The sequence below is a fragment of the Bubalus bubalis genome, chromosome 11 (genome assembly GCF_019923935.1).
Source record: "Bubalus bubalis isolate 160015118507 breed Murrah chromosome 11, NDDB_SH_1, whole genome shotgun sequence".
In the NCBI taxonomy this organism is placed as follows: domain Eukaryota; kingdom Metazoa; phylum Chordata; class Mammalia; order Artiodactyla; family Bovidae; genus Bubalus; species Bubalus bubalis.
In genome coordinates, this window is record NC_059167.1 from 67279979 (window position 1) to 67335444 (window position 55466).

At 51.1% G+C, this 55466-nt stretch overlaps 4 protein-coding genes and 1 non-coding gene across 21 annotated transcripts in view; 1 reads left to right on the top strand and 4 right to left on the bottom strand.

Moving 5' to 3' along the window:
- KNSTRN (kinetochore localized astrin (SPAG5) binding protein) overlaps window positions 1–7896 on the bottom strand; it is a 9296-nt gene extending 1400 nt beyond the window's left edge. The window contains exons 1-8 of one of the 2 annotated variants that reach the window (XM_025295910.3): window positions 7538–7896; window positions 7280–7374; window positions 4664–4793; window positions 3810–3854; window positions 2217–2322; window positions 1953–2046; window positions 902–957; window positions 72–146 (exon numbers count right to left, since the gene is read on the bottom strand). In XM_025295910.3, the coding sequence (XP_025151695.1) occupies window positions 72–146; window positions 902–957; window positions 1953–2046; window positions 2217–2322; window positions 3810–3854; window positions 4664–4793; window positions 7280–7374; window positions 7538–7881 (945 nt within the window). In that variant the 5' untranslated portion in view covers window positions 7882–7896. The remainder of the gene's footprint in view (window positions 1–71; window positions 147–901; window positions 958–1952; window positions 2047–2216; window positions 2323–3809; window positions 3855–4663; window positions 4794–7279; window positions 7375–7537) is intronic. The other variant, XM_045162100.1, reaches the window with a different exon arrangement.
- Window positions 7897–15367: 7471 nt separating this feature from the next.
- Window positions 15368–15440, bottom strand: TRNAS-GGA. The gene has a single exon. It is a non-coding gene; the product is annotated as a tRNA-Ser (tRNA).
- Window positions 15441–16329: 889 nt separating this feature from the next.
- DISP2 (dispatched RND transporter family member 2) lies at window positions 16330–40721 on the bottom strand. The gene is made up of 12 exons (XM_006073041.3): window positions 40635–40721; window positions 38216–38263; window positions 36785–36792; window positions 34984–35083; window positions 32685–33256; window positions 27723–28052; window positions 27409–27438; window positions 27143–27266; window positions 26770–26885; window positions 26316–26446; window positions 25849–25946; window positions 16330–25399 (listed from the first exon to the last, which is right to left on the bottom strand). The coding sequence occupies exons 5-12, from the start codon at window positions 32798–32800 to the stop codon at window positions 22133–22135; spliced, it is 4212 nt and encodes a 1403-aa protein (XP_006073103.2). The 5' UTR covers window positions 32801–33256; window positions 34984–35083; window positions 36785–36792; window positions 38216–38263; window positions 40635–40721; the 3' UTR covers window positions 16330–22132.
- Window positions 34517–42002, bottom strand: LOC102391841. 2 transcript variants are annotated; one of them, XM_044925210.1, is made up of 6 exons: window positions 41869–42002; window positions 40635–40782; window positions 38216–38263; window positions 36785–36792; window positions 34875–34930; window positions 34517–34784 (listed from the first exon to the last, which is right to left on the bottom strand). In XM_044925210.1, exons 2-6 carry the CDS (start codon window positions 40719–40721, stop codon window positions 34519–34521), a joined length of 465 nt encoding a protein of 154 aa, XP_044781145.1. In that variant the 5' UTR covers window positions 40722–40782; window positions 41869–42002; the 3' UTR covers window positions 34517–34518. The 2 variants fall into 2 exon arrangements, with proteins under 2 accessions (XP_044781145.1, XP_025151696.2); XM_025295911.2 differs by having other exon boundaries at window positions 34517–34930.
- An 8998-nt stretch (window positions 42003–51000) lies between these two features.
- Window positions 51001–55466, top strand: part of CCDC9B (coiled-coil domain containing 9B) — a 9047-nt gene continuing 4581 nt past the window's right edge. The window contains exons 1-10 of one of the 15 annotated variants that reach the window (XM_025295914.2): window positions 51001–51158; window positions 51953–52066; window positions 52350–52448; window positions 53020–53175; window positions 53266–53391; window positions 53542–53643; window positions 54047–54246; window positions 54558–54616; window positions 55230–55283; window positions 55381–55466. The exon at window positions 55381–55466 is cut by the window's right edge and continues 14 nt beyond it. In XM_025295914.2, the coding sequence (XP_025151699.1) occupies window positions 51147–51158; window positions 51953–52066; window positions 52350–52448; window positions 53020–53175; window positions 53266–53391; window positions 53542–53643; window positions 54047–54246; window positions 54558–54616; window positions 55230–55283; window positions 55381–55466 (1008 nt within the window). In that variant the 5' untranslated portion in view covers window positions 51001–51146. Of the gene's footprint in view, window positions 51159–51245; window positions 51860–51952; window positions 52067–52278; window positions 52866–53019; window positions 53176–53265; window positions 53392–53541; window positions 53644–54046; window positions 54247–54557; window positions 54617–55229; window positions 55284–55380 lie in introns of those variants that run through there. The other 14 variants (XM_025295918.2, XR_006542881.1, XM_044925218.1 and 11 more) reach the window with 14 other exon arrangements.

Sequence of the window (55466 nt, forward strand, 5' to 3'; positions counted from 1 at the left end):
GAGTCCTCCAAAGACCCTCCTATTGTGGTAAGAAATGGTAATTTTGCCTTGGGGTGATGTCTGCCTCTCACCTGTAACTCCTCCATCTGCTTTTTGGCTGTTTCGTTAAAAAGCTTCAGTTCATCTTGCAAAGTTTGTAACAGCAGCTAAGAGAAAAGCAGTAGTAAATATAGTAACAGATCTTTATTGAAAGGTAAGAACTTTTCTTCATATAAACTCTTCTCCTCACAGGAGTTGAATTAGATGATCACTAACATCCCTTGCATTCGGTCATTTACTGAGTGTCCACACACGTGCCAGGCTCCTCTGAGAAACGGAGTCCACAGGAGGGACAGAGGACTACACCTCCACATGCTCCGTGCTACACAGGCAATATGAACGAAAGGCAGGAGCCACTGAAGGGCTGGCTAAGTTGCCTTGAGGAACTGAGGAAGGTGTCCATGCTTAGTATTCTAAGATGACAACTGATCTTCCTGGGAAAGAGATCACAGAAGCTCAAAAGGCTTTAATCCCAAACAAATTACCTTCCTACTTCAGGGAAGGAACCAAAGAGAGGACTAATTTAATTCAGGCTGGACCTTTGTAAGACACAGTTCTTAGCAAAGGAATAAGGGGAAAAATTTGGTAAAGTGTACAACAGAGAAACCAGAAAGCTGTCTCCACTAGTCCACCCTACTATGGGTTTTAAAGTAGTACATTTTCAACTTAGACTCACTCTTATTTGTAAGCACAAAGTCACCCTTAAGGAAAATATGCTATTTTGAGTACACATCCAACAACCCTCTTCCTGGATAACCAAAGGCTGCTTCGCGGGCTTTGCCGACAATATGGCAGAGAACTGCTTAGATCGGCAAGGCCCCATGCTCACTGGGCCCTCGCCCCCTCACACCTGCCCCCTCACCATGGAGTCCTCGTGATCTGCGGTGGAGTCTTGCTGTGACGCCAGGGTCTCACTGCCTAAAACCAGTAGATACAACAGAGTCAGCCCTGCCTAGGGAACCGCGACTTAAAAGAAAATAAAAAGCCCTCCACAGGAGTATTCATGAGGGAAACTTCTCTGAGGGTCTGGGCCTGGACTCTCTCTCCTGAGCTTTCACCTCGGCAGTGTCCCCCATGCCTGCTCTCCAGAGCTGGATTTTACTTTCCCTTCCTCTCCAGGTATGGATATGGCCCAAACTTTCTTCTCAGCTCAGCAGAAAATTTGTCCAAAAGAAATGTATAGGTTTTGGGTCTGTTTACAGTACATAAAAGTATTTCTAAAATCTCTATAGGCCTTCAACATTTTTATTGTAAAAACAATGCACATACATAGGCAATTAATATTATGCAAAAATGTATATGGTGACTATAACAAATATATCCTAAAATGTACTATTTTAACGGCAGTATTCAAAATTAGTACTCTAATTCAAAGAAGCATGGGCTCCTTCCCTGGTTATTCTCAAGTTCTTCAACTCAGGCTCTCTGACAGTCTCTGGGTAATGCCTTCCGCTGTCTCCTCTTTGTTACAGACTGCCCTCTAGGGACAGGGTAATAACAAGAATCACATTTTGACCATCATGACTCAGAGATTACTAGCCAGCTTCAGAACCTTTTCAACAGTATCATCTCTCTCTCTCCACCCATGAAGATTCCTTGTGTGCCATATCCCTTGAAACAAAGAAGATATTTCTGATCTATTTGCAAGATCATACCTGTCAGCATCAAAAGAATGGCATAAAGTGTTCAGGTAAGAAAGAGATAACCCTTTCTCCATAACATCTGAAACGCTTTTGGGCAGGCAGAGTCAACACCACCAGAGACCAGAGAGGAGCTCCCTGAAATCTTCGGGGCTTTACTAGGCAACCCCTGCCCTGACCAGGTCAGCTGACACCATGCTGAACTCCTGCCACACAGCCCAGAATCACTCAGGAAAGGGCACATGCACGGACTCCTCTGAAGGCAGTTCTTACCTGGGTTGAGGCCTTTGCTTTCTAAAATTGCCAAACAGTTGTCCTGAAACTTCTCCAGCAGCTCTACTTTTTGAGTCAGGTCCTTCAGCTCTCCCTGTTGGGGTGAACATGCAGACAGGTCAGGCCCATCCCATTCCTTGGGAACAGCCACAGCACAAGCCCAGTGTCTTTTCTGCCTGCCCTCAGGACCACCTGGTGTGGTCCCTCAGGAGTCCACATGCATCACCAGGGCAGCTGATGGCAGAGGTCTGGTGGGTCTCTTACCTGAGTTTCAATCAATTTCTGGTGCAACTGCTTGTTGACAGCCTCTAAGAGCTGGTTCTTATCCTTGAGCTCTTCTTCCGATTTCTGTTTACTCAATGGTTTGTAGCTGTAATGATAATTGTACTTAGATGAAGAGGTGGAGGGGTTAAGAGTATGGGCTATGGAGTTACACAAACAGGCTGGTTCAAATCCTGGCCTCAACACATAGTGGAATATGACCTTCAGGGAGCTCTATAACTTCTCAGGTTGTTTCCTCATTTGTAGAATTAATACCCTCACCTCATATTATTATTATTGTGAAGGATAAAGGAGAATATACATGCAATTTGTGACAGAGCTACTGACCCATAGTAAACTTTAATCAGTAATAACCATTATCATCATCAATACTGAATCTTTTTATGGCATCCGGTCCCATCACTTCATGGGAAATAGATGGGGAAACAGTGGAAACAGTGTCAGACTTTATTTTTTTGGGCTCCAAAATCACTGCAGATGGTGACTGCAGCCATGAAATTAAAAGACGCTTACTCCTTGGAAGGAAAGTTATGACCAACCTAGATAGCATATTCAAAAGCAGGGACATCACTTTGCCAACAAGGTCCGTCTAGTCAAGGCGATGGTTTTTCCTGTGGTCATGTATGGATGTGAGAGTTGGACTGTGAAGAAGGCTGAGCGCCGAAGAATTGATGCTTTTGAACTGTGGTGTTGGAAAAGACTCTTGAGAGTCCCTTGGACTGCAAGGAGATCCAACCAGTCCATTCTGAAGGAGATCAGCCCTGGGATTTCTTTGGAAGGAATGATGCTAAAGCTGAAACTCCAGTACTTTGGCCACCTCATGTGAGGAGTTGACTCACTGGAAAAGACTCTGATGCTGGGAGGGATTGGGGGCAGGAGAAGGGGACGACAGAGGATGAGATGTCTGGATGGCATCACTGACTCGATGGACGTGAGTCTGAGTGAACTCCAGGAGTTGGTGATGGACAAGGAGGCCTGGCGTGCTGTGATTCATGGGGTTGCAAAGAGTTGGACACGACTGAGCGACTGACCTGAACTGAACTGAGTCTGTTTTAATAGTATTTTGTCTTTAAAACTTTTAAGACATGCTCAAATAATAGATGTGGAGTTACAACCTATTTCTACAAACTTTCCAGCTTATATTATTTCTGCCTTCGGGACTACAATGGCCAAGCAAGCCTCAAGCATAGAAAGATGTAGTTTCCTCCAAGATTTTACCACTAGCAGAACACTCATTTTGAAATCACTAACACATGTAGCTTCTCCCATCCTGAGGGCTTCCTGCCCTTGTTAATGGGCCATCACTGGGTTTAAGCAGTGGTCCTGGCATGGAGCCTCCAAACTCCTGTCTGTTACTCAAGATTGTTGCATTGCCGACTCTTGCCCTGACATTGGGTCTTAGGCCTGGCTGTGTCTCACCCCTGAAAATTCCATTCCAATTTCTGAGGTGGCACCAGACTCCAACATGGTAAAACAAGTCCCATGAGTGATTCTGAGGTACAACCAGAGCCACACTCTGTATTAAGCCCCACTACCCTAAAGTGGTGGCCAAGTTTTGTTTACCCTGCTGCTCACCTCTTCCTGAGGTTCCTCCTGGAGGTGTCTGTAGCCTTCACCTGCCTAGAGAAGCAAAAACAAATCAGGATGTTAACTAGCCTTACTGTGGTGACCATTTAACAGTATACACAAATATCAAATCACTATGTTGTATACTTGAAACTAACACAATGTTATATGTCAGCTATACCTCAATTAAATAATAATAACAAAGGAATCAATCACAGAGAATCATGGTGCTGTTGTTACATATGTTGTGAACAAGGCAGAACAAAAAGAGCTTGATTTTCTAAGGCAAGAACCCGAGGTTACATACAGTGCAGACAGTACAAGCTTGAGAAGCTCTGAGGACCACACACTTTTGTTTCCGCCCAGACTATTGAAAAAGGCTTATGAATAGGGAATGGGCTCCCTTCCTGATCGCTTTGACAGCCTGAGAGACCTGCTCCTGCTCAGAATGGTGTGGCTACCTCATGTCAACCTGACTCAGTGGGAGCTGAGCACTGGGGGAAGGACACACACACACACTACACCAGGCTGGCCTGTGCTCACACTAGCAACTTAGGCTCACAACTAGCACCCACCTGCCATGACTACTACTTAGGCCTGGTGTTTGGCTGCAGTGCTGCTATTTGCACATGCAGAGCAAATGCTGAGAGAGGAAAAAATTATCTATTATAACCCTGGCTGCACCTCTTCTGAGCTACCAATACCGAGGGTTCTGAAAAACAGCTCAGCAATGCTGTGATGCTCTGGGCCACTGACTACAGGCCAATCCATCAGACACCTTTTGCTCTTCAAAACCCTAATTCTTGGTACTGAGCAATTTCTAACAAGAAGTTCTATTTGGATACTGATGTTCTGACTCTCACCCATTCTCTCGTCTTGGTTTGATGATTTTTGTAACATCATTCTCTGAAGCTCCTGAATGAGGTCTGGAAATATCAACTTCTTTGGACTTAACAGGTAACTGGCTCTTAAAAGTGGCTCGAGTTTGTGCATCTGCAAAGGAAACCAAGAGGGTGAAACCTCACATATCATGACCGACAGCTGCCAATTCTATAAATCCTGAAGAATAAGACTTGTAGACCAATTGGGAATAGAAACCAAAATTCTTTAAATGTGACAGTGCAGTGTGTTTGAGAGTGGCCAGAAGCTTGATGATATAGCAAACCGAATGGCCAGAGGGTGTAGATGTGAAGGTGGAGATTCATATAAGCAAAGACCACAAGAGGCAGTGTGGCTGCCAGCAAGGCAAAACACAGCTGAACCCTGCCTCACACAGCAATTCAATGGAACTATCTCATTCTGCTCTTAAGCACTTTGCCTGCTCCCCTAAGCTACATGCAAGCTGTTTCAAGCTTCAGCTGTTGCTTAGTTGTTTTGACCAGACTGGCTCACTAACTAGCTCTCTAAGACAGTGGTCCCCAAACTTTCTGGCACCAGGGACCAGTTTCCTGGAAGACAATTTTTCCTCAGACCAGGGGTGGGGTGGGGATGGTTTCAGAATGCTTCAAGTGCATTACATTTATCCTGCACTCTATTTCTATGATTATTACATCAGCTCCACCTCAGATCATCAGGCATTAGATTCCGGAGGCTGGGGCCCCCTGCTTTACAGGTGTCTTTGTACCTCAGCATCTAGGAGAGTATCTGGCATATTAGCAAAAATTCAAAACCTGCTTACTGAGTAAACGGAACATGTCAGTTTCATAGACCATCTCTGAAGTAGCTCCTTTCGTTGTCTTCCCTCTTCCATGCTGGCCTTTACCATCATCCATTTTTGTTTATCCATCTTTAAGTTTAGAGTTTCATATTAGGTTCCTTATTTGGCATTCTATTCTGATCCTGGTAGGCTATTGCCAGATAACCAGAGAAATGGCCCTGACATGACACTCTTCTTCCCTAGAAGACAGCATCTGCCTCCTAGCCCTTATACTGCCCTCTGCCACACACCTCTTTCTACCACTTTCATTCCATAGCAAATCCAAGTAACCTGTTCTGGAGTTAAGTACTCACCCTACCCCATCTAATACATGCAAAGGATTCTTCTACTTTATACCAACTTTCATTTTGTTCATTGTAAAATGGCTCCTTTAAAAACCTGGGCCCATACTCTGGTTTCTGAGATTTCATATGCCCCGAGGCAACTAAGCCCAAGTGCCACAATCACTGAGCCTGCCTAGAGCCTGTGCTCTGCAACAGGAAAAGCCACCACAATAAGAATCTCCCGCTCTCCAAAACTATAGAAAGACTGAGCAACCAAAAATAGTATTAAAAACCTTGACCTATCTTAAGTTGAAGAAATCAACGATTAAATCAAGATGAAGAAATGAGGTACAAAGCACTGAATTGCAGGCATTAGGAAACTTTGTGTTTGATAAAGATTTATTTTGATGACTTTAGCTGCACAACAGTTTGGAATAAATACGATTTCTCAGGCTAACAAATTATTTCACTTATAGGTACACTCAATGGGCACTTACATCCTATTTTCCACACTCTTTCACACAAAGCAAGTATTAAAAGGGTTCTTTCTGAGATCTGTCAAAAAAGGTAACCTTGGGTGAATGAATTTACCTTTTCCTCTCTCAGGTATTAATAAGTCATATATGATAAGAAATATCTCATGTAAGAAGGTATCAACAGCAAACTGATCAAAATTAACACTCTTCATTGACTGGAATTGGTTCCAATAACCCATATTTGGTAGAACTTAAGGATGGTATTGTAGGAAAAATTTAGCAGTGTTTAACAAAGACTATCTTCTTAAAATGAGAGATGCTAAGGAGGGAAATGAATGGCTAGTGCCAAGGATGGAAAGACTAATTTTTCACTGTATATCATTTCCAAACTTTGGAATTTTTTTTAAACAGGTGTATATGTTATCTGGACAGGGAGGCCTGGCGTGCTGCGATTCATGGGGTCACAAAGAGTCAGACACGACTGAGCGACTGATCTGATCTGATCTGATATGTTATCTGTTAAAAAAAAAAAAACTAGAAAACAACCAACCCTTGCCTAACATCAAAAAACCTGGGAGGCAGCCTAAAATTTTTTAAATATTGAGGTTACATATGACTGTAAAGCTGTGACAGGGAAAGAAGCAAAGAGATGAAAACTTTCAGTTTGGGTGGGGAGATGCCAGTCACTCCCCACTGCACTAAAGATGCCGCTTTCTAAGGGAAAGGCAGTGTAAGACTGACTCCAGTTCTTCCATCAACTCCTAAGCCCTGCAGAAGTCGGTTTGAAGAAGCAGGGGGGTGGGGCAAGTCTAAATTTCTACCTTACTGCCCTTTCCCTAACTCCCATCATAAACTAGACAGCCCGGTTCTAGGGAAGTTAGTAAGCTGTCAAAGCCGGTAGAATGCCCTTCCTTGCCGGTGCCACCCATCCCCAGCAACAGACTCGACGCCCCCAGACTCCTGGCCCGACCACTCCAGGCCCGGTTCGCAGTGCCAGGGGGCAAGAGCCCCGTGGACACCCACCTGCGGGCAGACCGCTGCTCAGCACACCGGAGGGCTGCAGGGTGTACACTGTCTTAACCACGCTGGTCATCGTAACGAGGCGGCACGGCTGGGGCCTAGAAGTTACAAGGTGAATGGTTACCCAGGGCTGGGCCAAGGAGACCAAGCAGGCGGAGGCCCCAGGAGAGCGCGACTCAGGAGAGCGAAAATCCACCATTCCCATCCCATTCCATCGACTTCCCACATCCAGCCCAGTTTCCTGCCCCGGGAGAGCCGAACCCAGGTGCCTGCTGCTCCTGCCCGCACGCCTCGTCGCTCTGGTTCAAAAGATGCTCGGCAATAACTGCCGTACCACCGACCGCGTCCGCCGCCTGGGTTTCAAAGGGAAACTTCCGGCGACCGGCCGGAAGGAGGTGTGGTGCGCTCTCCGTAGGAGGCCATGTTGTACGGCAGTCACTGGCGTGGGCGACGTCTTCGGCGGCTGCCATGCTGTACGGAAGATCTGAGTCGATGCCAGAGTTTGAGCTTCCTGGCGCTGGGTATAGGAGTCCCCAGGTCTGGGCGGGGGAAGGGAAGTGGTGCACTTTGCCCTCTTTAATGGAGCTATGAGCCACTGGCGTCATATTCTGGCCTTGGGACGGAAACGCAGTCACGTTTAGTGTCCTTGTCACAATCCTTCTCTTTATTTGGTCTGTGATTGTTAGGGATGGTGCATGATGCCGGAAAGCCAGGAGCGCAGAGAGGGATTGGTAGAAAAAAAACTACACGGAGGAGAATGGCAGGTGAGATTTGGAGAGGGCTTGTGAGCTGAAATACCTGAGACACCTATCATCAGTCCTAACTTTTAAAACACTTATCCAGAATTTAAGCCGAGATTCAAAGCTACTCCTAGCCAATGGGGGCAGAGTTCTCTAACATTTAGTGCGCTAATTCATTTCATTCCACAAATATTCATTGAGCACCTGCTTTGTGTCAGACCATAATTCTAAGTGGGCGGGTGGGATGAGGACAACAAATATCAAGACTAACTTGGACTGTGTCCTCCTGGAGTTTACAACCCAGTGACCAGCAAATAATCATACAAACCTGTCAATTATATCTCAATTAAACTAGGAAAAAAAAAAACACATGTATTTATCAACTATAGTAAAACTATTAGAGGAGAGTACAACGTGCTATGAGAGAAAAGCAGGGAAACCTAGTTTAAATTGCAGAGTCAGGGAAGATATCTTAAGTGATGTTTGACTAAAAGGGGGAGTAGGAGTTAACCTGATGAGAAATCCATAATCCCAAGGTAAGAATGGGCTTTTCTTCAGTTCAGTTCAGTCATTCATTCATGTCTGACTCTTTGTGACCCCATGGACTGCAGCATACCAGGCCTCCCTGTCCATCACCAACTCCCAGAACTTGCTCAAACTCATGTCCATCAAGTTGGTGATGCCATCCAACCATCTCATCCTTTGTCGTCCCCTTCTCCTCCTGCCTTCAATCTTTCCCAGCATCAGGGTCTTTTCTAATGAGTCAGTTCTTTGCATCAGGTGGCCAAAGTATTGGAGTTTCAGCTTCAACATCAGCCCTTCAATGAATATTCAGGACTGATTTCCTTTAGGATTGACTGGTTGGATCTCCTTGCAGTTCAAGGAACTCTCAAGAGTCTTCTCCAACACCATAGTTCAAAAGCATCAATTCTTGGGCGCTCAGCTTTCTCTATAGTCCATGACTATATACATGACTACTGGAAAAACCATAGCCTTGGCTAGATGGACCTTTGTTGGCAAAGTAATGTCTCTGCTTTTTAATATGCTGTCTAGGTTGGTCATAGCTTTTCTTCCAAGGAACAAGCATTTTTTAATTTCATGGCTTCAGTCACCATATGCAGTGATTTTGGAGCCCCCCAAAATAAAGTCTGTCACTGTTTCCATTGTTTCCCCATCTATTTGCCATGAAGTGATGGGACCGGCTCAGAAAGCTGAGCGCCAAAGAATTGACACTTTTGAAATGTGGTGTTGGAGACTCTTGAGAGCCCCTTGGACTGCAAGGAGATCCAATCAGTTAGTCCTAAAGGAAATCAGTCCTGAATATTCATAGGAACGACTGATGTTGAAGCTGAAACTCCAATACTTTGGCCACCTGAGGCGAAGAACTGACTCATTGGAATAGACCCTGATGCTGGGAAATATTGAAGGTGGGAGGAGAAGGGGATGACAGAGGATGAGATGGTTGGATGGCATCACCAACTCAATGGACATGAGTTTGAGTGAACTCTGGGAGTTGGTGATGGAGAGGTGTCAGAACCAGCTTAACAATGAACCGACCTGAGGGAGCAGTACTGCAGAAGAATAAGGAAAAATAAGACTCAGAAATAAAGTGGGAATCAGGGGGCTGATGCCATTCACAGGCAAAAGCCCAGATCCTAATCCTTGTATGCCTTTTATTGTTAACATCTACTTCCTTGTACATGCTCTAGAGATATCTGTTCTTTACAATCTCAGATCGGGGATAAAGATATAAAATGCATAGTCCTCAATGTCAAACCTTCAGGCCTTTCACAACTCTGTTTAGCCATTCAGCTAGTGACGCCCTTTCTCAGCAACTCCCTTAAAGGCTCTGGTTATGGAAACAGTCACTAACGTTTTCCATCAGTCACATCAGTACATCAACAGTTTGTTTTCAAGATATTTTTCCACAATGTACTTTTTACTTCTCCGAGCCCTTCGCCTGGGGGTGATGAGAAAATCATTCTTATTTTTCAAAGAAGCCCTGTTAATTATAGTAGAGGCCTGTGCATAGCCTATTCCCTACAACAGGGAGGCCTGGTGTGCTGGAGTCCATGGGTTGCAAAGCGATGGACACGCCTGAGCGACTGAACTGAACTGATGGGACTGGATGCCATGATCTTAGTTTTCTGAACGTTTAGTTTTGTCAGGCCAGTGTATGCTCCTCGGTTCTGTCTCGTCACAACAAAGATTTGGAGTGATGGACATTAAAGCCCTCGGCGCGTCACAGCTCTTAGGTCTTGGACAAACTGTGTTTATAGCTCTTAGACAAATCAGTGTGACAGCTCTATTTTATTTAGAAGATGGCAGGAGAATCCATACTCGAAGTGTGAGGGCATGCCAACCCAAAGACACTAAGAGAAGAGAGTGGAGGAGCGCGCCAGCGCGCAGGGGAGGGAGAGAGAGAGAAAGAGTGCAGGCGCAGGGTGGATGCAGGGAGAGAAAGTGCTTTGGCTTCTCCTTCTATGTTTTTTCCTCCACCTGGGCCTGCCCTATGCAAATTGGGCTTCGCCAGGGGTGCTCTTAGTTCTACCTGAGGTCTTCACTCCAGTCCTCGGACCTTCCTTTGACCTTCCTTTGTTCTATTTTCGTGGGCTTTTCCCTTCCTTGTCTTTTAGCCACCGCCATTTTGGACTCCTTTTGCCTATTCTAACTACCTAACAGTTTTAAGTCAACTTTTTCACTGTCCTCTTCACTTTCATCAAGAGGCTCTTTAGTTCTAATTCACTTTCTACCATAAGGGTGGTGTCATCTGCATATATGAGATTATTGATATTTCTCCCTGCAATCTTGATTCCAGCTTATGCTTCATTACAGCCAGCCTGTAAAGAACATATATAACTTTAATATATAAGTTAAATAAACAGAGTCACAATATACGGCCTTTACGTACTCCTTTCTCAATTTGGAACCAGTCTGTTGTTCTGTGTCCAATTCTTTTTATTTTTTTTAATATTTTTTATGTATTTATTTATTTTTTTCCATGTCCAATTCTAACTGTTGCGTCTTGACCTGCATACAGATTTCTCAGGAGGCAGGTAAGATGGTCTGCAATTCCCATCTCTTGAAGAATTTTCCACAGTTTATTGTGATCCACATAGTCAAAGGCTTTGGCATAATCAATAAAGCAGAAGTATATGTTTTCTGGAACTTTCTTACTTTCTCTGTGATCCAACAGATGTTGGCAATTTGATCTCTGGTTCCTCTGCCTTTTCTAAATCCAGCTTGAACATCTGGAAGTTCTCGGTTCCCGTACTGTTGAAGCCTGGCTTGGAGAATTTTGAGCATTACTTTGCTAGCATGTGAGATGAGTGCAATTGTGTGGTAGTTTGAGCATTCTTTGGCATTGCCTTTCTTTGGGATTGGAATGCAAACTGATCTTTTCCAGTCCTGTGGCCACTGCTGAGTTTTCCAAATTTGCTGGCATATTGAGTGCAGCATTTCACAACATCATCTTTTAGGATTTGAAATAGCTCACCTGAAATTCCATCACCTCTACTAGCTTTGTTCGTAGTGATGCTTCCTAAGGCCCACTTGACTTCACATTCCAGGATGTCTGGCTCTAGGTAAGTGATCACACCATTGTGGTTATCTGGGTCATGAAGATCTCTTTTGTATAGTTCTTCTGTGTATTCTTGCCACCTCTTCTTAATAGCTTCTGCTTCTGTTAGGGCCATACCATTTCTGTCCTTTATTGTGCCCATATTTGCATGAAATGTTCCCTTGGTATCTCTAATTTTCTTGAAGAGATCTCTAGTCTTTCCCATTCTATTGTTTTCCTCTATTTCTTTGCATTGATCATTGAAGAAGGGTTTCTTATCTCTCCTTGCTATTCTTTGGAACTCTGCATTCAAATGGGTATATCTTTCCTTTTCTTCTTTGCCTTTAACTTCTCTTCTTTTCTCAGATATTTGTAAGTCCTCCTCAGAAAACCATTTTGCCTTTTTACATTTATTTTTCTTGGGGATAAAGGTGGAGAGATAGGAAATCAAATGGAAATCAAAGTCTTTGTAGACCAAAAGTAGAGAGATTTCTTAAGACTAATTAGAAGTCATTGAAATATTAGAGGAGTGTCATTCAATATATAAATATTTTTGGTATGCTGTCTGGATTGCGGGATCTTAGTTCCCCAACCAGGGGTCAAACCTGAGCTGCTGGCAGTAGGAGCCCAGAGTCCTAACCACTGGACTGCCAGGGAACCCCCCAATTTATATTTTAAAATATAATATTTTAAATATATTTATATTTATATTTTTTAAAGTTTCCTCTGGTTACTCCATGGACAATGGATTGAAGGGGAGCAAGAGAGGGATTGGAAAGACAGTTGGGAGGCTACTCTAATCATTCAAGTGAGAGATTATGGTGGCTTGGATGGAGAGAGGCAGACATATTTAAGACCATTTTTGAAGGCAGAATCTCAGGACTCAGTGCTAGATTGCATGTGGGAGAAGGAGGGCTGAGGGGCAGAGAGATCTTAAGGATGACTCCCAGGCTTGAATAATCTTGTGGGTAAAGTTGAGAGAGTTAATTCTTAGGTAGGTTGATAAAGAGTCCAAGGTCCTCAAGGAGGAAGGGGTCTGGGGCCCCCAAGGAGGAGAAAGGGGTCCAGGGCTCTGGAGGAGGAGAAAGGCACAAACTTTTTTTTCTACATTGCTTTGTCTTAGTCACATAATACATTTTTTTCTTAAACTCTGAGTTGTTATGACAACAATCTTTAAGACTAACTTTCTTGAAGCTCAGAACTAATGATTATTAGCTTATGATTAAAGCTAATGGTTATTAGCTTCCCTGATAACTCAGTTAGTAAAGAATTCACCTGCAATGCAAGAAACCCCGGTTTGATTCCTGGGTCAGGAAGATCCACTGGAGAAGAAATAGGCTAGCCACTCCAGTATTCTTGGGCTTCCTTTGTGGCTCAGCTAGTAAGGAATCCACCTGCAATGCTGGAGACCTGGGTTCTGTCACCTACAAATTGGCACTTACCAAGAGCATTGCCAATGACTGAACAACAAAGGCATTTGCCATCTGCCTCTATGGAGAGTGAACCCCATGCTGCTATAGCTATTGACCTTCAAAAAACCCTGAGGGAATTCAGGGTGGAGTGAGGCACTCTGTGCTCCAGGGAATCTGCTGGGACAGGTCTCTAGATAATTGGATATTTTTAGGAACAGATTTTATGATCTCAATCCTCAATCTCCTCATATCTAGAAACGCACTAAATCCCATCATGGTGACATCAGATCCTCATGAATAACAAAAAACCTTTTGTAAAAACGAGTGCTTCATGGTATTGAACTCCTCCTTCACCAAAACCTTATATATTGACCTTCCCCCTCTGCCACTTTGGAGCAGTCTCTCAGAGCTATCTGAGATGCTGCCTCCTGGGCTGCAGTCCTCATTTTGCCCCAAGTAAAACTTAACTTGCAACTCTCAAATTGTACATCTTTTTTCAGTCGACAGTTTGATCCCTGGGTTGGGAAGATCCCCTGGAGAAGGGAAAGTGAAAGTGAAGTCACACAGTCGTGTCCAACTCTGCAACCCCATGGACTGTAGCCTACCAGGCTCCTCTGTCTGTGGGATTTTTCAGGCAAGAATACTGGAGTGGGTTGCCATTTCCTTCTTCAGGAGATCTTCCTGACCCAAGGATTGAACCCAGGTGTCCCGCGTTGTAGGCAGACGCTTTACCGTCTGAGCCACCAGGGAAGTCAGAGAAGGGAAAGGCTAACTATTTCAGTAGTCTGGCCTGGAGAATTCCATGGACTGTATAGTCCATGGGGTTGCAAAGAGTTGGACAGGACTGAACGACTTTCACTTTCACTTCAGTGATTAAATAACAAAACAACTCATCTTGTTCAAAGGTATGTTTTTCCTTAAGCTCTGTACTAATGATTATATGATTTAGAAAAGACAGAGGAACCAGAGATCAAATTGCCAACATCCGCTGGATCACCAAAAAAGCAAGAGAGTTGCAGAAAAACATCTATTTCTGCTTTATTGACTATGCCAAAGCCTTTGACTGTGTGGAGCACAAAAAACTGGAAAATTCTGAAAGAGATAGGAATATCTGACCACCTGACCTGCCTCCTGAGAAATCTGTATGCAGGTCAGGAAGCAACAGTTAGAACTGGACATGGAACAACAGACTGGTTCCAAGTTGGAAAAGGAGTATGTCAAGGCTGTATGTTGTCACCCTGCTTATTTAACTTGTATGCAGAGGACATCATGAGAAATGCTGGGCTGGATGAAGCACAAGCTGGACTCAAGATTGCTGGGAGAAATATCAATAATCTCATATATACAAATGACACCACCCTTATGGCAGAAAGTGAAGAAGAACTAAAGAGCCTCTTGATGAAAGTGAAAGTGGAGAGTGAAAACATTGGCTTAAAACTCAACATTCAGAAAACAAAGATCATGGCACCCGGTCCCATCACTTCATGGTAAATAGATGGAGAAACAGTGGGAACAGTGGCAGATTTTATTTCTTTGGGCTCCAAAATCACTACAGATGGTGACTGCAGCCATGAAATTACAAGATACTTACTCCTTGGGAGAAAAGTTATGACCAACCTAGACAACATATTAACAAGCAGAGACGTTATTTTGCCAAAAAAGGTCCATCTAGCCAAGGCTATGGCTTTTCCAGTAGTCATGTATGGATGTAAGAGTTGGACTATAAAGAAAGCTGAGCACTGAGGAATTGATGCTTTTGAACTATGGTGTTGGAGAAGACTCTTGAGAGTCCCTTGGACTTCTAGGAGATCTAACCAGTCAATCCTAAAGGAAAATCAGTCCTGAATATTCATTGGAAGGACTGATGTTGAAGCTGAAACTTCAATACTTTGACCACCTGATATAAAGACCTGATTCATTTGAAAAGACCCTGATGCTGGGAAAGATTGAGGGCAGAAGGGGACGACAGAGGATGAGATGGTTGGATGGCATCACTGACTCAATGGACATGAGTCTGAGTAAATTCCGGGAGTTGGTGATGGACAGGAGGGCCTGGTGCGCTGCAGTCCATGGGATTGCAAAGAGTCGGACTGAGCAACTGAACTGAACTGAACTGAACTGAATGATTATGAAACACTATGTATCTTGCTCAAGGGCATGTTTCTCCTTCCTAACAAGGACATTCTATTAATCTTTTAATCCTAAGTGTATGTTGTAAGAGTGGTTGTGGTAATACTTTTCTGTTGTTCTGAAAGTGAAAGTGAAGTCGCTCAGTCGACTCTTTGCGACCCCATGGACTGTAGCCTACCAGGCTCCTCCCTCTATGGGATTCTCCAGGCAAGAGTACTGGAGTGGGTTGCCATTTCCTTCTCCAGGGGATCTTCCCAACCCAGGGATCGAACCCGGGTCTCCTGCATTCCAGGCAGATGCTTTAACCTCTGAGCCACAGGGAAGCCCTAGTGATTAGTTCTAATCTTGTTAATTTAAGATGTATGTTGTAGGAGTGGGTCTGGTAAAAGCATATAAGGCCTTGATAAGACTAGGAGTGGGGCACTCTCTGTCCCCCTCCTGATGTCTATGTCACAATAGAACTTCTGCCACACAAAAGCTCTGAGTGAACAAGCCTGGTTCCTGGTCCCAAAACTAAATCTTCTTCTTCAGAGATCATGAATCCGACATCAATCACTGTAAGCTATCAGAGTCATTATTTTGTATTGGAGAGAGATTAAGAGTTCAGTTTTGAACAGGACAGACCTGAAATGCCTTTGAGACATTCAAGCGGGGTTGTCAAGTAGACAGTTGAAAACATACCCTTTGAGCCCAGAGGAGAGCCTGGATTGGTTATGGGCATGACTGAGGGACTAACACACACACACACACACACACACGTATTTAAAACTGCAGTATTGGATGAGATTACCAAGGGAAGAAATGTACAGAGAGCCTTAGGACCTAGGACATTGATGCCAGTACTCAGAAGTTGCAATGATAAGAAGGTGCCAAGCCAAGAAATCTGACAAAGAGGTGCCAGAGAGGTGAGAGGAAAACAAAGTAAGAGTGGGGTCCTAGAAGCTAAGAAGGAGGAAGTGGTAAACTGCTGAGGAAGGAAGTGATAAACTATTGAAAATAACTCAAGACTTCGCAGGTGGTCGAGTGGCTAAGACTCCAAGCTCCAGATGCAGAGGCTCTGGGTTCCATCCCTGGTTGGGGAACTAGATATCTTACATGCTGCAACTAAGAATTCACATGCCTCAACTAAAAAGATCTCGCATGCTACAAAAGACCTACTGCAGTTAAATAAAAATAAAATAGCTATTAAAAAATAAATGAAAGGGCAAGCAAGATGAGAATTTAAATGGATCCATTTAATTTAGCAACAAAGAAGTCATTGGTGAGTACAAAATCCTGCAATGAAGAAACTCATGCATATGTTTTCTCATACACACACACAGAAGTCATTGGTGAGTATTAGGAAGAGGAATTCTGATGGAGAGGCTGGAGTGGAAGCTACCTTGGAGCAGAATGAAGAGCACATGAGAGATGAGGAGGCAGAGACGGCAGGTGTCAAAGAGAGTTTGTAAATGGACTAGAGCAATTGGGCAGTAACTGGAGGTGGGTTGTGGTGGTCAAGGTAGAACTTTCTCAAAGATGTAGATACTGGTGGATACATGTGCTTTTGGGAATGAGCCAGCTGAAAGAAAAGGATGCTTCAGAAGGAAGATGGGATGATCAAAGGAGCAAAGTCAGAGAGAAAGGGGCAAGGGAGATGGTACCTAGAGCAGCATCTTCAGACTCCTTTGTTCATATTCCCTCACAAAATATTTATTTTTAAAATGTACCCTCTTCATTTTTGGTTATTGCCTAAATTATTTCATAATTTTGAATAACTGTAAAGGACACTCTTTCTGCCTGTTGTATATGCTCTGTATTTATTTCTAAACTTATTTTTTCCCTTGATGTTTCGTTTTAGGTAATTTCTATTGCTATATCTTCAAGTCCACTAATCCTTTTGATCTAAAACCTCTAAACTGTTGATTTCATCCAGGGATTTTTTTTTTTTTTAATCACAGACATTTTCGTTTTCATCTCTACAAGTTCAATGTGGGTATTTAAAATATGTGCTCCATTGCTTCAGACTCTTTGTGACCCCATGGACCATAGTCCACCAGGCTCCTCTGTCCATGGGATTTTCCCAGCAAGAATACTGGAGTGGGTTGCCATGCCCTCCTCAGGGGATCTTCCTGACCCAGGGATCAAACCCATATCTCCTGTAACTCCTGCAGATTCTTTACCTGCTGAGCCATCAGGGAAGCCCCATTTTCTATATATATATATATTCTCCAAGTCTCTACTTAAGCTATGTGACCATATGGAATACAGTTATGATAATGTTCATATGTTCTTGGCTTTGCTCTCTCAAAGACTTCCTCAAGCAAAACATTCTCAAGTAGTCCTTTTATTTATTTTTTTATAGTGCAGAAAAGGGTGCCAGAGTAGTAGGAGTCAGAATGAAGGAAGGGTCACTGCTGGGGAGGAGAGATTTCTGGCCAAAGACTCCTTCTTAGGCTGATCAATATGAAGAGAGGAAACTTATGAAGAAGGAAGCTCTTGAAATTGACTTCCAAGCTATCTGTATCTACCTATCTGCTATAAACCATTGGTGGGGACATTAAGTGCTTCCTTCTTTGTAACAGAAGGGATGAGGTGAGAAGCCAGTAGGAGCAGGGTAGGTAAGCTGGGGACTTGGTGCCTTGAAGGTGAGGAAATTTCTATCTGATGCCTCCAGATTCCATTATGAATAATGAGTTTTTTGGCTACTGAAAGTAGGTGTGCAGAGAGGTGAAGGGCATCTGATGTTGGAAGCAAGAGGAGAAAGTATGAAATGACTGCTGCAAAGAACTGAAACTAGTAACTAGAATGGAAGCAGGCTACGCAGAGCTGAGGTTACAGGTGAGGCTGGGGTCATGAATTCAAATCCACATCAGTCTGCCCAGCTGAGGGATTCTCTTTAGTGATTTTGAAGCTCTAATCTGTTGTCTGTGAATTTGGTAAACTGTTGATCATCCCCTTCTGTTGAGGTATAACATGAATAACCACACAGACGCATGATGATCACGATAAGTTTATCAAGGTCCTTCCAGGGCTCTTCAGCACAAGGTGGCTTGGGACAGCCCACCATTTACATAGCACGCGGTGGCTTTCTTTTGTTTCTCATCTTCCCAGTGAATTGAGTGACAACTTCGCCTAAGCATAAATACCTCTACACCACCTTGAGCTACTGTCATCCCTGTGAACAAGGGTGAGGGTAGAAAGGGTAAGGAATGTCTGTTTTTTCCCATTCCCAAGCAAATCTTGATGCATGTCATGGATGCCAGAGAGCTCATAATTGCCCACATGTATTATCAAAGGCCAAGATAAGGCCACCACGAAAGAAAAGATCAGAAACTCTCCAATGTATCTTCTTTCCTGATCCCCTCACTTGCTTTGTCATGGACTGGAAGGAGAGGAATGAGTTTGAGGGGGCTAAGGGCATTTGGCTTATAAATCTCTCGTGAGATGTCTCTTTCAGAATCAGGCTCAAGCTGAGATACTGCCTAAATATCATGGTATAGGGTAGGCCCTGTGCCTGTTAAATCTAAGATTTACCAGTCAACTCAATCTCTGACATTGTCACCAAAGTGCCACAGCCATGGAAGGATGGGTTTTCCCATAATAACAAACTATACCAAGTTACATTTTTAAAACATACAATAACACATACTCATGCTCTGTGTATGAGTTCAAGGATCTGTGGCACAAATAGGAGAAATGACTGCAAGTCCCAAATCAGTGTTAATGCAGTTGTCTCAGTGCTAAGGAGCCATTTCTTAAATTTTCCAGAGCCTCACAGCATGCTTCTAAGCTTCTCTCTATAAGTGTCCAGGGCCATACACTCTGTAACCACCATAATGATGATAGTAAATCTGCTGAAAATACTTCAAATTGCTTTCCAAAGCTGGGGCAAGGGGGACTTTCCTGGGAGTCCAGTGGTTAAGACTCTGCACTTCCCCTACAGGGGACACGGGTTTGATCCCTTGTTGGGGAACTAAGACCCTGTCAAATAAAAAAAAAAACAAACACCAAAGTTGGAGCTAGAGATGCAGGTGGGATTACCCACTGCTGTGATGCCTGCTGTTGGTTTGGGCCACTCCAGGTTCGAGGTGCTGACTGGGATTACAGTGAGTTCTTCCAGTCCTTTGGGCACGCTGGTGTAAAGAACAAATCCAGTCAGTACTTTGGCTGCTCCAGCTCATCTGCCTTCCTGAAGGGTTGTGTGGCCCTGGCCTGTGAGAAGGGCACCCAGAAGTCCCCGAGGAAGGCTCTTCCTTGTGCTCAGATGATGCCCACCCCATCCATCCCTTCATACTCTCTCAAACATGTCAGTGGTTGTGTTCAGGCCAAGTTTCTGAAGCTTCAGTCCCAGACACCAATGTCTCCTCCTATAAGACACAAAAGAGGGTGTCAGGGAGCAGGTTCTTTCGGTCCAGGGCCCTGCTGTCCTCCCACATCACAGGGCAGAAGCGCTGCAGTGAGTCACTGAGAGGCAGCTACAATGATGGAGTCAAGGCCAGACTTCTGCTCATGTTCAGGAGGAAGGGCTCAGCTTGTCCTCCCTCTGGGTGATGATCCCAGATGACCAGAGCTCTGCCGACCTGGCTGTATGATAACAGGAGACAGTCCGTAGTCAGGGAAGCCAGGACTCAGAGGCGGATGAGCAGCCCTAGGCCAGAGAGGCTGAATTCCTCTCTGACGTGAAGAGAGAGAGGTCCCTCAGAACTCCAGGGAGATGGTCCAAGTTAGTCCTAGTCACTGTCTCTCCTTCCTGACACCTGGAGTCAGATGGGCATCTTTATCTTGCAAAGTCGATGTACCTGTCATTCCTGCCCATGGTGTTCTGGCACTTTCACAACTCCCATATCTCATTGATATCGCCATATCCCACTTCTTATAAGTTGGCGTGGGAGGTAAGTCTCAGCTATATATATTCGGGGCTTTGGGCTTTATATATATATAAAGCCCAAAGCCCCGAATTTGCCTCCAGTTCTGTCTCTTTGGCCCCATAAAAATCCTTCCCCTCTGTGATGCTCATCTGTAAAATAACCTGGATCAGTGGTTTTCAAAACACATTCTTCAGAGCCACCAAGAGCTTTCAGGGTTCCCCAGGGTCCCCTGAGAGGCACAGTAGAAAAGGAGGCTGACCTGGCTCTGGACTTCCCCACCCCCAGCACCCAACAGTGTAGTTGCTTTTTCTCAGCTTTATATGCAGTGTTTCCACACAAGGATTCTTTGAACAAAGGGTTCTGAGGCTCCAAAGTTTGAGAACTGCTGAAACAAATGATTGTTAAGGTCACTTCCCGCTGAGATACTGAAGCCCAGCTCAGGAATCCTTCCTGGTTACCAGTCCTGGGTGCTTGAGCTCCAGCAATGCTCGTGGTGACAGGCATATGGCCCTCAGCAAGTGCTGTATGGTGCCATCAGTGACCCACTGATGCCTGCATGTATGGGGGGGGGCGCTGTTTCCCCAGCTAGAGGGTGAGATCCTTGAGGGCAGATGTCTGATTTTCCCTCCATGCCTCTGTCCTCTTATAGTGCCAGAGGTGGAGTGGTGCTCAGTAAATTTGTTGATGCTCCAGGTGTCATGAGCTCTCATGTGAGATAAAACCTTCCAGAGAGACCCTTTGCTTTGGGGAAGGAGAGTCAGCCTTTTGTCTGCTGACTGCCCCTAGAGAGACCTGTCCTTTGGGAACCAGAACCCTGACCTGCGAAACACCTTCAGACTGCCATACCCCCAAAGAGGGCAGGCCTGAGTTCCTGCCTTAACTGGATTCTGCTCAGCCTCAACTGCCCTCAGTGCCTCTCCTGGCAGGGGCTTTCTGCACACTGAAGCCATGGACAAGGCCTTCTCCTGACCCTGAACTTGGGAATCAGATCAGCTTAGGTGCCTTATGGATGGTAGGCATCTCAGCTGGAGCTGGAAGGAAGCCCAGGGGCTATGGGGAGGAACTCCAGGCTTGCTCAGAGTGTAGCTTCTTCTGCAGACAGAGGCCTAAAGTGGTACCCAGAGGCACCTGTGAAGACAGGTTGTTAAAAGGTGCCAGAGCAAAGATCAAGACAGCTGTAGGCCAACGTCCCTGGGGCAGGTAAACAGGAGGAGAGTGGGAGCTGCTGTGGAGTCAGTTAGGAAACCTGCTCTGCCACCCACTCACTATGGGACTTTGTGAAAACAGATAACCTTAGCTTCGTAACCTGGGGGCCAAAGGACCTAACCAACTGCAGGCTACCTCACACAGAAGTGGTGAGATTCCCAGGACACAATGGGTATGGAAGTGTTCTGCAAACCAAAATAGGTGGGATGTAAAGGATTCTTACTGGTGTTAACAGGGGAGAGGACACTTCCATGCCAGAGCATCTTCCCATGAGGGACCGTTAGCAATTTAGGGATGCTCTGGGACTCACCATCTCTCCACCACCTACTTTACTCCCAGAAGCCATCTTTGCTTGGCTGGCACCAATTTCTTGACAGATTGGGTAATGTGAGGGGGGTAGACCATTCAGGACAGAGACCCCAGCCCAATTATGACTCAAGAGGCTCTCCCAAAGAAAAGGAAGTGTCCTGATAAAAAAAAGCCTCTGAAAAGTGAGAGAGAGGCCCAGGAGGCTGCTGAGGTTTCCCAGGGCTCTTGGTTGAGGAAGGGGCCCACAGGATCCCAAGGACTGGGTCCCTTAGTCCCACTGACCTTCATGCCCCTTGGCATGGGGGCCAAGTCAGCCTCCCCTGATACATGGAGCTGCACACATGACCTTTGCCCTTCCAGAGGGTGGGTCCTGGTTGGCACTGTGGGAGCAGATGAGCCCTTCGCAGGTCACAAGGAGAGTTGGCATTTCACCCCAAAGACCACCCCCCATATCAATCCTCCAGGTGTGGGGAGTAAGCAGCAGCCCAGACCAGGGCTAGAACATCTGGCAGGGTTTAAAGTCCACAGCTGGAGAGCGAGACCTCCCCACGCTGATGTGGGGAAACACTATCAGGCTCTAGCCTGGTGCTGCTCCGGCCTCGTCATCCCTGACAGGCTCTGTGCCCCATTCGGGCCTCCCTGGGACTCCCTCAGCTACTGTAGCCTGAAGTGTGGGTACTGGGCCTGCGGACCCAAACATCTGGCAGATCTGGTTGGCTGTTGGGCAGCACCACAGGGCTGCCATCCCCCGGCCCCCCACGGCCCTTCCAGGACAAGCTGCTCTGGTGTGAGGTGGGCAGAGAAGGGTCGTAAACAGTCTCCTTGAGCGCCAGCCACAGAGTGTCCCGCTTCTCATTGAGCTGGCCCCGTTCAGGTACTGTCTGCTCAGCTTCATCCAGGTCCTCTGGGGAGGCACCCACGGAATCCGGCACACGGGCACTGGGCTCAGAGGTGCTTAAGCAGGTCTCATCAGAGACGCTGAGCCCCTCCAGGGTGCTGGCTGAGGAGCAGAGGCAATCAGAGGGCTCCACGACCTGGGGCTTGGGCCTGGGAGGGTGGGTTGGGGCTTCTAGTGAGGCCTGCACCAGCTCAGCCTTCTTCCCTGGGGAGTCCTGCCTGGCCCGGGTTTTGGGGCTGGGTCCAGCTTGCTTGTAGGGAGAGGAAGTCTGCAGGGCCGGGCACTGGCTGAAAACTGCCTGGTGGTCCAGGAACAGCTCCCTTGGGGATGCAGGGCCTGGCGGGGGCCGGGAGCAGTAGGGGCCATCATGCAGCTGTAGATCTTCAGAGAGCACTGAGGGCCGGTGAGACAGCTTGCTGGTGGCTGTACTAGTGTCAAAGCTGGGACTCCGGCGTCGTGCCAGCGGCTGTAGCTCGTACTGCTCTGAGCAGGACCCGGGTACCCCTCCCACCGGCCCCGGTCGTGGTCGACCTGCCTTCTCCCCACCAGGCTCCCCAGTTCCGGAATCCCACGGCAGGTGTGCACAAGGCCAGAGGATCTGCCCACAGTTCTTCTCTGGTCCAAAGAAACAGCAGAGAGATTGGAAGAAGAAGCTGGCGAAGCCGCAGCTGACGCACTTCACCATCATGAGGACGATGCCCAGCTTGCGATAGAGCAGCACCGTGGCAGGCAGCATGAGCACGCCGGCTGCAAACAGGGCTGCAGCCCCCACTGCTGTGGCGCAGCTGGTCTGGCGCAGTGAGAAAGCCACTCGACTCAGGCGGTCAGGGTGAGGGCACAGGTGGTAGGAGATGCAGTAGTTGACAGTGAAGTCCACGGAGAGGCCCACCGAGGCAGAGAGGAAGAGGGCCTCGGCAGTGTTGAGCTGCCACTCGAGCAGAACCAGGAGCCCCACGGTGAGCAGCACGGTGCCTGCCACAGCTGCCACTGAGAACAGGCTAAGTGGAACATTCCAGGTGCCCAGCAGCAGTGTGGCAAAGGCCAGCGCCAGCGCCAGGCCCAGCACCACTGCAGGCTCGGTGCTCAGGCTGTGCTGCAGGCTGTACAGCTCTAGATGGCTGGTGAACCAACCCCGGCGCAGGCCAGGGGGTGCCCTGCCCAACTCTGCTGCCAGCCAGTGGTTGACCTCAGTGTAGAAGTGGTGAGCCTGGCTGTAGTCTGGACTGTAGGGGCAGTTGGTCTGGAACTGCAGGACCAGGGCAGCCAAGCCGCCCTGGGTATTGAAGCGGGGTCCCAGGTCCCGGGGGCCCTCCGGGCCTTGTTCCAGAGCCATCATCCTGAGGCAGTGTAGGAAAAGCTGCGGGGCCCAGGGGAAGCCCGAGTGGCCACAGCAGAGGCCCGGCCCCAGGCGGGCACAGCCGGGGCTCTCCATCCAGCGCTGGAGGGCCTCCACGAAGCACAATGTGGGCCAGCCCTCTGGCTGGGCCCCGAAGAAGCTTTGATTCCGAGCTCCGTGGCAGAGGGCTAGCAGCCAGCGCTGGGCCTCAGGACCGCTGGCTGAGAAGGCAGGGTCGCTCACCAGTGAGCTGTTGCTGCGAGGGTCCAGGGGGTCGCCAGTGTCCACGGGCAGGATGCCCCACACCAAGACCACGGGCATGTGGCCGCCCTCGCCCTGAGGCAGCCGCTCAAACAGAAACTGCTGACGGTACTCGGCGTCGAAGCGCTCGAAGGGGTGGCTGGGCCGGAAGACTTGGCCGCGGGGCGGCGGCAGCGTGGGCAGCCGCAGGCGGGGGCTGACGCCGGCGATGTAGGCGCCCCCAGCCGCCAGCGCGGCGAACCAGCAGATCCAAATGTAGCGGAACTTGATGACCCCGCAGGGCAGGAGGCGCTGGAAGAGCAGGCGCGAGGTGCTGGCGGCAGCCCTCCGGAGGCCGCGGAGCCGTCGGTGGAGTGCCAGTGCCAGTCGCCGGGGCGCGCTGCCGGCCCACGGGCCACGCGCCTGGGACGCACAGCCGCGCGCCAGGTAGCGCTCGTGCAGCACCGCGGAGGAGGGCAGCCAGGCCAGCGTGAGCGCCAGGTGCGCCAGCACAGCCGTTCCCATGTAGAGCGCGAAGCAGCGCACGGCCGGGAGGCGGCTCAGGTAGCTGGCGTAGAAGGCCGCGCCAGTGGTGAGGCCCGAGACCAGCAGCAGGTAGCCAAAGTGGTGCATGGTGCGGCGCACGCGCTGCGCCAGCCCCCCGGAGGGCAGCTGGCTCTTGCTGAGGCGCCAGAGGTCGAAGAAGATGAGGGTGTGGTTAGCGCAGACGCTGCTCAGCAGGACAAGGGCTGCCAGATTGACGAAGGGGAAGTAGGCCATCCGGAAGGCCACTCGGTAGAGAAAAAAGGCAACCAGCAGAGAGCCCAGCACCCCCAGCAGCACCATGAGCGTGAGGAAGAGCGAGCGCAGGTAGAGGGCGATGCTGAGGAAAATGGCGGCCAGGGCCAGCAAGGGGTACACCGTATCCTGGGCCAGGTAGTGCCTCAGCAGTTCCTGCTTGAGGCCCAGGTCCATGCCGGTGACGGACGTGTAGTTGTCGGAGAGCCCCCAGGGCATAGCGAGGCGGTCCAGGTAGATGCCCATCATGGAGGCACCCTTCAGGGTGGGCAGGAAGAGCAGGCTGTACTTGAGGGAGGGCACCTGGTAGTCTGCAGTCTGGGGACTCAGAAAGTCCCTGTCCAGCAGGAAGTGCAGGAGTTGGTAGACAGCACTGCTCCGGGAGCACTTGGTGGGAACCTGGGTACAGCGTGGGGGCTTGTCCTTTCCGGGTCCCAGACAGGAGGGCACCAGGGCACCACGGTGATAGTAGAGAGCACAGGCCCGCAGCAGGGCCAGTGTTCGCGTTGTATCAGCTTGAGTAATGTCTAGGCAGGAGGAGCGATTGGAGAGCACAGCCACATAGTTGCCCAGGGACCAACTTGGGCAGCACTCGTTGGCTGCTGTACGCTGGCACAGAGCCCCAAAGCTGGGATGGGAGCGGATCTGTAGGGCACACACAGCAGGAGAGAGCTCAGGGGAACTGCTGGGGCCCAGGTTTCCAAGCACTATCCCAGGCTGTCTCACCTCTTTTGAGGCAGCAGAGCAGAGGCAGAGAGGTATCTTGACCTGACTGGTCAGGCCCCTGTTCCAGCAGCTACATCTTGACTCCTTTAAGGAGGAGCCTCAGGACCTTTTGAAAATCCCTGGGCTCTGAGGGTCTGTCTCCCAGCAGCTATGTCTTGGCACTTCTGGAAGCAGCTGACTCTTCGCTTTCCTCTCCCCCACAACCTGGAGCCTCTTAGCAGGGTTGCAATAATTTTCTAAGCAGGGAATGTGCTTTCCTAGCCCAGCCTGGCAACCTTGATTCAACTGTATTTCCTTATGATCAGGTCCCTGGTGTCCCTGGCTCTCCCCACTCCCACCAAGCCCTGGAACTTCCTCAGCTGGCTCACCTGGTCATGTTCCATGCGACACATAGAATGAATGGCGTGCAGGTTCCACAGGCTGCCTGCTGAGGTGGACATGAACACCAGCTGTGCATAGCTCTTCTCTGCAACACACGGCCCAGAGCTCAGTGCTTTGGCCCCAGATCCTGGACCCACCAAAGGGAAGATGCTTACTCTGGGCCATATGAGGCTCAGATTCTCAGGAGCCTCAAACCTGTGCCTGGCTGCCTGATGCTGGGCCTGCATCCCTCCCCTGTGCCACACGCCCGTCCAGCTTGACCCTTCCTGGCTGGAGCAACTGAGACCTGCCTCATCCTCCCAGCTGTAACCCTACTTCCTTGGTTTGAATGTGACTGGCCAGTCTCCTTCCCCTTCTGTCTGCCCAGATTTGTTCTCCTGGGCCCTCCAGTTCTAGTAGATGGGGAGAGGGAGAACCACCATTAAAGCCAGGAACCGGCCAGGCTGCAGCTTACCAGGGGGGCCACAGAAGAAGCTCTCCTGCCCTCTGTCCTCCAAGGACTCCACCATCCTCCGAGGCCGGACCATCCCCTCTTGGGCACTGCTCCAGGGTGTGGCAGGGCTCAGGGTGGTGTGGGGGTTTGAGCTAAGGTGGAGAAAAAATCTATACCAGGCACTCTCCAGAAGGTGAGGGGCTCAGAAGAGGCCAGATACCATTGCCCAGGGGGTTCCAGCAAGGCCCTCTGACCTGCCTTTTTTTTTTTTTTTTACTTTTTTTTGACTGCACTACATGGCATATGGAATCTTAGTTCCCCGACCAGGGATCAAACCTGTGTCCCCTGCGGTGGAAGTGCAGAGTCCCAACTGCTGGATAGCCAGGGAAGTCCCCTGACCTGTCTTTGGCTCCTCTCTGGAGACCTCGTTCTATTTCCGGTTGCCCCCAAAAGTGGAAAGATGGGAAGCCATTACCTGTTCAGCTCAAAGTCTGGGGAAAGGGAAAGCAGCTTCTTAGGGCCTGTGAGGGCCTGCAGTGCTCTCCAGACCACTAGCTTGCGCCCAATGTCCGTGTCCCGAGGCTCAAAGCCCTGGAGGGAGGAGGGCAGAGAAGATCAGACCAGAAAGAGGGGGAGTTCTTCTTCCTTCTCAGTTCTGCTCCTTTGGGTCCCTGGAGCAGGGAGGGCTGGCCTGCCTGGCTGTATGGTTGGACCCGAGGATCACCTCTGTACCCTTTCTGAGCTCTCACTGGAGAGTCCACTCCCAGCAGGACCACTCCAAAGTTCTGCCCCAGACCGAGCTGAGGTGGTCAGGCATGGGGGCCCCATCCCTCCCTGTGGCCCCTCACCAGTAAGGGCTTGGAGAAATCAGGTAGCTGGCCCCCCAGCAGTCCAGCCAGGGTGCAGAGGAGGATGAAAGCCAGACACAGCAGCAGCACGGCCACTGGGCACTCCGCAATCAGCTGGGAATAGCTGGGAAAGAGGAAGAGATCCCACATGAGTTGGCGTTGGGCATGGTAGCAGGGAATGGGTGAGATTAGAAGCCACCAAGAAGGGATGGTGGAGCTAAACTGGGCCTGGTCACCCCATGGGTCCAGAGAAGGCCCAGGCCTACCTCTTTGGCATCCGGAAGGCCCGTTCCTGCCTATGGGAGAGAAGAAAAGACACTTGCTTGCTAGAGTCCTCTTGTAAGGTGGGAGGTTGGAGTAGGTAGAGGGTAGAGGAAGTTGGCATCGACCCTTGCAAGCCTCCCCACTCCCGAGTTGCAACCCTTCCTTCCTCTTCCCTCCAGGCTGCCTCCTCCATCAGAGACAGGAGATACTTGGGCTGCCTCCTAGGGAAGGAATCTAGACCTCGGGGAGTTGGCCCCACTTTGAAGCCCTGCCCTACCTTCCAGGGCAGCTGGCCAGCTGCTGGACTCCTCCTTACCTGACGCTGACCACGTGGTGCTGCACAGATGCTGGCTTCCAGGTCCCATCACGCTGTGAGGGGGCTGGCGAAGGGCTGAGGCTGCAGCCATGGGAGCACAGTCCTGCCCGGTCCCCAAGCCCTGGCAGGGAGCTTCCCCCCCGGTACTCCTGCTGTACTCGGGGATAGGTAAAGTGAGCAGGGGCCAAGGGGCTGGACGGGCCCACAGGCTGGAGGGTGGAAGTTGCTGGTGGTGGTCCAGAAGAACTGGAAGGGTCCTCAAGGGGGCAGCTGTGGAGGGAGCAGCTCCTCTCTGGGCTGGCCTCCGGGGCCACAGCCTTGCTCTGGGACCTGGGGGAGGAGGAGGCAGGGAAAATGGGGGTGGGATAGTGGTGGTCCATACCATGCCCCAGCAGTGTTCAGTGAGCTGAGACTGATGGGGCTTGGGTTTTTCTCTTACTGGTTCTGGCAGGAGGCGACGAGGATGGGGGCTCTGGGTCTACACCTCCAGCCTACTTCTTGGGGTTCATTGTCTCATTCCCTCATCGGTCTCTGCACCCCCAAACACATATGATCTTAATTTGCACCTTTAAAAACCATACAGGGGAAGTACTTTCCTTCTATAGATTTGAGAACTGAGGTTCAGCGAGCCCTGAAGAGCTGGGCCTTGAGCCCAGCTCTGTCTGCTGCAATCGTCTCTTCATTCTCTTGTCAGACGCTGATTAAGCACCTGCTGCACTTTTGTTCCCACCTTAAAAGCCAGGGAAAGTTTGGCATAAGCAATTATTGCCTTTTTTACCAACCCTAGGATTTCGGGAAGAGGTTTGCTCTGCAAGAGTGTGCACAGTTGGGAAAGGGAGTTAGGACCCCCAAGGGACTTGCCAGGAAGGAGTCAGCAATAGATTCATCTTTCCAAATTACTCATGGGGGCAGTATTCTGTGCATGGACCCAGCCCCACTCCTTGGATGCAGGGGGAGTTGAAGTCCTACCCCAGTGGCAGGATTGCTAGACCTAGGACAGAAGATGGTCACAGAACCAAGTGCCTGAGGGCCATGGGTGATTCCCAGAGGGTTCTGGGCCCACCAGTGAGTCTCCTTCCTTCCATCCTCCTGGCTCACCTGGCCTGCTAGAATTTGCATAGCTCCCATGGAACAGCCAGGTGTCTGCTGATCCAACCCTGGCTTCCAGTCTTGCCTGCTGCACTGCTGAAGGGGCCATGGGCCAGGGTCCTGGCTGTGATGGCAAGTGGACATTGCCCACAGAGGCTGGGTTCTGCCCAGAAATCAAGTAGAGGAACTGAAAAAGAGTAAGCTCCTTCTCTTTCTGCCAGAAACCTGGGTGGCAGACAGTCGAGGGGCAGGGGATAACCCTCGTGCTGAAACTAAAATGAGGGAGCAGTGGAGGTGGGATCCTGGCCCCATCATCCTTTAGCTCTGGGGTCTTGGGAAAGATACACAGTTCTTGGAACATTGACATCCTTGTCTGCTGAGTGGGGGTATGAGAATAAGGTCCCCCCTCTCAAGTTAGTCAGAGAAGGCAATGGCAACCCACTCCAGTACTCCTGCCTGGAAAATCCCATGGATGGACGAGCCTGGAAGGCTGCAGTCCATGGGGTCGCTGAGGGTCGGACATGACTGAGCGACTTCACTTTCACTTTTCACTTTCATGCATTGGAGAAGGAAATGGCAACCCACTCCAGTGTTCTTGCCTGGAGAATCCCAGGGATGGGGGAGCCTGGTGGGCTGCCGTCTATGGGGTCGCACAGAGTCAGACACAACTAAAGTGACTTAGCAGCTTAGCAGCAGCTCAAGTTAATATGGGAATTAACTGAAGTAAGATCTGTGAGGTGCCTGGCATGGAGCCTGGCATGTGGAAGACATTTGCTTTCCTGCCTCTTCACACTCAGTGCTGCAGGAAGTGTGTAGATTAAGAAGTATATTTATATTTACAATTTGAACTCTTTAGGCACTTCAGATAATATGTCTCCATTTGAGAACTTCTCACACCTTAAGTATCTCTCTACATATATAATTATAATTACTTTTCTTTTTTAAATATTTATTTGTTTCTGGTTGTGCTGGGTCTTAGCTGCAGCATGTGGGATCTAGTTCCCTGACCAGGGATAGAATCCAGTCCCCCTACATCAGGGGCATGGAGCCTTAGTCACTGGACCATCAGGGAAGTCCCAGTACTTTTCTTTTTGTTATCAACAGCTGCACTAGAATTTATCTCATGATTTAAACCACTACTTCTTCTTCTTCTTTTTTTTTTTTTTTTTACTAACTCTACATTTAGAAAAATAGGAATCTGACTGAAGTTGTTTTCAAGCAAGACCTCAGATGACCCCATAAAGTTAATGATATAGCAACCAGTGTCCTGGCAGATAAATCCCTTGTACATCCATCCCCATGGGCCAAAGGGAAACTGGAAAAATGACCTGGGTTTCATATGTATAAGTGGGGATATCTATTTCTTTAAGATTTTTATTCTGCAGGTCTTTTCTGAGCACTTGCCACATGCTGGGCACTGTGCTTGGTCTGGGTTGGACCCTGAAGGCATGTAGGTGACCCATTTTATTTTGTATACATTTTTGGTTGCACCCTGTGGGGTGTGGAACCTTAGTTCCCAGATCAGGGATTGAACCCATGCCCCCTGCCTTGAAAGGTGGAGTCCTAACCACTGGACCACCAGGGAAGCACAAGGTGACCCATTTTAGTCTTGGTCTCACTCTTTAGAGTAGGGCCTGCTTTCCAGAGTCAGGAGGGTGGGGCAGCCAGGGTGCCTATTTCAGCTGCCTGTGATCTTAAAGCATCACTGAGCTTTGGGCTTGTCTTAGGAGTCAAGTCCCCACTTGGAGTGTCAGTTTCTTTTTCATGAAGGGAAGCCAGCACTCCAGGGGGTAGTGGCTGAGAACTGAAACTCAGTCCTCCTTAACCAGCCTACCAAATCTCATCAGCACCCCCCTTGCTTAGCAGGCTCCTGTTCAAGGGGGATTTCAGTCTCCACCATTGGTTTGCTTCTACTGGGATCTCCATAGCCCAGCCCCATCCCTTTTATCCCTCTCTAGGAACCTAGGATCAGCTGTCTGCCTTGCTTTCCCTGGGGGCTTTCATTCTCATCCTCAGTTCCATGGCTCTGCCTGGGATGAGCAGTTTCCTGGACTGCTTGCCTGGGCACATTGGCCTGTAGGCCAAGTGACTGGGGCAGGTAGGAAGGTCAATGAAAAGGGAAGACAGGTCTGACTCATGGCCATAGAAGTCAGGGCCTGGCTAATAGTGCCCCAGACCCTCACTTGGGAGCCCCATAACAGGCAAATATACAGGAGTATTTACCACGCCCCAAGCCCACAGACATATAGCTATATGAACATCCATGTGATCAGGCAGAATGGTCAGGACAGATGAGGGAGCTCCAGTTCATGCCACTAGGAAAATAAGAAGTAATTTTAAAGATGCAAAGAATGAACTGTTTCAAGTTGCCCTGTTGTCTTTACATTAGTAAATATGTGTGTGTGTGTGTGTGTGCACGCGCGCACACGCATGCACATGACTGCATGCATGCACTGTCTTATTCATTCTCCAGGGTGCTGCTTAGTTCAGCAGGAATTTTTGTTTCTTGGACTGAAATGAATCCCTTTGCCTGATTTGTCCAGGGTCTCTGGGGAGGGGCAGAGAGGGGCCAGAGGTCTCAGGGAGTTGCTAGAAGACAGCAAATAGTTCCTGTGTTCAAGTATGAGCCCTATGTGCAGGGGAAGTGAGTAGTCCAAGATAAGGCTGATCCTGGGCAAAATATCTGAGGCAGCAAAAGACTCTCCAGCCCCTTCTAGGGATGCTCCTGGCCCCTGCCCTGTCACTATCTCTGCCTTGGCCATCCTTGGCTCTTTGGTTGAGCCATAGTGCCAGGCAGTCCCCTGGTCCAAGGAGCACATTAATCCTGTCTCTCATCCCATCGCAGAAAGTTCTGTGCCTTTCAGTCTGAAAGGTGGCTAAATCTATCCAGGCTGGTTTGACAGTAGAGGGAAGGAAACATTTCTCTCTGCTTGTGGGATCTCTTCTTCACTCTGAGGTACAGGTTATACATTTAACTGGGGCAGTCTGGAGATAATGTGTTCACCTCTGCTTTTGCCCCCAAAGAATGTTTCCTATTTCAGTCCAGGCAGGAGAGAGAGGCAGCGTCATGTCAGGTGAGGGATCCTGGGGGCGGCAGAACAGGCAGGGCACAGAAATTGCGCCATATTGTTACCTGGCTGGGCTGTTCCCTCACACATATGGTGGAGGAAGGGAAAGGAGAGGCACCAAGATCTGGGCCCTCAGCAGGGAGGTGTTCCTTCTGTCTTGCCAGCCTGGTGCTCCTTCAGGGAAGGTACTGACCGTGACCTGAGTCTCAGAGCCTGCCAACCCATCACATCCAAAGAGTGCAGGTGGCTGCCACACGTGGGGGCTCCAGCCCACACGTGCGAAACTGGCCATGCGGGGCGGCAGACTGGAGACTGATGGTGATGGACAAAGACAGACCCTAGTTTGGCGGCCGAGTGTCTGGCCTCTCCCTAGGACATACACCTTGGCGAGTCCATCTACAACACACACGCACCCTCGAGAACATTGACATGCTAGAACCCGGTCTGAGGTTGCTGCAGGCTTGGGGCTTACAGAGAAGACGTGGGGGCAGGGCCTAGAGGGAGGGGTTCTGGAGGCCGGAGGGGCGGGGGGAACTCGGGGTCTTAGAGGTAAGGTAGAAACAGTGGGTGGGGCAGGTCCCGGGGGCAGCGAGGGCGAAGGGGGCTGATATTAGGGGGTATCAGGGAGAATGAAAATCGGCAGAGAGAGGGCGTGGCCAGGGGGCCAGGAGTCTGGAGGCGCCAGAACGGGCTCTGGGAGGGTCTGGGGAATGAATGGGGCGACATATGGCGGCTACTGGGAATATCTGGGGCGCGGGTTCTGGGAAGGACTGAGAGCTGGGTCTGCGGAACAGTCCGCCCCTACCTGTTCGGGGAGCTGCCTTCTGGGGCCAAAAGCTCCCCCTCGGGCCGCTGCTCCCCTTCCGGACCCGGGCCGGGAACCGGATCGCTGCTGCTGCTGCTGCCGCCACCACCGTCCATGCCCGTGGGCGGCGCCGCTGTCCGGGCCCCGGTGCTGAAGCGGCGGCGGCAGCGGCGGCGGCGGCGGCGGCGGGTTCCTGCGCATGCGTCGACGCCAAGCGGGCCGGTCGCTGGGCGGGGCCGAGGAAGAGCTTGGCCAATGGGCGCGCCACTGGGGGGCGGGGACAGAGACTTCCCGCCGCGGCGCTGTAGGAGCTGGGGGCTCCCTGTCTTTAAAATATCCCCCGAACGCTGTTGTGGGGCCCTCTACCCAAGACATGTCTGACAGCTGCTGTTAGGAGTCTGGCCATCTGGCTGTAGCTCGCACACCGGCATTTCTGCGGGGGATCGGTCTTCCGTGAGGGACCAGGAAAAGCGACCCCAGGCTCCGTGTCGAGAGCCTCATAACTTGTAACGCTGATTCTTCAAGCCCAGAAGAGCAAGCAGCTCCATGCCGGCACTTTACTGCTCAGAATGCTGAGGGGTTGAAAATTTGGGCTACTTTTACTCCCAAATTTCTCTGAGCTTCCCTCAGCGGACCCCCACCACTTCCTTCCCAGTGAGGCTAGGCACTTGTTCAAGTTGGGTCTTTCTTCAAGTTGGTCTGGACCTGAGTCTGTGCCCCTCATATGTGGAGCCTCGATTCTGTTATTCAAGTGCGAGTATGACCCGGAAGAGAGAGAAGCGACTCAGAGAATCCCCAGCTCCTTTTCTTATAACTACCCCACTTCAACCTGGAAATGTAATCATTAGCCACTCACTTCCGAGTTCTTGCTGTCTCCCCCATCAGGGAATGGCTGTAAGAGAGGGGCAGTGTGTTGGGAGGTAGAGAGGCATGGTTGGAGAGCTGTGGTAGCCCTAGAATAGGTAGGGTCCCTATGAGAAGCCTAGGAATTGGGAAGTGGAGAGGCCCCCAAAGGTGGAATTTGAATGGGTAGAAGGGGTTTTACAGCAAGTAGGCTGTCTGTATGTTTGGGAGATGCCTTGGCCGAAGAATAGGGCTGGGAAGAGTCAGAACCCAGTAGTGTCTGGACTATGGGTATCCCTAAACTGTGTGCAAATGCCACTCTACGCAAGATGTAGACCAGTAGGGGATGAGGGTGGGAGAGTCTAGAGGTGTAGAAGTGGTGGCCCTGCCCTGAGTAGCTTAATTTGGTTGGAGAGATAAAAGCTGTCCCATTAGTTGATGCCAACTGGGTAGGGTGTGGTTGGGCCCATGCAATGGTCGATATAAGCTACAGAGAAAGGAGCAATGTACAAAGACAGAGAGGACCTCACTCATCCTAAAGGGCTTTAGGGAAGGCTTCATGTTGATGGTAGAGCTTTGGTTGGCTTGGAAGGAAGGCATTCCTGACCGGGGCTGAGGTGGAGGTGGTAGTGATGGAGAAACTGTGCAAAGTTAAGGAGTCTGGAAAGTTCTATATATTTTCAGGGCATAGTTAGTTCAGGATCCACTGAAGGTGTCTGTGGATCCTTCTAGAAGGAGGCATGCACAGCCCACCGTGTCTGAATGTATGTGATGTGGTAGAGGTGATGAGACCATCCTTGAGACCCTTTAATGGGGGATGGGGCAGAAGTGAAAACAAAGGAGGGGTGACCTTATTCAACCATGTGCTGTGGACACCACTGAACCAAACTACTGAGTATGCCTGACTGGGTACCAATTTTCATAACTAGGAAATTCAGAGACCACTGGGCCCCCTGAGTGTCAGGTTGGATGTGAAGGAAGATTGGCTCTTTTAAGAGTAGAATATGGCCTCTAGGAGGCTGTTTATTAGGAACAGAAGATTCTGGTTCAGGCCCCATGCTAGATCATGCTCCCCATTCTTGGGTCCTGTTTCTTCTGCTTCCTCAGTGATGTGGGCCGGGGGGATGCCCAGGGGGCCCAGGTGGGTGGCCCCTTCCAGGACAGTGCCCTGATCCAGGGTGGGGACATGGAGGGTGAGGGTGCCCAGGGCCAGGGGGGTGCCCAGGGCCAGGGGGGTGCCCAGGGCCAGGGGGGTGCCTGCCTCCGTGGCTGTGCCCAGGGCCAGGGGGGTGCCCAGGGCCAGGGGGGTGCCCAGGGCCAGGGGGGTGCCTGCCTCCGTGGCTGTGCCCAGGGCCAGGGGGGTGCCCAGGGCCAGGGGGGTGCCCATGGCCATGGCTGTGCCCCTGTGGAAAATCAGAAGAACAATATTAGAGTCAGAGGTCAGTGCCAGTCTTACCTGAGATCAACTCCTCCTCTCCCTTCCCCTTGTCTCTCTGCTGCTCCTCCTCTAGAGGACTCAGGATTCCTGGGTACTAGTAGGGGCTCATGGTAGAGGTCTGGGAGACAGAAATAGCAAGTGACTGCTCTTAGTTTTAGGCCTTTTGCCTTGAGGAAACCAGAGCACAGAGCAGACACAATGGGAGGAAACCAGATTAACTGGTTTCTATTCCTTGAGCTGAGATATGACTCCCACCCTCTGGACCTCGGTTTATCTGTGACAAAGAAGCTGAAATATCTCATCTTCTCCCTTCCTTCACTCAAGAACCCATGAAGAGTGATTAGAGGTTTTGCCGTGTTGACTACTTAGAAATGAAGGTAGGGCTGGGGGAGGCTACAGAGGAACTCAGTGAGAACCAGGGGCATGGAAGAGAAAGGAGGTACAGTGAGGAGACATGCAGGAGCCAAGGGGAAGGAGGAGTCAGCTGAAGGGTGGGAGGAGACAAAGGTAAGGATGTGCTTGTTCTCTATGTAGGTAGTACACGTGTGCAGGTAAAGATCTGTACTGCCTCTACATAAAAATAGTTATGTCTATATACATGAGCCTATAAAGGCCTTCTGTGTACACAGGTACATGCCTATGGGTGCATGTGCCTGGCTATGTGTGTACATGTCAATGGGAGTACATGTGAGCCCATACCTGTCCCTGAGCAGGTGCCAGACTCATGAAATCAGGAAGAACAGAGAGTAAAATCAAGGTTTTATTGCTTGAGACAGAAGAGTCCTGGAATGGGTGGTTTAACTTTCTGTCTTGGCTGGAACCACTCCTGAGGCCCCAAGGCCAGAGGAGTTTCTTTGCCTCTTGGCACAGGTCCAGGGAAGAGAGGAGACACAATTTTTCTTCTGGTGCTGGGCACTGGGGGCCTGGGACCCCCCAAGGGAGCAGGCAGTGGAGGGTTATGGCCCTACTCTGTGTGTGTGCATAAGTTGCTTCAGGTGTATCTGACTCTGCGACCTGACTCTTCTCTTGCCAAGAATACTGGAGTGGGTTGCCATGCCCTCCTCCAGGGGATCTTCCTGACCCGGGGATCAAACCATGTCTCTTAAGTCTCCTGCATGGGCAGGCAGATTCTTTACCACTAGCGCCACCTGGGAAGTCCCTAGGGGTTGGATAACTCCCCAGTCTGCTTCTGCTTCCTAGGGCCTGATAATGGCCTATAACCTCTGGGAAAGAGGCAGGCTCCAGGGTTAGGAGTCTTTTCTGTGACAATATTAAGGCAGCTGCTGCCCCATCCAGGCTCAGTGACGCCTGGAAATCGCCACTTCCCACCCTGCTTGCCTCTTCTATGACTATCTTGTGGTGGGGGCATTCCAGGCCTAGGAGTTGGGTCTGCTAGTGGTGGGGGGCTGGGGGAGGGGAAGCAGGGAGGAGGGCAGGCAGAGGCAGGTCATGGGGGCCCTGCAGTGTGGTTGGGATTTGGGAGCAAGCCAGCCATCTGAGAGAGCTGTGGGTAGCCAGGAAAGCAGAGAAGCATGGAACAGGAGGGGAAGCAGCAGGAGAGAGGATGAGCTGCTGAGGCAGGGAGGGGATGTGAGAAAAGAAGAGGGACAGATGGGAAAACTGGGGAGGAGTGGAGAAGGCTGCCGCCAGCAGGAGATGGACTTGTACTGCGATGCTCCTCCCCTCCCCACCCCACCCCCACCCCTGGGGCTGAGGCCTTCCCACTCTACATTTGGGGGATGTCCTTGGCCGCCAGACTGTCTAGGAAGGGGACTGACAGCAGGGAGGGAAAAGGGAGATGGCTGGGGAACTTTCTTACCTGTGGGCCTGTGGGAGAGGAAGGAGAAAAAAAAACAAAGAGCTTTGGTTATTTGGTTCTGCAGTGAGAATCCTGTCGTCTTCCTGGTGCTGATTGTGTGCCCACCTTCCACCGCCCTCCACCAACAAGGCTCCTCAGACTTGACCAGTTGCTTGACCATCATTCCTTCGTTCATTCATTCACTCAACACATACGTGTGTGTGTGTGTGTGTGTGTGTGTGTGTGTGAATGCAAAGCTCAGTGGTGTCCCTGTTTGCTCAAGAGTTGGCTGAGTTCTCCTGGGTGGGGTGGGGCTGGTTAGAAAATGTGGGTTCTAGTCTTCATTCTATCAGTTGTCTGCCTCCTTGACCTTTTTTTTAAAAATATTTTTTATCTGTCTGCATTAGGTCATAGTTGCAGTGTGTGGACTCTGAGTTGTGGCATGTGGGATCTAGTTCTCTGAACAGGGATCAAACCTTGACTTCCTGCACTGGGAGCACAGAGTCTTAGCCACCTGGCCCACCAGGGAAATCCCTCAACCTTTTTTTAAAAAAAAAATTTAATTTTATTATTGGAGTATAATTGTTTTACAGTGTTGTGTTAATTTCTGCAACACAGAAACTGTACAAAGTGTACCCTCCCAACCTATGTCAAACTCCATGATGCTAAAGGAGGCGCCCTGGTTCTTTTATTTCCACCTTCATGTGGGCCGCACATAGCTTCCTCCTCTGCCCTCTCCCCCCAGATTCCACTTTTCTCAGGCTGATCTCTGCTTAGATCCTCAGCTGTTTCTTTGCTCCTGCTTATAACCTTCTGGTTCCAGCTCTCAGACTTTGCTCTTGTCTCCTACCACTTGGAAATCTTTCTTGCTTCACTCTGTGTTACATTCCTGCACGAAGTTCGCTTGGGTTGGACCATCCTGCCTGCCTTACCTGCCCAGCTTCGGGTCCAGTGGGCTCATTCTTGCCATAACCTATCTGACTGGTCCTGAGTATTTTGTAGTGCTCTGTTGGTGGGAATCACCTACTTGATGAGATTTATATTGAGGGCCATCATGGTCTTTTGTTCCTTTTGAGGGGAGCCAATGGCATAGCTGCTGAGAGCTGAGTTCTGAGCCCCAGATCCTGCCACACCTCCAGGGCCTCACCCTGAGAAAGACCGATAACTTCCCTGGAGCTCACGTGTACAATGGAGGGAGCCCCTGTCTGTTTCATTCCTGAAGTCGAAGACCTAGTGACATGAAGGATGTGTGGGCATGTGTCTTAAACTGTAGAGTGTATTAAAAACACAGGGCTTGTTTTCATTTTGGAACCCTATCACCACACACACACACACACACACACACACACACGGCTTGCAGTAGATATGACTGACTGATTGCCCCTGACTTCATGACCCTCCCTTCCTTCTTATTCCTTCTTCCACGCTACGACCTCCCACCACAATACTTACGTGGCTCCATCTTTTTGGAGCAGGCACAGGGAATGACAAAAGGAACACCTATGAGTCAAAGGGTAAAGTTTAGTTTACTGTAATCTAAACCTCAATCTCTCCTTCTTCCTCCCAGGGATGTACACACATAGCCCCTTAAGAGATGAAAGGGATAAACTGCTCCCTCTGGCTTAGCTTGGGACTCCATATGGAGCTGGGCACTGAGTAGGTGCCAGGCATAGGTGTTGAGTGAATGCAGTGGGTTTATCCATCCGGTATGTAGACAGAGACATGAGAACATTATGTATCCCTGAACCATATACCCTTACATGTGACCTCTCGAGATCCACCCCCCGACTCACAATCATGTATGAACTCATTTCTACTTGGGCCAGTTTCAATCATGTTAGTTATTTGTGTAGTGTGCCTGCCATGCGTCAGGCCATGGTACTCAGTCAGTCCCAAGAGACTTTTGTCCCTGTGTGATGTCTGGCATAAAGGCAGCGGGTGTGGCAGGGGGGAAGCTTGGAGATCAGTGCACCCAAAGCTGGGAGGACTGGGTTAGTGGGTGGGTGCTTCTGGGGGATGCAGGGGATCCTAAGACCTTTGCCTCCAAGCCACAAATGAATGGAAACCTTCCCTGATCCAAGCTGCTTGTTCCTGCCTCTTCCCACTAGGAGTGGAAGCTGGCTTGGTGGTCTGAGTCAATTTGTCATCTGCCAACAAGTGTGCTACCACAGGATGGAGCTTCTGGGCTTCTGAGGTGCTCTGGTGCCAAGGCTGGCATTGTCTTGCATGGGGCTGGTGCATAAGTCATAATGGGCAATTCCAGAATGGACCCAGTGCAAATGTAGTATATTCATTTTCTTTTCTGACCCACAACTCAGAATATAATATGTAACATACAGACCAAATGCCTGATATCAGGGTACTCTGGTTGTTGAACATAGAAGCACAAATGTTCACACACCACATACACGCACACATGTCTGTACTACAACAGCCCAAGCCTCTTGCAACACAGGACCCTGGCACCTTTTGAGTCACCTATTTTGTTGGCTTTTACTTGAGCCACAAATGTTGAGCTGAGGTCAGCCTCTGAGCTATGCTATGATCCTTCCTGCCCCCTCCTCCTTCCCCTTAATGAGTGATGAGTCTGGAAGAGATTCGTGGGACTAGTTCTGGAGGAGGAAGTGGTAAAGAAAATGTTAGGGCCAGCCAGGATCTGACTTGGAAGAAAGAGAAAAGACTGGCTTTGGAAAAAAAAACCATCCCATTAAGAAATGGGCAGAGAACTTGACATATTTTTTTTTTCCAGAGAAGACAAACAGATGGCCAGCAGGTACATGAAAAGGTGCTCAACATCAGTAATCATCAGGGAAATGGAAGCCAAAACCACAATGAGATATCACCTCACACTCGTTAGAATGGCTATTATCCAAAAAAACAAGAAAGATGTTGGCAAGGATGTGGAGAAAAGGGGATGTAAATTGGTACAGCCACTACTGAAACTCTATGAGGTTCCTCAAACAATTAAAAATAGAACTGCCATATGATCCAGTAATTCCACTGTTGGGTATTCATCCAAAGAAAACAAAAACCCTAGCTTGAAAAAATCTATGCACCCTCATATATTCATTGCAGCATTATTTACAACAGCCAAGAGATGAAAACAGTCTAAGTGTCCATCAACAGAGGAATGGATAAATAAAATGTATATTATACACAGTGAATATTATTTAGCCATAAGAAAGAATGAAATCTTGCCATTTGTGACAGCATAGATGGATCTTGAGGGCATTATGCTGAATGAAGTAAGTCGGAGAAAGACAAGTACTATATAATCTCACTAACATGTGGGATCTAAAAAAATCCACAAACAAACAAAACTTTGAGCTCATAGAATCAGAGAACAGATTGGTGGTTGCCAGAGGTGGTGAGTAGAGCTTGGGTGGAATGGGTGAAGGGGGTCAAATGGTACAAACTGTTGTACACCTGATATAGATATTGATATCGATAATTATACCTCAATTAAAAAAAAAAAAGACAGGCCTTAGACTGTCCCTCCCCATTTCAGACTAAGGTGCTTGAGGGATAGGAGTTGGTGGCTCTGGAAGGGAACTAATACAATCCCTTCGACCTCAGCTAAACCCCTGTGCCTGGCACATTAGAGGCTGTAAATTCAATTCTAACTCAAGTAGAGAGCAGACCCAGGAGTCAGAGCACGGCCGGGCAGGGGGCAGGCACCTAGACACAGCACACAGGCCTACATTGCATTTATGAGAGATACAGACCGACACCCACACACGACACAGTGACACAGATACCAGTTCAGTACACAGACACACGTACCCAGAGAGACCATGATCACAAAGGCCACAACACAAGCTCACAGAGCCCCTCCTGTCCCCTCCCACAGCCCGCAGAGCTGGACCCTTACCTGGGAGTGCAGAACAGGGGGCAATAGGCAATCTAAGGCGCTGGCTGTCCTCAGGAGTATTTGTAAAGGATGGGGCGGGGCTAGCATGGTCAGGTCCACAGGGAGGATCCCGCAGAGGGTGTGGAGGAATGAACAGGGCTGGGCTAAACTTAAACAGGGCAAAGAGTAGTTGGAAGCAGGGTGGTGTGTGTGTGTGTGTGTGTGTGTGTGTGCGCGTGCGTGCGTGCATGCATGCGTGCAGGGTGGGGGGTGGTGTGTGTGTGCGTGCATGCATGCGTGCAGGGTGTGTGTGTGTGTGTGTGTGTGTGTGTAGGGTGGGGTGTGTGTGTGTGTGTGTGTGTGTAAGGAGGCTGGGTGGGAGGGAGCAGGGAAGAACCCAGTACCCCATCAGTCTGGTAACAAGATGCCACAGAACCAAGGTCGGGGGCCCACACCATGGCAAGGCTGTTTAGCACCCAGGGGCCATCTCTGAACACTTACAAAGCTTCTACTGAATGTCAGGCCACAAGGTGCTTCACACTCTTTAGTTAACCCACTGACTCATACAGAACAGTGAGATTATCGCCTGTTCCCATGGGTGGAGGAGGAAATGATGTGCCTCGTGGCGGGGCCTGTGGAACCTTTGCACTGCACAGCAAACCCCAGGCCTGACCTCTCCCATGTGCACCCCAGCTCAGGGAGCTGCCTGGGAGTGGAAACTGAATAAGTCAGGAAAAAAACAAAACAAAGCTTGTGGTTGTCAAAGAGGGGAGGGACACATCAGGGGTGTGGGAGTAACAGATACAAAGTACCATATATAAAATAGATAAGCAACAAAGATAAGCAACTATACTCATCATCTTGTAATAACCTCTAATGGAATATAATCTACGAAAATAATTGTCAATAAACTACATTTCAATTTAAAAAAATGTTTTCAAGCAGGACTAGGGATAAGATTAATCACTTGCCAGGATATTGAAAAAAAAGAAAACCAACACAAAGGCAGGACTTTGGAGATGGAATATCGACAAGCAGGAAGGGGTTTTGCAGTCCAGGCTGTAGCGGGCCAGCTGTCTGTGCTATGTAAGCCTCTGGGGCCTGGGCCCCTGAGCCCGCTGGCCGCTGCTGTGAGCCACACCCCTTGACCTCCCTTAGGCCCTTGCAGACAGACCAGGTGCCCCTGTTACAAGCTCCCCTCTCTCCCTGGGTTTTTTCTTCTCCTGTCTCCTGCTCCACAGGACTGTCTGCTCACCTTTGTATTCCCAGGGACTGGCCTTTAGCAGATCTCCTGGCCCTCAACAGGTGTCCAGTAACAATCTGGTGAATGAAGGCAAGGTTCAAGTGTAATTGTGTGCTGTTTGCTCCGTTGCTTAGTCACGTCCGACTCTTTGCGACCCTTGGATTGTGTAGCCTGTCAGGTTCCTCTGTCCACGGGATTTCCCAGGCAAGGATACTGGAATGGGTTGCTATTTTCTCCTCCTGGGGATCTTCCTGACTCAGGGATGGAATCTTCGTCTCCTGAATTTCCTGCATTGGCGGGTGGATTCTTTACCACTTTCACCTGGGAAGCCACTAAATCAATACAGCTGATAATTTAAAAGTTTAACACATGAGGGGGAAGTATCCACTCTATAGTCCTGGAAGCAATCTTAATGTTCATCAATACACACCCATCACTTGAATCTGTTTTATGTAGTTACTGTTGGGTTATAACCGGTCTTGATTTCTGTGCTTATTTTTCTCTCTCTTCTACAAATTTAAGCTTTTTTTTTTTCCTTCCTAGAGAAAGGAGCAGGAGGATCTCTCCCAGAAAGACAGTTCCTCGGCTGACCTGAGTTCAGGCTGCCTACACTTGGGCTCACTGTGCTGGATGAAACAGGCCCACTGACGGTCCCACCCTCAGGCCAAGGGGCTCGGTCAGGCCCTGTTTCAATCCAGGAGAACAATGATCATGTGAAATCTAGAACACACAGGAGGAAGCAGAGAGGTTAAAGCAGCTGCAGTCTCCAGGTTGGCCTGGAAAAAGCCTGACCTGAACTGCATTAAATTCATTTTTAAAAAGTAACCTAGGACTCCCCTGGTGGTCCAGGGTTAAGTATCCACCTTTCAATGCAGGGGACACGGGTTTGATCCCTGGTCAGGACACTAAGATCTCACATGTCATAGTGAAAGGTTCCATATGACCCAAGTATCCAGAGTACTGCAGCTGAGACCTGATGCAGCCAAAAAAATAAAAAAATATTAAAAAAAAGTAAGAAGGGAAAACCTGGGCCTCACTAAAGTTTATACTTGAATGTTCATAGTAACTTTGTTTGGAATAATTAAAATGGCAGGACTTCTCAAACATCCATCAGTACATGAATGAATAAATGGATCATGATACATGAACTCCGTGGAACACCAGAGTAAAAAGGAATGAACTACACAAGAGAACAGGGCGGAACCGCAAAACCACTGCTGGTGAAGAAGATAAGACATAAAAAATCCACACTATATAATTGTCTATAAAATTCTAGAATGGTGTAAAATTCCAGAAAATGTGAACTAAGCAATAATGACGGCAGATCAGTGGTTGCTCAGGGAAAACGCGGTGGGAAGGGGAGGGGTTGGAGGGAGCCATTAGGAAGGGACACAAGGAAAGTTTTGGGTTTCATGGATGTGTTCATTATCTTGATTGTGGTGATGTTTTCATGGTGTAAACTTATTAAACTGTACAATTTGTGCCGTTTCTGGTATATCATTTTGGCTTCCATCAGAGCCGTAAAAACAGAAGCAACATAACCACATCAGAAAACAATTTGAAAAATAGAGAGGCGGAAAACAGTGATTCTCCTTTATTTCCATGGTGGGCAGGCATGGAAAGTATTTTGTGTGTCAGCTTCTTTTAAAATACCAATTATCTCACATCAGGTCTTGGGGATATGTGTTATTATCTTCTCTTTTCTAGATTAGAAAAAGCCAGGATTCAGAGAAGTTAAGACACTTGCCTGAGGTCACCTAGCCAGTGTGTACTTGGTCCCGGTAGGGGACCATCTGAGTCTAGAGCCTGGACCCTTTTCCCACATTATGTTGTCTTTCTTTTCAGGAATGCTCTTCTGAAAAATTCCAGCCTGCTTTGGTAACACTGTGGACAAAGGGCTTTGGTTTATGGCTGGGTGGGGAGTTATTAATCTATCATGCACACATTTGCTGTGAGCCTTCAGGGAGCCAGGGCATGGAGGGTGGGCAGAGGCTCACAAAGGCAGGGGCCTGAAATGCTCCACCCTGCAGCCTGGGCTGCCTGAATGGCACCACCTGTGGCCACCACACCCCGTCCTCCCCAGCCCTCCCAGCCCCCTCTTTCAGGAACCGTCCTTTTCCCCTTCCGGGACCCTGATGACATGAACTGTCACCTCCAGCCCCAGCCTTTAGCTGGAAGCTGAAAAAAGAGGCCTATGACTTCATGGACCCCCAAGGGGAGAGGGGCTGCAGGGCTGAGGAGGGCAGTAGCAGCTCTGGGCTAGAAGTTCAGTACCCCAGTTCTCTGTGTCTCTGGAGTCAGGGTCTGGGTCATGACAGGCAGGTAGGTAGTAGGCAATACTGAGGTCTTGGGCTGAGGAGGGAGACCCATCTTGACGGGGTGGACAGAAAAGTGAGAACCATCTGAGTGGGTCCTCAGACAGGTGGCGCACAGGCCTTTGGGAGACTGCCCATAGCAGTGGTGGGCACACTGTAGTAAATTTATAGCAGAGCATGATGTGGGGCTTCCCAGGTGGTGCTAGGGGTAAAGAACTTTTCTGTCAATGCAGATGTAAGAGACATGGGTTCGATCACTGGGTTGGGAAGATCTCCTGGAGGAGGGCGTGGCAACCCACTCCAGTATTCTTGCCTGAAGAATCCCATGGGCAGAGGAGCCTGGCGGGCTACAGTCCATAAGGTCACAAAGAGTCGGACACGACTGAGCAACTGAGCATGCACGTTGTTCATGGGATCCCCCTTCCCAGTCCTAAGATATTGTGGGTGAGTAGAGCCTAGACCACGTGTGAGTCCACCCACCCTCTGGCACTGTGCACTACAGATAGGTCAGCTACAAATTGGCACTAGCCAAGAGCATTTGCCAGTGACTGAACAACAATAGCAAGGGCATTTGCCATCTGTTCTTCGGAGGAGATTGAACCCTGTGCCGCTGCTGACCTTCAACACCCCCTGAGGGGGATTCAGGGTGGAGACTGAGGCACTCTGTGCTGCAGAGAAACTGGTGGAAAAGGTCTTTACATAGTTAGATATTTGCAGGAACTGATGTCAAGATCCCAACCCTTGCATCTCCCCATATCTAGAAAATCACTAAATCCCTTCATGGTGACATCAGCTCCTCATGACTAAGAAAACCTTTTGTAAAGTAAGCCTTGACTGCACTAAACTCTGCCTTTTGTGGCTCAGATGGTAAAGAATCGGCCTGCAATGTAGAAGACCCAGGTTTGATCCCTGGGTCCGGAAGATTCCCTAGAGAAGAACATGCAACCCACTCCAGTAGTCTTGCTTGGAGAATTCCATGGACAGAGGAGCCTGGTAGGCTACAGTCCATGGGGTCGCAAAGAGTTGGACACGACTGAGCAACTAACACTTTTACTTTTCCACCTTCACCAAAATCATTTTACTGACCTTCCCCCACTTCCTTTTTGGAACAGTTTCTCAGAGCTCTCTGAGGTGCTGTCTCCCAGGCTGCAGCCTTCATTTTGCCCCCAATAAAACTGAACTTGCAACTCTTACGCTGTGCATCCTTTTAGTTGACAGATACTAAGCTCTCACCAAGTGCTTGGGTTTATTGCCTGGCAGAGAGAGGTGGCCCTTCCCTGCCAGAAAGGCACCAAATGGAGAATAAAGGCACTCAGGGGACAAGAAGAGACATTTCTGGGCTCAGGGAGAGAAGCTGAGAGGCCAAGGGTGGCGGTCCTAGGGAGCATGTGAAGGCCAAAAGGCAGGATATCGGCCCTTTCTGTGACCCCCTAATCCCTTTCAGCAGAGCCAGCAAGGCCCCTGCTCCTGGACTGTCCTATAGGGTGGAGAGGGAGACAGGAGAGCCAGGCACATTTGCAGGGTTTGGGGAGGGAGGGTGGACAAGTTTCCCATGGCAGGAGGGCACAGGTGGCTGGCTCTGGCTTGGGCTGGAGAGAGTGCCGTGGGGACCAGGCAGGTTTGGTGGGAGACCTCCACCTCACTACAGAGACCTCTGGGCAGGTCACTGACCCTGATCTCCAAAAAGTGAAACACACCAGCACTGACTAATTCACAGATTTCGAAGCCTGATGAGATCAGATAACACAGTGTGTGTGAGGGCTTTGGCAGTGCTGGGTGTAAGTGCAAGGTGTTATTGTGATGATCGGTAGTATCAGCACTGATGACCCAGGTGTCTTCCTGGCCTCACTGTTCTTCCCCTTGCTCACACTGGGATCTTTCTTCAGGACACATCCCTACCTTTGGCCTCCAGCTTCACTCAGAATATTTCACTCACAGGCTCCTGAGAGGTTCCCTCCTTGCTCCAGCCACTTGCCGCAGACCTCCTTCCCCAGAAAGTGACCAAACAGCCAGGCTCACCTAGGACCAAGGGAGCTCTGGACACAGGGCTGTTAGTGCTGAGTTGGGTTCCATTCTAGGCAAACCTGGACAACAGTTCACCCTACTGCCCTCCCACCCCCAGGCTGCTTTTGCTTCCCTGTGGTGACCAGGTTCTCTCTCACCCAGTCACCCTCTCCCGCCTTGAAGCCTCCAGGCTGGGTGACGCCACCCATGCCATGCCCCACCATTCCAAAGGCCCTGTCATCTTCTCAGTGGGACGGGTGGCCTGCTCTCAGAACTGTGCCAGATCTTTTCCCCATCCCTGGAGGGTGTGAACCCACCCATATCTCACCATCCCCCCACCCCCTGAGAGCCAGCCCTCCGTGGTAAGTGTCAAGGTGGGGAGAGCCTTCCAGCCTCTCTGCCTGCTGGGAGGAAGGAGCACCCGGGCACGTGCAGGCAAGCCCGCCTGTTTCCTACAGCCACGAGGGCCCCAGGCTCCAGTCCTTGACACTGTCTTGGCTGTCCTGCCCCATCTCTCACTGAATGCACCCACCCCACCTCCACCCCACCCCTGCCACACACTGATGTTCTGAGGTGCTTCTGCTCACTCTTCCCTGTAAAGTCCCCTGCCCTGCCTGGTGCAGACCCTTCCCTCCAGGATCTGGACTCAGCCTCCTCCCTGGCTTCCTAAACTGCTGCATGGACTCCTTGGCCCCCACTGTGAAACCTTCAGTGAGCCCCTCTGGACTCCTCTGCCCGCTTGGTCTGCACTTCAGTGACCTCCCCTTTAGGACTGCACCCTCCTAAGTTGATGTTCCCTCACTGGTAAGAAGCCACTACCACTTCTCAGGCTGCATCCATGCAACATTCTCACTGCCAGCCCCTTGCTGAGTCTTGCTCATCACCTGGAAGCTTATCTTCTGGAAAACTCCTCAGTTGGTCTGGGTCTCATGTCACCCTGGCCTCAGGCTAAGGCTACCTGGTATCCTCAAACACCTCTGAGGTGGAGCCTGGATCTTCACTTTTTGTTCCCTGTGCTGAAGGGGGCCAGTGAAGTAGATCAGGAGTTCAGTCCATATCAGAGCCCTCCTCCCACTGCTGGTCTGGAGCTGGGAAGCTCAGGATACCCCAGCCCAGGGTGTGTGCCCTGGAGAGCAGAATGGAAGAGGGGTCCCTGGACCATCTTTCTGCCACCCCCTGCTTCAAAGGATTTCGGCTCCACCCTGCTCTGGCACCAACATTGCTGGGAGAAATATCAATAACCTCAGATATGCAGATGACACCACTCTTATGGTAGAAAGTGAAGAGGAACTAAAGAGCCTTTAGATGAGGGTGAAAGAGGAGAGTGAAAAAGCTAGTTTCAAACTCAACATTCAAAAACCTAAGATCATGGCTACTGTCATTGGAAGGACTGATGCTGAAGCTGAAGCTCCAATACTTTGGCCACCTGATGAGAAGAGCCAACTCATTGGAAAGGACCCTGATGCTGGGAAAGATTGAAGGCAGGAGGAAAAGGGGGTGACAGAGGATGAGATGGTTGGATGGCATCACCGACTCAATTGACATGAGTTTGGGCAAATTCCAGGAGATGGTAAAGGACAGGGAAGCCTAGTGTACTGCAGTTCATGGGGTCACAAAGAATCGGACACAACTGGGCAACTAAACAACAACAACAACGACTTCTCTGGCATGTGTGTTCTTGGAGCCATAGGGCCCTGACTGTCCCTGCCAGCTGGAGCCTGACAAGAGCTCATCCGTCTGCCCCTACATCACACACTCTGAGTCCTCCTTACCCAGGGCCAGGCCTGGCCTGAGCTGAGAGGCCTAAACTAAAGCCCTAGTCAGTAGGAATTGTAACAGCAGTTTCTTGATCCAAGAAGGTGCTGGAGGTGGGTAGTTATGGCTACAGGCCCAGCTGGCAGGCTGCCTGAGAGGGTGGTGAACCAGCCACAGAAGAGACATGACCTAGACCTGTGGCTGAGGTATTGGGACAGTGGGCCTGTTCCTGGGCAAAGAAAGGGAGGGCACAGCATGAAGTGTCAACAGAAACAGTGTTGTTGTAGCAGCCAGGAAGAGCAATGGGCAGGAGGCAGATGTCTAGCTGCTGGTTTCTTCTGAGCCACAAACAGGCTGAGCAGCCCAGGTGGTGGGTGCTACCTCTCTGGTCTCATCACCGATAAAATGGGGCTTCTATAGCCTGTGTGGCTTCTCTAGTTTGATGGAGCTGGGAGGTGGGGTTGATTCAGACTTGCTGGAGAGGAGCTGGCGGCAGAGGCGAGAGAAGAGCCATCCCCCACCTCCAACCAGGCTTTTTGAAGCCCTGCTGCCCCCTAGTGGTGACGCAGACTAATAGCGGCGTGGTCCCCATCCCCCACACCGGGGACCATTGTGCTGGTCACGCCCTACCTTCACCAGACAGGGAAAGGAAATGCACAGTTAGCGACGTTACCGGCCACCTCCTCCCTCAGGGCTGCGAGTATTCTGGGTGGAGGGAACAGCAGCCCCAGTTGAAGCACAGGTACCCAGAGCCATGCGCGGGACAGCATGGGTTACTCACTCATGTATTTATTCTGCAAGCCCCCAGGAAGGCACTGTAGTTTTCAGGGACACTGTGCCAGGCCCTGGGGATTTAGAGGCCCTTGATACACCATTCCGGAGAAGGCAATGGCAACCCACTCCAGTACTCTTGCCTGGAAAATCCCATGGATGGAGGAGCCTGGTAGGCTGCAGTCCATGAGGTCACTAAGACTTGGAAACTACTGAACGACTTCACTTTCACTTTTCACTTTCATGCACTGGGGAAGGAAATGGCAACCCACTCCAGTGTTCTTGCCTGGAGAATCCCAGGGACGGGGGAGTCTGGTGGGCTGCCGTCTCTGGGGTCACACAGAGTCGGACACGACTGAAGCGACTTAGCAGCAGCAGCAGCAGCAACAGCAATACACCATTCCTGCCCTTAGAAAGCCTCTCTCCAGTAGGGAGCAGACAGGCACACCACAGACTCTGGAGAAGATAGGACAATGTGGGGGCTGCTCTGAGGCTGACATTGTGTGAGTAGCACTTGGGAAGCACATGGCCCGCAGCAGTGGGACTGCCTGACTATTGGTCCATCCTGGTCACATGGGCCTTCAGCCTGCTAGATGCAGAGGCCTTTGCCACGAGGTTAGGGGCGTCTTTTCCTGCAGGCCCTTCAAGAGATCTGGGTCGCCCACCCTGCAGAATGGCTGGATTTCTACCCAGCCTGCTGCTCCTCACTGCTGTCTGGCCCCCACCCTGGCTGGGAACAGGCGCAATGGGGAGAGCAGACCTCGTCTCCTCTATCTCCACTCCTCCTCCCCAGACCTGGGTTCCAAAGATCATGGAGAACTTTAGGTCTCAGCTGCATCCTTCACTCCCAGGCTCTAAGGGCCTTCCAGCTCCAACCACAGGGCACAGGGCATGGGGCAGGTGACAGGAGGCCTGACTGCCACCCCACCAGGGCCCTGCTCCGGCTGTCAGAGACTAGACTGGAACTCAGTAGGCAGCACGTGGAGAGGGTAGGAGAAGAAGTGTGTGTGCGCGTGTGTGCGTGTGTGTAGCCTGGGTGCGTCACTGTAGCTGGGAATGTAGAGGAGTCTGACTCAGTGGGAACATCCGGCATGAGAGGAAGAGAGAGCGCAGTGGCATTTCCAAGCAGGATGAGAACTCTAGGGTGGCGGAGATCGGCTGCCGGGTCAACGGTGCTGCTCCAAGGCCTGGCCTGGAAAGAGGCTCAGTGTGGTGCGCAGGGGTGGGCAGATAGGAAGAGGTGGTTCAAGGGGAGCAGGGGTTGGCTCTCTGGCTGCCTGGGCTGGTCTGAGTAGGAAGGAGAGGGCAGCAGGGCTTTCTGCTTTGGAAACAGGAGGGGACAAGGTGTCCACGGGATTAGGGAAATAGGCCCCAGTCAAGGCTGAGGGGGAATGCAGGAACCTCTGACCTGTCCTTCAGGGCCTGGAGATCGGAGACCTGTTACTACAGAACCAGACCCCAGGTGCTCCTGATACAGAGACCACCTCTCCTCCTGACACTCCCAAACTCCTGGTCTCGGACGCACTAGGGGTGCCAGGCAAGCTACTGTCCAGGGCAGAGACAGCAGCCTTGGGTGTACCAGCAAGATCTGGGGGGAGACTTTCCCAGAAAAGGCTGCTTCCAGTCTCAGGGTCAGAGAGGCTGAGAGGGCCAGCCCTGGGGAGCAAGGCCAGGAAGGGCTCCCAGGTAGGAGCCAGGGGGAAGGCTGTTGGCCAGGCCTGAGCTGTGGCGGCACGGGCCCTGAGGGAGGTGCCCCACACCCAGGGGCGACCTGGACAGTTGAGTGTCCCAGGAGCAAGTGTACTTGAAAGTACAGGGAAGACAACGCTGAACCCAAAGGAATGAATGACTAGTGGTGTTATTTTAGGTATGCAGTAGTACTTGATGGCCTAGGGGAGGTGAACTCCTTGATCCCTTCGCATTACTTAAACCAGAACTGATGAGGAGAGTGAGGGGCCAGGGGACGCTCATTTGAGTGGAGGCTCTTGGACCAGGGAGGGCAACAGGCTGGACTATAGGCCTCTCTTTACTAATGGGAGGGACAGAGACCTACTCGGCTGCCCATCTGTCTGCAGGCAGGCCCAAGCTGGGGTCCTACTGGAGCGTAAGGCCCCCTGTGTGGGCTTGCCCCGCCAGGCAGAAGTCCCTGCCAGTCTGTCTGGGGACACTGGGGCAGGGCAGGGAGAGGTGCTGGGCAGGGCCAGCTGGCTGCCGGTGCCCTGGTCCTCGCCCTCTGAGAGTGGATGGTGGGGGCGGTGGCCGCGGCGTTCCTGGCTGGGAGCCCAGAGGAGTCTTTTGTAATCACAACATGATCTCGTGTGCTGAGCAGCGAAGCCGGCAGGGAGAGGCCGGCGGAGGGAGGCCCGGCTCCGGTGGCTCCGGCTTCCCTCCCGCTCTAGCTCCCCCCAGGACTGCTCTGGAATTCTCTCCGTGCCCGCTGTTGCCATGCACTCAGCTGTGAGTGGCACCTTGCCTTTGGCGGGGGGCTTCTTGGGGCTGGGACGCCAGGCGGCCACATTCTGAGGGCAGCCGGGGACAGCTGGGCCCAGGAGGAAGAGGGCTGTGCCTAGGCGGGAGGGGAGGGCGCTGGGCAGGGGTGTCGGCCACGACGGAGTCCCTGCAGCCAGACAAGGAGGGTCCCAGGGATCACAGTGTGCCCGGGGGTCTCCGCGGCGGGGCCCACCCACGGAGCTAACTCTTGCTGGCAGCTCTTGCTCTCGGCCTGGAAAGGCTGGGCCTGTGGGAGCAGCTCTTTCCCACAGGCTGGGCGCAGGCCTGAGAAGTGGGGTCCATGGCCTGGGAGCCCAGCACAGAGCAGGGGCCTCTCTTTTCACTGTGGTTCTTGGCCTGGGAGCCCAACAGCTCCCCCCTCGACCTCCTGAATCCCCTGGCAACTTCCCAGTCACGGCAGGTTCCGCTGCCAGAGCCATTTATAACTCCCATTCCGGGCTCTGCTCCGCAGCTGAGCTCCCTGGAGAGCCGGGGGGAGGGGCAGCCACTGCTGGGAGCTGCGGGCCTGGGCATGAAGCTCTGACCTGAGCCCCCCGAGAGGACGCAGGGAGATGGCAGACGGGCCTCGCAGGGTGGGGGCTTACGGCCTTCCATGGGCCGACTCTCCACGCGACCGTTGCTCTGGGTCTGGGGCTATTCCTTGGGTGGTAAGAATAGGGTAGAATGGGCTGATGTAGAAGTTGAGGAACTGGTAAGGGATGGGCCCAGCAGTCAGGAGCTTGGGCCCCTGCCCTCCACAGGGGCCTCACGGGGCTGAGTCCCCGATGAGCAGGCAGGAGGAGAAGGACGCAGAGCTGGACCGGAGGATAGTCGCCCTTCGCAAGAAGAACCAGGCCCTGCTGCGCAGGTACCAGGTGAGTGGGCTGTGCCAGGCGGGAGGACCGACCGGGCTGGCACTCCTGGGCTTTGCCTGCAGACTCCGGCACGGTGGTCTCTCCCTGCAGGCTTGGGCTGGGACCAGGGTGAGGGTGGGTGTGTTCCATCTCAGAGGCTCTGCGGGGGTCTTGGGGACTCTGTGACATGGTGCGCCTGCCCCCTGGTGTCCCACTGGTGTCTCTCTGTGTAGGCCTGTCAGCGTCTGTGTATCTGTGCCTCTGGGGGGCCGTGGCCTGTGCTGACCCCCGGGCCCTCCCACAGGAGATCCAGGAAGACCGACGGCAGGCAGAGCAGGGGGGCATGGCTGTGACCACGCCGGAGCTCCTTCGTCCTGATGGCCTCACTGTCACCGTCAGCCAGGTTCCTGGAGGAGGACCCACCTGGGAGACAGGGTGGGGTGGCAGGGAGGTGGCGGCCCAGCTTGTGCCGGGGGAGCACAGCTGCCCCTGCTCCTCTGCTTCTCCCACTTCTCTTCAGGGGCACACCTACCAACCTCATGCAGCCCAGGCCACTGCTGGCCCCCACCCCAAAGAGCCACAGTTGGAAGGTGACCATGCCCTTTTCCAGCCCCAGAGCTCTGCACCTGTGCCCCCACGCACAGGCTGCCCCTAAACCCCAAGTCCCAGGGCACAGAGACGTTGGGGCTGAATGCCAGGAACAGCGTCTGAGAACAGAGCCTTGTTGTCTGAGTGCTTTGGATTTCCCAGCTCAGAGATGGGCCACTGTGGCGTCTTGGGCCCCTGGGTGGCCCCAGGCCTGGATAACCTAATGCCACTGGTATGTGAACGCCTCACAGAGGCAGCTCCTCAGTGGGCATTCCAGGGAGGGCCAGGGCTTGAACCCAGCCTGGGGAAGCACCCAAAGGACCCAACCCCCAACTTCTGCCCAGTGCTGCCCATGTGGTCTCACGGCATGGCACCTCATTCTGCAGGGGAAGCGGGTGGTCAGCCAGAACTGGGCAAGGAGTGCCCGTGGACCTGGAGCAGCCAGTGAGATGCTTGAGGATGAGCAGGCAGAGGCCCACACTGGCACCTTCTGCTTAGGGGAGCGGGTGGATCTGGCCGTGACCATGGAAAACAAAGCTGAGGTGAGCAGGGTGGGTAGGGGAAGCCTATGAGCCAGGAAGCCTCCTCTTCTTCCCTGCCTGTGCCACACTGTCCATCCTCACCTCCCCCAGGCCAAGCGGATCGTAAGTGAGAAGCCCACCAGAGCACGGAACCAGGGAGCAGAAGGGTCACCTGGAGGGGGCTTGGGCCGGAGCCCCTCCATGCCGACGGCCATCAGCTCAGATTCTGTACGGAAGGTACCTCCCCAAGAAGGGATGGGGACATGAATGTGGTGGTCCTCATTTGGGGGAGGCATGGAAGCTGAGTCATATATGTCCCCATCTGGGGGGATGTGGCCCAGGCAGCACCGGCAAGAATTCCCACTCCTTCTTCCCTTCTCTGACCAGTCTTCACGTCGGGTGGGTCATGCAGAGACAGTGCAAGTGAGAGATGTGTCCCAGCCCCTAACCCCTCCTGGACGTCTGGTGGCAAGCTGGTGGGGTCTGGAGGTGGGTCTAGGGTGTGAGAGACTGGCCATGTGCCAGGTGTGACCTCTAGATGGCAGCAGTCCCTAGTCTTGGCTCTTGCTCCCAGCAGCTGGGTGTCTCTCCACCCTCGGCCTGACCACACACCCCAGCAACAACCCCATGAATAGCACTATTATTATCCCCATTTCACAGATGAGGAAATGACCAACAGAGAGGTCATCTTGCCCCAAAGACACAGCTAACCCTGGATGGAAACCATGCCTATGGCAAACAGGATTTAACCGACATGAAATGGATCTAATTTTGGGGTGGGGATGTCAAAACCTTCAGAGAGGAAGGGGTTAGCAGACTCTCTGGATCCCCATCTCAAACCCAGGGCTGTTTCTGCTTCCACCCTATGGTGTTTAGTGTCTTCTCCCTGCAGGGTGTCCGGGAGCCTGGGAGTCCAGCCCTGGTCCCAGGCCCTGCTCCCCGCCGGGCACTGGGGGGCCCCCTGGAGGTGAGCTGGGACTATGCCCAGTGGAAGCAGGAGCGGGAGCAGATCGACCAGGCCCGCCTGGCCCGGCACAGAGACGCACAGGGTGACTGGCGCCGCCCGTGGGACCTGGACAAGGCCAAGCCCACGTGGGTGGCAGGGCCCGGCAGCTGCTGGGTTGACATGCTGTGGGGCTGTGTCAGGCTAACTGTGGACGCCTCTTGGAGGGCGGCTGGGACCCTTCCCAGGGTGGTGAGGATCTGCCTGGGCCCTCCGGTTGGGCCCTGGGCTAAGGGCTCTGTGCAGGTGCCGGGTTTCCCATCTTTCTTGGGCCCACCCTCTCCCTGCTGTCCTTAGGCCTGGGGCTAGGGTGGGGGAGGGGGTGTTGGCCCACCAGCAGCTCTGCAGCCTCTGTCCTTCCCGCCACCAGCCAGCCTGACTCCCTCTCTCTGCAATGCAGGCGACAGGGCTCCAGCAAGCCTCGGGAAGAGGGCCCAGCCAGGGTGGGCAGCACAAGGGGTGAGCCAAAACCCCACAACCCCACCCCTCCTGGAATTTTTCACCCCTTGCTCCCTCTTTCTCTCTGTCCTCTGTCTCTTGGCTTACCACGTATTTTCAGAGCTGGAAAGAAGCATGAAAGAACATCTTCCTTCCTCTGCTCCCTATCAGAGGAGGCACCATGACCTTTCTTCGCATCCTCTAAACCTACAACCTTTGTCCTGGGTTCTGATCCCAGAAGGTCTGGAGAGAAGGCTCACTAGGAAGTCAGTACTGGGGTCGTTTGGAGGCGTTGGACCCTCCTGGGTGGCCCCTGCTCCTTATCTAATATAGGGATAATTCCACTGCATTGCTGGCCCCTCATTTTACACGTGAGGAAGCCAAGGCTGGAGAGGCTGCTCTGCTGGTCACCTAGCCAGGAGTGGCAAAGCTAGCACAGGGGTCCAGCTCCCCTGATACTGCCCTAACCGCACCCCCCAACCCCAGCACCCAGGCCAGACTTTTTTCTGGGAACCAGAACACTCACAACTGGACCAAGAGAAGGACTGACAACTTCCTGGTCCTGAAAGAGCTGTTGTTGCTGCTTTGGCTCTTTTGTGATCCCACCCTTTCCCAATTTCCTCTTCCCCTTTAGGTCCCAGGAGTCAGCGAAAGCTACAGCCCCCACCACTGGCCCCTGAAGGCAAAGGTGAGTTGAGAGAGGAGGAGGATCAGGCCCCAGGAGCTGGTGAAGGAACCGGGCTGCCATGACCCTCTTCTCTCTTGATGTGTACCATCTCTTGCAGGCAGTGCTACTTGGGGTGGGCAACAGGGCAGACCCGTGGTGGCGCTGGCCACACGCAGCAAGGCTCGAGGGACAGAGAGGCTGACT

Bases quoted from the DNA above. Each gene is read 5' to 3' on its own strand.
- DISP2 (XM_006073041.3), bottom strand. From the start codon at position 32,800: ATGGACGGTGGTGGCGGCAGCAGCAGCAGCAGCGATCCGGTTCCCGGC. The intron at 27,267-27,408 runs GTAGGCCTGGGC...CCTCTTTCCCAG, and splicing joins GCCTTCCGGATGCCAAAGAG to CTATTCCCAGCTGATTGCGG. The intron at 25,947-26,315 runs GTAAGCTGCAGC...CGTGTGTTGCAG, and splicing joins CTTCTTCTGTGGCCCCCCTG to AGAAGAGCTATGCACAGCTG.
- LOC102391841 (XM_025295911.2), bottom strand. From the start codon at position 40,721: ATGCTAGCCCCGCCCCATCCTTTACAAATACTCCTGAGGACAGCCAGC. The intron at 38,264-40,634 runs GTAAGGGTCCAG...TTTGACTCATAG, and splicing joins CCCCTGTTCTGCACTCCCAG to GTGTTCCTTTTGTCATTCCC.